General features: G+C 45.0%; 1 protein-coding gene and 1 pseudogene across 1 annotated transcript; both read left to right on the forward strand.

Annotated features, from left to right (window-relative positions):
* Positions 1–25,568: 25,568 nt before the first annotated feature.
* On the forward strand, positions 25,569–26,493 carry LOC543254 (dehydrin HIRD11). The gene is made up of 2 exons (XM_044517135.1): positions 25,569–26,170; positions 26,299–26,493. Exon 1 carries the CDS (start codon positions 25,815–25,817, stop codon positions 26,133–26,135), a length of 321 nt encoding a protein of 106 aa, XP_044373070.1. The 5' UTR covers positions 25,569–25,814; the 3' UTR covers positions 26,136–26,170; positions 26,299–26,493.
* A 7,730-nt stretch (positions 26,494–34,223) lies between these two features.
* LOC123100096 (uncharacterized) lies at positions 34,224–41,026 on the forward strand (annotated as a pseudogene).
* Positions 41,027–51,863: the final 10,837 nt, after the last annotated feature.

The following is a 51,863-nucleotide window of genomic DNA, read 5'->3' on the forward strand; positions in this document are numbered from 1 at the left end:
ACACACAGGTCATACAGAAAATAAAGACAACTCCTATGGCTCCTGCCGGTTTTCATACTCATCGACATGCAAGTCGTGATTCCTATTACAAGAATATGATCAATCTCATACATCACATATATCATTCATCACATCTTCTGGCCATATCACATCACATAGCACATGCTGCAAAAACAAGTTAGACGTCCTCTAATTGTTGTTGCAAGTTTTTACGTGGCTTGTATAGGTTTCTAGCAAGAACGTTTCTTACCTACGTAAAACCACAATGTGATATGCCAATTTCTATTTACCCTTCATAAGGACCCTTTTCATCGAATCCGTTCCGACTAAAGTAGGAGAGACAGACACCCGCTAGCCACCTTATGCAACTAGTGCATGTCAGTCGGTGGAACCTGTCTCACGTAAGCGTACGTGTAAGGTCGGTCCGGGCCGCTTCATCCCACAATACCGCCGAAACAAGATAAGACTAGTAGCGGCAAGAAGAATTGGCAACATCTACGCCCACAACTGCTTTGTGTTCTACTCGTGCATAGTAACTACGCATAGGCCTGGCTCATGATGCCGCTGTTGGGGATCGTAGCTGAATTTTAAAATTTCCTACGCATCACCAAGATCCATCTATGGAGTATACAAGCAACGAGGGGAAAGGAGTGCATCTACATACCCTTGTAGATCGCGAGCGGAAGCGTTCAAGTGAACGGGGTTGATGGAGTCGTACTCGCCGTGATCCAAATCACCGATGACCGAGTGCCGAACGGACGGCACCTCCGCGTTCAACACACGTACGGAGCAGCGACGTCTCCTCCTTCTTGATCCAGCAAGGGGGAAGGAGAGGTTGATGGAGATCCAGCAGCACGACGGCGTGGTGGTGGATGTAGCGGGATCTCGGCAGGGCTTCGCCGAGCTTCTGCGAGAGGGAGAGGTGTTGCAGGGGAGGAGGGAGGCGCCAAAGGCTGTAGTCTTGCTGCCCTCCCTCCCCCCTTTATATAGGCCCCCTGGGAGGGGGGCGCCGGCCAAGAACCCATCTATGGGGGGGGGGGCGGCGGCCAAGGGAGGGAAACTTCCCCCCCCAAGTCAAGTGGGGCGCCCCCCCACCCTAGGGTTTCCAACCCTAGGCGCAGGGGGGAGGCCCATGGTGGGAGCCCCAACCCACTAAGGGCTGGTTCCCTTCCCACTTCAGCCCATGGGGCCCTCCGGTATAGGTGGCCCCACCCAGTGGACCCCCGGGACCCTTCCGGTGGTCCCGATACAATACCGATAACCCCCGAAACTTTCTCGGTGGCCGAAACTGGACTTCCTATATATAATTCTTCACCTCCGGACCATTCCGGAACTCCTCGTGACGTCCGGGATCTCATCCGGGACTCCGAACAACTTTCGGGTTTCCGCATACTCATATCTCTACAACCCTAGCGTCACCGAACCTTAAGTGTGTAGACCCTACGGGTTCGGGAGACATGCAGACATGACCGAGACGCCTCTCCGGTCAATAACCAACAGCGGGATCTGGATACCCATGTTGGCTCCCACATGTTCCACGATGATCTCATCGGATGAACCACGATGTCGAGGATTCAATCAATCCCGTATACAATTCCCTTTGTCAATCGGTGTGTTACTTGCCCGAGATTCGATCGTCGGTATCCCAATACCTTGTTCAATCTCGTTACCGGCAAGTCTCTTTACTCGTACCGTAATGCATGGTCCCGTGGCTAACTCCTTAGTCACATTGAGCTCATTATGATGATGCATTATCGAGTGGGCCCAGAGATACCTCTCTGTCATACGGAGTGACAAATCCCAGTCTCGATCCGTGCCAACCCAACAGACACTTTCGGAGATACCCGTAGTGTACCTTTATAGTCACCCAGTTACGTTGTGACGTTTGGCACACCCAAAGTACTCCTACGGTATCCGGGAGTTGCACGATCTCATGGTCTAAGGAGAAGATACTTGACATTGGAAAAGCTCTAGCAAACGAACTACACGATCTTTGAGCTATGCTTAGGATTGGGTCTTGTCCATCACATCATTCTCCTAATGATGTGATCCCGTTATCAATGACATCCAATGTCTATAGTCAGGAAACCATGACTATCTGTTGATCAACGAGCTAGTCAACTAGAGGCTTACTAGGGACACGTTGTAGTCTATGCATTCACACATGTATTACGATTTCCGGATAACACAATTATAGCATGAACAATAGACAATTATCATGAACAAAGAAATATAATAATAACCATTTATTATTGCCTCTAGGGCATATTTCCAACACCAATGTCCATGGTCAGGAAACCGTAACCATCTATTGATCAACGAGCTAGTCAACTAGAGGCTCACTAGGGACATGTTGTGGTCTATGTATTCACACATGTATTACGATTTCCGGATAACACAATTATAGCATGAATAATATACAATTATCTTGAACAAGGAAATATAATAATAACCATTTTATTATTGCCTCTAGGGCATATTTCCAACAGTCTCCCACTTGCACTAGAGTCAATAATCTAGTTACATTGTGATGAATCGAACACCCATAGAGTTCTGGTGTTGATCATGTTTTGCTCGTTGTAGAGGTTTAGTCAAGGATCTGCGACATTCGGATCCGTGTGCACTTTACACATATCTATGCCCCCATCTTGAATATATTCACGAATGGAGTTGAAGCGTCGCTTGATATGCCTGGTCTTCTTGTGAAACCTGGGCTCCTTGGCAAGGGCAATAGCTCCAGTGTTGTCACAGAAGAGAGTCATCGGGCCCGACGCATTTGGAATTACTCCTAGGTCGGTGATGAACTCCTTCATCCAGACTGCTTCACATGTAGATCCCGTCACGACGCTTTGCTTGCAACTGCACCAGCTGACTGCCTCACCATTCAAAATATACACGTATCCGGTTTGTGACTTGGAGTCATCCGGATCTGTGTTGAAGCTAGCATCGACGTATCCCTTTACGACGAGTTCTTCGTCACCTCCATAAACGAGAAACATATCCTTAGTCCTTTTCAGGTACTTTAGGATATTCTTGACCGCTGTCCAGTGTTCCATGCCGGGATAACTTTGGTACCTTCCTACCAAACTTACAACAAGGTTCACGTCAGGTCTGGTACACAGCATGGCATACATAATAGACCCTATGGCTGAGGCATGGGGGATGACACTCATCTTTTCTCTATCTTCTGCCAAGGTCGGGCATTGAGCCGTGCTCAATCTCACACCTTGCAATATAGGCAAGAACCCCTTCTTGGACTGATCCATATTGAACTTCTTCAATATCTTGTCAAGGTATGTGCTTTGTGAAAGACCAATGAGGCGTCTCGATCTATCTCTATAGATCTTGATGTCTAATATGTAAGCAGCTTCTCCAAGGTCCTTCATTGAAAAACACTTATTCAAGTAGGCCTTTACACTTTCCAAAAGTTCTATATCATTTCCCATCAATAGTATGTCATCCACGTATAATATGAGAAATGCTACAGAGCTCCCACTCACTTTCTTGTAAACACAGGCTTCTCCAGAAGTCTGCATAAACCCAAACGCTTTGATCATCTCATCAAAGCGAATGTTCCAACTCCGAGATGCTTGCACCAGCCCATAGATTGAGCGCTGGAGCTTGCATACCTTGTCAGCATTCTTAGGATCGACAAAACCTTCCGGCTGCATCATATACAATTCTTCCTTAAGGAAACCATTAAGGAATGCCGTTTTGACATCCATTTGCCATATCTCATAATCATAGAATGCGGCAATTGCTAACATGATTCAGACGGACTTCAGCTTCGCTACGGGTGAGAAGGTCTCATCGTAGTCAACCCCTTGAACTTGTCGATAACCCTTAGCGACAAGCCGAGCCTTATAGATGGTCACATTAACATCTGTGTCAGTCTTCTTCTTAAAGATCCATTTATTCTCTATGGCTTGCCAATCAACGGGCAAGTCTGTCAAAGTCCATACTTCGTTTTCATACATGGATCCTATCTTGGATTTCATGGCTTCAAGCCATTTGTTGGAATCCGGGCCCGCCACCGCCTCTTCATAGTTCGAAGGTTCACCGTTGTCTAACAACATGATTTCCAGGACAGGGTTGCCGTACCACTCTGGTGCGGAACGTGTCCTCGTGGACCTACGAAGTTCAGTAGCTTGATCCGAAGTTTCATGATCAGCACCATTAACTTCCTCTCTAGTCGGTGCAGGCACCACAAAAACATCTTCCTGAGCTGCGCTACTTTCCGATTCAAGTGGCAATACCTCATCAAGTTCTACTTTCCTCCCACTTACTTCTTTCAAGAGAAACTCTTTCTCTAGAAAGGATCCATTCTTAGCAACAAAGATCTTGCCTTCGGATCTGAGGTAGAAGGTATACCCAATAGTTTCCTTAGGGTATCCTATGAAGACGCATTTTTCCGACTTGGGTTCGAGCTTTTCAGGTTGAAGTTTCTTGACATAAGCATCGCATCCCCAAACTTTCAGAAACGACAGCTTAGGTTTCTTTCCAAAGCATAATTCATACGGTGTCGTCTTAACGGATTTCGATGGAGCCCTATTTAAAGTGAATGCGATAGTTCTAAAGCATAACCCCAAAATGATAGCGGTAGATCGGTAAGAGACATCATAGATCGCACCATATCCAATAGAGTGTGATGACGACCTTCGGACACACCATTTCGCTGAGGTGTTCCAGGCGGCGTGAGTTGTGAAACGATTCCACATTTCCTTAGGTGCGTGCCAAAATCGTGACTCAAGTATTCTCCCCCATGATCTGATCATAAGATCTTTATTTTCCTGTCACGTTGATTCTCTACCTCACTCTGAAATTCCTTGAACTTTTCAAAGGTCTCAGACTTGTGTTTCATTAAGTAGACATACCCATATCAACTTAAGTCATCAGTGAGGGTGAGAACATAACGATAGCCACCGCGAGCCTCAACGCTCATTAGACCGCACACATCAGTATGTATGATTTCCAATAAGTTGGTTGCTCGCTCCATTGTTCCGGAGAACGGAGTCTTGGTCATTTTGCCCATGAGGCATGGTTCGCATGTGTCAAATGATTCATAATCAAGAGACTCCAAAAGCCCATCTGCATGGAGTTTCTTCATGCGTTTGACACCAATGTAACCAAGGCGGCAGTGCCACAAGTATGTGGGACTATCATTATCAACCTTACATCTTTTGGCATTCACACTATGAATATGTGTAACATCACGTTCGAGATTAAACAAAAATAAACCATTGACCAGCGGAGCATGACCATAAAACTTATCTCTCATATAAATGGAACAACCATTATTCTCGGATTTAAATGAGTAGCCATCTCACATTAAATGAGATCCAGATACAATGTTCATGCTCAAAGCTGGTACTAAATAACAATTATTGAGGTTTAAAACTAATCCCGAAGGTAGATGTAGAGGTAGCGTGCCGACGGCGATCACTTCGACCTTGGAACCATTCCCGACGCGCATCGTCACCTCGTCCTTCGCCAGTCTCCGCTTATTTCGTAGCTCCTGTTTTGAGCTACAAATTTGAGCAACCGCACCGGTATCAAATACCTAGGAGATACTACGAGTGCTGGTAAGGTACACATCAATAACATGTATATCATATATACCTTTGGTATTGCCGGCCTTCTTATCCGCTAAGTACTTGGGGCAGTTCCGCTTCCAGTGACCATTTCCCTTGCAATAAAAGCACTCAGTCTCAGGCTTAGTGGTCTTATTCACCATCAACACTTGATGTTCCATTTTGATCTCCACCTCCGCTGATTTCAGCATTGAATATAATTCGGGAATGGACGTCTCCATCCCATGCATATTGTAGTTCATCACAAAGCTCTTGTAGCTAGGTGGGAGCAACTGGAGGATTCTGTCAATGACCGAGTCATCTAGGAGGTTATCTCCCAGCTGATACAAGCAGTTGTGCAACCCAGACATTTTGAGTATATGCTCGCTGACAGAACTGTTTTCCTCCATCTTACAACTGTAGAACTTGTCGGAGACTTCATATCTCTTGACCCGGGCATGAGCTTGGAAAACCATTTTCAGCTCTTGGAACATCTCATATGCTCCGTGTTGCTCAAAACGCTTTTGGAGCCCCGATTCTAAGCTGTAAAGCATGCCGCACTGAACCAGGGAGTAATCATCACTACGCGACTGCCAGGCGTTTCATAACGTCTTGAGTTACTGGGAAAATGGGTGCGTCACCTAGCGGTGCTTCAAGGACATATGCTTTCTTGGCAGCTATGAGGATGATCCTCGAGTTACGGACCCAATCCGTATAGTTGTTACCATCGTCTTTCAGCTTGGTTTTCTCTAGGAACGCGTTGAAGTTGAGGGCAACATTAGCGTGGGCCATTTGATCTACAAGACATATTGTAAAGATTTTTAGACTATGTTCATGATAATTAAGTTCATCTGATCAAATTATTTAATGAACTCCCACTCAGATAGACATCCCTCTAGTCATCTAAGTGATACATGATCCAAATCGACTAGGCCGTGTCCGATCATCACGTGAGACGGACTAGTCATCAATGATGAACATCTCCATGTTGATCGTATCTTCTATATGACTCATGTTCGACCTTTCGGTCTTCCGTGTTCCGAGGCCATGTCTGTACATGCCAGGCTCGTCAAGTCAACCTAAGTGTATTGCGTGTGTAAATCTGGCTTACACCCGTTGTATGCGAACGTTAGAACCTATCACACCCGATCATCACATGGTGCTTCGGAACAACGGACCTTAGCAACGGTGCACAGTTAGGGGGAACACAGTTCTTGAAATTTTAGTGAGAGGTCATCTTATTTAAGCTACCATCGTTCGAAGCAAATAAGATGTAAAAACATGATAAACATCACATGCAAATCATAAAGTGACATGATATGGCCAATATCATCTTGCGCTTTTGATATCCATCTTCGAGGCGCGGCATGATCACCATCGTCACCGGCATGACACCATGATCGCCATCATCATGATTTCCATCATCGTGTCTTCATGAAGTTGTCTCGCCAACTATTACTTCTACTGCTATGGCTAAGGTTAGCAATAAAGTAAAGTAATTACATCGTGTGTTCATTGACACGCATGTCATACAATAAATTAAGACAACTCCTATGGCTCCTGCCGGTTGTTATACTCATCGACATGCAAGTCGTGATTCATATTACAAGAACATGATCGATCTCATACATCACATATATCATTCATCACATCCTTTTGGCCATATCACATCACACGACATATGCTACAAGAACAAGTTAGACGTTCTCTTATTGTTGTTGCAAGTTTTTACGTGGCTGCTATAGGTTTCTAGCAAGAACGTTTCTTACCTACGCCAAAACCACAACGTGATATGCCAATTTATATTTACCCTTCATAATGACCCTTTTCATCGAATCCGATCCGACTAAAGTGGGAGAGACGGACACCCTCTAGCCACCTTATGCAACTAGTGCATGTCAGTCGGTGGAACCTGTCTCACGTAAGCGTACGTGTAAGGTCGGTCCGGGCCGCTTCATCCCACGATGCCGCCGAATCAAGATAAGACTAGTAACGGCAAGTAAATAGACAAAATCGACGCCCACAAAAACTTGTGTTCTACTCATGCGTAGAAACTACGCATAGACCTAGCTCATGATGCCACTGTTGGGGATCATTGCAAAAATCAAAAAGTTTCTACGCATCACCAAGATCAATCTATGGAGAGACTAGCAATGATAGAGAGGGGAGTGCATCTTCATACCCTTGAAGATCGCGATGCGGAAGCGTTGCAAGAACGCAGTTGGTGGAGTCGTACACGCAATGATTCAGATCGCGGTCGATTCCGATCTAAGCGCCGAACAACGGCGCCTCCGCGTTCAACACACGTGCAGCCCGGTGACGTCTCCCGCGCCTTGATCCAGCAAGGAGGAGGTAGAGGTTGGGGAAGACAACTCCAGCTGCAGCACGACGGCGTGGTGGTGGTGGAGCAGCGTGGTTTTCAGCAGGGCTTCGCCAAGCACTACGAAGGACGACGATGTGGAGAGGTAGGGCTGCGCCGCGATAGAGAGAGAGACTCATGTGTTTGGCAGCCCCAAAACCCCCACTATATATACGAGGAGGGGAGGTGGCTGCGCCCCCTCTAGTGTTCCCACCCTAGAGGGTGCGGCAGCCCTAGATGGTATTGGGGGGGGGGGGGGGCGGCCAAGAGGGGGAGAGAGGGGGCGCGCCCTAGGGTGGGCCTTTAGGCCCATCTGCGCCTAGGGTTTCCCCCTCTCTTCCTAGCTGCGCCTTGGGCCTTGGTGGGAGGCGCACCAGCCCACTCAAGGGCTGGTCCCTTCCCACTCTTGGCCCATGCAAACCTCCGGGGCTGGTGGCCCCTCCCGGTGGACCCTCGGAACCCTTCCAGTGGTCCCGGTACATTACCGGTGACGCCCGAAACACTTCCGGTGACCAAAACCTCACTTCCTATATATTATTCTTTACCTCCGAACCATTCCAGAACTCCTCGTGACGTCCGGGATCTCATCTAGGCCTCCAAACAACATTCGGTAACCACGTACGAACTTTCCCTATAACCCTAGCGTCATCGAACCTTAAGTGTGTAGACCCTACGGGTTTGGGAGGCATGTAGACATGACCGAGACATCTCTCCGGTCAATAACCAACAGCGGGATCTGGATACCCATGTTGGCTCCTACATGTTCCACGATGAACTTATCGGATGAACCACGATGTCGAGGATTCAATCAATCCCATATACAATTCCTTTTGTCTACCGGTATGATACTTGCCCGAGATTCGATCGTCGGTATCCCTATACCTTGTTCAATCTCGTTACAGGCAAGTCTCTTTACTCGTTCCGTAACACATCATCCCGTGATCAACTCCTTGGTCACATTGAGCTCATTATGATGATATCCTACCGAGTGGGCCCAAAGATACCTCTCCGTCACACGGAGTGAAAAATCCCAGTCTCGATTCATGCCAACCCAACAGACACTTTTGGAGATACCCGTAGTGTGCCTTTATAGCCACCCAGTTACGTTGTGACATTTGGCACACCCAAAGCATTCCTACGGTATCCGGGAGTTGCACAATCTCATGGTCTAAGGAAATGATACTTGACATTAGAAAAGCTTTAGCAGACGAACTACACGATCTTGTGCTATGCTTAGGATTGGGTCTTGTCCATCACATCATTCTCCTAATGATGTGATCCCGTTATCAACGACATCCAATGTCCATGGTCAGGAAACCGTAACCATCTATTGATCAACGAGCTAGTCAACTAGAGGCTCCCTAGGGACATGTTGTGGTCTATGTATTCACACATGTATTACGATTTCCGGATAACACAATTATAGCATGAACAATAGACAATTATCATGAACAAGGAAATATAATAATAACCATTTTATTATTGCCTTTAGGTCATATTTCCAACATGGCCAGCCATCGCTCCTGGATGCTGGCGATGCGCTGGTTGACGGGGGTCAGAGGACGACGCGGCGGTGGGCGAGGCAGAGCCATCGGAGAAGAGGAGAGGGAGGGGCAGTGAGGGAGAGAGGGAGAGGTGGGGACAGTGCGACTGGGGCGGTGACAGGAGAGTGGGGGCGAGTTATGAGACGTGCCCTCCATCTCCTGCGCTGCCCGAGGCTTGCAACTGCCTTGCACGCGTGGGCGCGCCGAGCCAGTCTCGCGAGAAACTGCCGATTCGGCAGTTTCCGCCGGGCCAGGCTGCGGCCTGCTTTAAGGTCCTTGCGGGCCACAAACCGCATGCAACCCAGGCAACCAAACATGCCGCGCACATCCCGCGCGGGCCTGGTTGGGCTGCATGCGGGCAACCAAACACGCCCCAAGTATCTATGAAGTCTGTGTAACACGCAGGGTGTTGAAAAACAAACTCAGATAATGAAAGATGACTAATGTTGGGACAATAAATGACATATCATTTTATTCTCTCCATTTTACAGAAGATATACATCACTGGCGGAGCTATTTGTATTGCCGCAGGGGCCATGGCCCCCCCCCCAGCCTATGGATTTTTTGTGAAGGAACCTTTTTGGGGTTGTACAAATTGAGAGAAATATAGTTTTTGGCCCCTCCAGAAAAGTATAATTCACCATTGGACCCCTCAACTATTCCCTGCTAGCTCCGCCACTGATATACATAATCATCAAAAGTGATTGAAAAGATGATCTGGCGAGAACTCTTTTTTATCACTCTCCCGATCTTTTGCATTCATTAGCTGATCATTTGTACATAACATGTCCAATGTTCTCAACAAGAGACAATGGTCACATGGTACTCCCATCAAATTACTAATACCATGGTATGTTACATTTACCACCATTTCTCCTCAAGAGAAGTGGCAAGAATCCCGAATGTTCCTCGACATGTTGCCTGTCTCAGTTTTCATGTCAATTGACTCATACATTCTTCCACCACTGTGCAACACTCTCGTCCGACTGAGCATCGTGCAAAGTACCATCTTATGTTGTTTGAAACACAAGGGTGTGGTTTGTTCCTGAGGCCTCTCATTTCAAGACATGTAAATGCATTGGATTGAGCATTGGACAACAAGATGACAACGGAAGAGAGACATCATATCCTTCAAAGCTAGCTAGTCGTGCAGTTGAAGCAGATGAAGGAGAGGCAGATGATATTATATATCCATGATAGTAGAGGCTTATTTCGTGAAGATATGTATGTAGTGTCAAATTGAATGTGGTGGGTGAAATTGTGATCCCACACCTATCAAGTTTGCACAATACGAAGAGTGTTGAAAAATGAACTCAAAGCCAGAAATATGGCTAATCTTGGGACAATAAATGGCATATCATTTGATTCATTCCATTTTATAGAAGATATAATTAATTATCAAAAGTGGCTGAAAAGATGATCCGGCGCGAACTCCTTTTTATTACTCTCTCGGTATTTTGCATTCATTAGCTGACCATTTCTGCAGAACATGTGCAGTGTTCACAACAAGAGCCAATGATCACATGGTACTCACATCAAATTACTAATACTGCGGCCCGTCACATTTAAAATTGGCGCCATTCCTCCTCAAGAAAAGTGGCACATATCCCGTATGTTCTTCAATACGCGACTCATCTCAACATTCATGCTAATTGACTCGGGCATCGATCCATTGTAGCGCAATGCTCCAGCCTAGTTGAGCTATTTGCAAAGCAACATCTTATGTTTTTTGACACATAAGGGCATGGTTAGTTCCCGAGGCCTCTCATTTCATGATAGTGTAAATGCATTTGATTGAGCATTGGACAACAAGACGACGACGGAAGAGAGATATGATGTCCTTCAAAGCTAGCTAGTGGTGTAGTTGAAGTGGATGAAGGAGAGGAAGATCATATAATATATCCATGAGAGTAGAGGCTTATTCTGCGAAGATATGGATGTAGTGTAGAATTAAATATGGTGGGTGAAATTGTGATCCCATATCTATGAAGTGTGCACAACACGCGAGGATGTAGAGAAATGAACTCAAATAAGGAAATATAGCTAATGTTGGGACAACAAATGACATATCGTTTGATTCCTTCCATTTTATTGATACGTACACAATCATCGGAATTGATTGAAAAGATGATTTGGAGAGAACCCCCTATCTTTTTATTACCCTCTCAGTATTTTGTAGTCGTTAGCAGAGCATGTCTGCCGAACATCTCCAATGTCTGTCCGCTCCCATTTCCCTTTCCACATTCTTTTCACCCCATCAAAGGGGTTGCATATGACGTTTTGCATGCATGAAAGTAATCCAAAATAGCCAAGGTTAGCAAAGATACATCTACTATTTCAAAAATTCAAAATGTTATGTAGCTAATAACATATGCCTGATTCACATTGTATTTTTATCATTCATTTTGTATAGATGAGGGTTTCAAAATTAGATCCCACTTGGTATATCTTTCAACAAAAGAATCAAGATCAAATTTTACCAACATTAATATTTGACTTATCAGACAATATATTCACATATTGACAAAGTATTGATCATCTTAAACACTATATATCACTTCAATATGTTACGAGCCAACAATTCGCGAGTTACCAGGTTATCGACAAGTAGTCATCAACTTTACAACCAGACCGTACTTGAACAATTAGATACCTATGTCGATGTTATGGTGAAAACTATAACATGGACAGTAATGTGTTTGTATCAGTGCCATTGTTGTAACCAGTAACTTGAACCTAAATAATTAGGCAACTAAGTGAATGCTATTATGGTATTCATAACTTGGGTTACTTATTAACTAACCCTAACTCCAAAAACAAGGCGTAGTTGGACCGTACAAATTCATGCTTTCGTAGTCAATCTCTTGTACAATGGTTACAAAATCACAATCTTGCGAAAGTGCTTTTGATTATGAATTTAACGTAAATAACATATTGAAGATTTGAGATGATGGCCTACATGGGGTTTGGGAGGGGGAGTGAACATGTCTACAAATTTTAGCATCCTCTTTTCAAATTTAATGGCAAGTGCGGATTATATAGTTGTCCTGGATGGAACTACATGGAATATGATGATATCAGGTAACTAACAAGGTAAAAAAGCAACTGATAAAAATATTAGATATAGAAATAACCATGGCATGTGATACGAATTTATATCTTGACATCCACTTCCTTGGGAGGGAGCTATCACCATTGAAGAGGCGTGGGAAAAGGTTTCCCAATACTGAGCTTCTTCTCCTTGAGCCTCACAAACAAATCAGAAGCTCAATCACTAGTGGTTAGCGTTGAGGTGACTACCAAAACTTCACAACAACTTCTCAAAGCTATTACACACCTTGGAAGCTTCTAGAATGGACCTCTACCTCCTAGGATTCCCAAAACTCCAAGAGTATCAAGTTTGGTAGCATAAGTAGGGGAATTGCGATTTGGCTTTGTCAAGTAGCAGATCTTGGGATCCTCTCTCTTTTCCAAAGATTGAGCAAATTCGTCTGGAGGGATAGAATCCAACCGCCATTCTCTTAGACTAGTGACCTTGGAGTTTTGGTATAAGCCTGGAGTTCCGGGATGTCCAAGCGAAATACCTTAGCCTATACTTCCAAGGTCGATCCTTCGATATTTAGTGGACATGTGCAAGTGTGCCATTGAGCCCGGAATTCCTGCCTTAAACTCTCGGGTGTCCAGAGAATATGCATGAGGAACTTTAAAGGGGACTTCGACGTGGAGGGTAGGTGTTTAGCTTTTTATGGAGGAAATACTATTTGTGTATGTCATGATCCATAAATTTGAACACCACCTCAACCCTCCATATAGTGTGGCTTTTCCTAGCTATAACGCAGTAGACAAAATAAAATTTTGACTTTTAAATATGGCAACACATTTCCCTGTATTGATTAACTAGATAACTATCTCATTTCAACAGGAGCCAACTATCACATGCTACTCCCATCACATTACTAATAAGGTGGTCCATCACATTTAAATTTGGCACCATTTTCCTCAAGAGAAGTGACATGTAACATGACTGTTCTTCTATATGTCCCTCTTCTTAATTTTCATGTTGATCTTCCGGTATTTAGTGGACATGCAAGTGTGCCATTGAGCCTGGAATTCTAGCCTTAAACTCTCTGGTGTCCACCGAATATGCATGAGGTACTTTAAAGGGGACTTCGACGTGGACTCTAGGTGTTTAGGTTTTTATGGAGGAAATACTATTTGTGTATGTCATGATCCATAAATTTGAACACCACCTCAACCCTCCATATAGTGTGGCTTTTCCTATAACGCAATAGACAAAATAAAATTTTGACTTTTAAATATGGCGACACATTTCCCTGTTTTGATTAACTGGATAACTATCTCATTTCAACAGGAGCCAACTATCACATGCTACTCCCATCACATTACTAATAACATGGTCCATCACATTTAAATATGGCACCATTTTCCTCAAGAGAAGTGACATGTAACTTGACTGTTCTTCTATATGTCCCTCTTCTTAATATTCATGTTGATTGACTTGGACATGCCTCCATGGCAAAGCAACACTCTACTTCAATTGAGCATGATGCAAATCAACATATTATGTTGTTTGACACATAAGGGTATGGTTAGTTCCCGATGCTTCGCATTTCAAGACAATCTAATGCTTTGGACTGAGCATTGTACAACGAGATGATAGAGGAAGAGAGATATCATATCCTTTCATGCTAGCTAGTCATGTAGTTGAAGCAGATGAAGGAGAGGTTGATGATATTATATATCCATGAGATTATAGGCTTATCCCGTGAAGATATGTATGTAGTTTGGAATTGAATGCGATGGGTGAAATTGTAATCCCATATCTATGAAGTCTACACAACACTCAAAGTGTTGAAAAATGAACTCAAATCAGGAAATATAGCTAATGTTGGGACAATAAATGACATATCCTTTGATTCCTTCCATTTAATAGAAGATATACATAATCATAGGAAGTGACTGAAAAGATGATCTGGTGAGAAGTCTCTTTTTAAACTCTCTCGGTCTTTTACAGTCGTTAGCCGAGCATGTCTACCGAACATCTCCAATGTATGCCCACTCCCAATTCCTTCCCATAGTATTTTCACCCCACCGAAGGGGTTATATAGGACGTTTTGCATGCACGAAAGTGATCCAAAATAGCCAAGGTCAACAAAGATTCATCTATTATTTCAAAAAACTTAAACATTATGTAGCTAATAATATATGCCTGATTCACATTGTAATTTTACCTGTCATTTTGTATAGATGATGGTTTCCGAATTAGATCCCACTTTGGTAGTTTTAGCAAAAAAAAATTGAGATCAAATGTTACCACCATTAATATGCACATTATCAGACAATATATTCACATATTCACAAATTATTTATCATCTTCAGCACTATATCCCACTTCAATATATTAGGATCCAATAATTCACGAGTTACCAAGTTATCCACAAGTAGTCATCAAGTGTACAACTAGAACTACACTGTACTTGAACAACTAGGCACCTTTCTCGGCATCACGGTAAAAACTACAACATGGACAGTCGGGTGTATGTATCAGTGCTATGCATGACGGTAATTAGTAACATGAACATAAATAATTAGGTAATTAGATTAATGCTATTTTTATTAGTAACTTAGTTAACTAAGTAACTACTCCCTCTGATGTTGCTCAAATCATAATTAGTTTGATGTTGTTATTTCGTAGACACCACATAAGATGTTTTTTGTTGGTTTGGAGGAGATAGAAAATGTTTTTCTTCCTTTCTTATCTAGCAAGATTTTAAGAGGCATGTATAATTATTATTAGTAGGGGCATATATGTCCTTTCATATATTTTTCAACAAACCAATGGTTAAATCATGAATTTAGACGGTCAAACTACACCTTCTTTTTGGTGTCGGAGGGACTATATAGTTGTTGTGGTGGTAGTTGTACTTGGCCAGTCATGTGACTACAAGAGTACCATGGTGCTAACAATATTCCGGACATATGCTATGATGATAACTATTAACCTGACAGTTGGGTGACCGCGACATGGTTATGATAATAACTATTAGTAGAACAATTGGATAATTATGTGCCATGGTGATAATTGTTAACTAAACAAATGGGTAGCTACGTTGGTGTAATGGTAGCATGGAGTAACTAAACGTGATGAACCAAGTAACTATACAATGTGGTAACTGCAACATGTACTATCGTTCATCTACATCAGTACCATGGCGATAATTGTAACTTGAACAATAGGATAACTACCTCATTGCTAATTTTTTATTAAAGAGGGGGTTTACCTCTGATTTCATTCAATTGAAACCATCAATTCTTACAACTAGAAGTACCAAACCGACACACGTATCATATCCAGGAGGAATCTAAAGCACCAAACTAGCTATGCTATAAACAAGGCTACAAGAGCCTACAGAACATACCCAATAGGAACCTTGGAAAAGCAGAAGCAATGTTTTCAACGTCGCTTATAAGGATCCCATTATAGATAGAAACTATACATCCAATCTACAAGTTCTCAGACAGCTAACACATAATAATATACATGTACATGCTAGATTCAAAGCACCCAATAAGTTCAGGAAGTAGCTTTGTTCCGTTGATCTTCATAGTCAGTCTTCATTGTATTCGAACAACACCCAATCACCATCCTTGAGCTGCTCTGAACACTTCATTTGCTATTTGCTCAAGTAGTCCTGCCACCCACTTCAGTATTCTTATATCTTCCTATTTTTGTCTATAAGATAGTCCAATCATTAATCCATCTTGCAATAAAGTTGACAAAGATATAAGGGTCAGTAATTTTGGCATTATCAGATATAACACTATTACCCAGCTTCCATATAGTCGAAAATACCACCGAAAAGCCAATGAACATCAGCTGTTCATCAATAGTACAATTTTTTTAATCCAAACATTGAGTAGATCATTAGTATTATCAGAAATATCAAACAAGTTAAAAGCACACTTGATAATATTCAAAGCATTTTTGCCATAGAGCACTTGATAAAAAAAATGACCAATAGATTCATTAGAGCCACAGAAAGGACAAGCTCTGCTACCATTCCATCCCCTTCTAATCAAATTATCTTTAGTTAAGATGCTATTTCTAAGAACCAACTACATGTAGATTTCAACCCTGAGTGGTATCTTAGTTTTCCACATAAATTTATGAGGGATATTAATGCCCTGTCCAATTTATATGTCTATAATAAGATCTAATAGAGTAAACACCATTTTTAGTCAAAGTCCACATAAGGACATCTTCGTCATTAGTAAGAACAATGTCAGCACAAACATCCTTGACATGATTCCACAACTCTTGTGATACCCCAAGCAGGGTCCTCGTGAAGTGCATTTGATCAAGACCTCTTTCTAATACAACAACAAACAAATTCTTATCAAAACAAATATTATAGAGCCTGTGGAAATTTTGCTCGAGAGCTTTATCTCCTAGCCACCAGTCTTCCTAGAACCTACATGTTTGCCATTATCAGCTGTGAGAAAATTTTGGTTGTTGAACTTTAGCAAACTTTTCTGTAATTGGGAGTCCCCTTGTCTAGGTTTAATCCCGGTTAGGCAATCGCTCTTTTGGTATTTATTTATCAGAATCTCTTTCCAAAGACCATTGGAATTGTAAAATTCCCACTAGCATTTATAGAGCAAGGCTTGATTCATGACAGCCCCTAGATCTGTAGTTAGACCATTTAACAAAGTGGTACTTCTTATCCTCTTCTTGCAAGAGTAATACAACTCTACAAAAATCAGATTCTCTTACTAACCCCCATTAGTAGTCCATAGAAGGACATCATGAAAAATTTGGGATACCAGAAAGGGAGTAATGGATCAGATGACTCTATTACTAATGGGTAGTCGTCTCCCTGCCAGGTACTTCATTTCTTTTCCATTTCATTCTCAGAAGGTTTGTAATGTTTATTTCTAATTATCCTCTCATTTACAGGCACACCTAAATATTTCAGAGGAAGAGAACAAATCGGAAAAGTAAAGATCTCAGCAAATTGGATCCTTCGGCCTTAGCATCACCAAACAGGAAGACCTCACTTTTATTAATTTATGGATATTAATTTTTAGACCAATCATTTGTCCAATAAGGCATACAATATATTTTAGATTTTTTTCACTATCATAATCATCTTGTATTAGAAAATAGTGTCATCAGCATATTGTAGCAGATTCACACCATTTACAAAGTTTTTAGACAACACCCCTCTAATCAACCCCATCTCTCTAGCATTGTTCATTAATAAAGCTAAGGCATCAGTAGCCAAATCAAACAACATAGGGGATAATGATACTTCTCCGTCGTATCTACTTTTCCTAACGCTTTTCCTCTTGTTTTGGACTATAATTTGCATGATTTGAATGAAAGTAACCCGGACTGACACTGTTTTCAGCAGAACTACCATGGTGTTCTTTTTGCGCAGAAACAAAAGTTCTCGGAATGGAACGAAACTTTTTGGAGAATTATTTCAGAATAAAAGAAAAATACTGGAGCCAAGAACCACCGGATGGGGGCCCCCTGAGTGAGCACAAACCACTAGGGCGCGCCCCCCTCCTCGCATGCCCAGGTGGGTTGTGCCCACCTGGTGGCCCCGCTGACCCTGACTCCGACTCCTTAAATACCTATTTTGGAGAGAAAAATCAGGGAGGAAGAATTATCTCGTTTCACGATACGGAGCCGCCGTCACCTCCTGTTCTTCATCGGGAGGCCAGATCTGGAGTCCGTTTGGGGCTACGGAGAGGAGAATCTTCGGTCTTCGTCATCACCAACCCTCCTTCATCTCCAATTTCATGATGCTCTCCACCGGGAGTGAGTAATTCCTTCGTACGCTCGCTGGTCGGTGAGGAGTTGGATAACATTCATCATGTAATCGAGTTAGTTTTGTTAGGTCTTGATCCCCAGTATCCATGATGTTCTGAGATTGATGTTTTTATGACTTAGCTATGCTTAATGCTTGACACTTTGGGCCCGGGTACCATGAATTCAGATCTGAACCGTTTATGTTTTCACCATTATATCTATGTTCTAGATCCGATCTTGCAAGTCATATTCACCTACTATGTGTTATGATCCGTGTCGTGGACTTAACACGGCAGATGCCCTAGCAAAATGACTTAGGTGTGGAGCCATCGCAACTAGGTTAGCTTGAAGGGGTTAAACGGGACAAAGGACACAAAGAGTTTACCTAGGTTCGGCCCCTCTCAACGAGGTAAAAGCCTACTCCTGCTTTAGGTTGTATTGCTTGGGTTTCGATTACCAGGGAGCGAATACGCTTGACCTAGTTCTCGACTTATTGTTTCTTGAGTTAACCCGCCGCCGGGTCACCCCTTTATATACACAGGTTGTGCCTGGCGGCTTACAGAGTCCCGGCTGGCTCATACACAACGTGTCTGGCTCGGTGACCAACTAAGTTTGCCTTAACATACAAGTTTAAACATATGGTGGTTCATACCCATGGGCCTCAAGTCGCCCCCGGGTCTTGGGCCTTCAGTAAGCTTGCCCTATGGACCGCCATCTTCATCATCCTCTTGGGCCTTCTCATCTTAAGCCACCAGTGGCATTACCCGGCCCCTCCTGGGCGGGTCATTCCTAGTAGTTATATCCCCAACATTAGGCCCCAGGTTGATTTGAACTTGTTCACATCAATCTTTAGTGCTTAACTTAGCAAAATCTTCCATCAGCAACCTTTATAATCTTGCTATAACCCGCCATGACGTCAGCTCACAGAATTGTGTTAACCCGCCATGACGTCATCTCACATTAACTTTGCACGAGGCCTAGAACATCTCAGCATATCTCTGATTTTAATGGACATCCCAAAATTCAAGGCGTCAGTGCAGCCATATAATCATTTTTGGCCTCCTCGATTCCCGCGCATGCCTTTTATCCATCTCCCTATAAATAGGGACAGGGGTCCTTTTCATTTTCCCCCTTGCCTCCTCGTCTTCGTCTTCTTCCTCGCAATGCCCGCGTGCGCCCGAGCTCCGCCTCCGTCGTCCTTCGTCAACTACCTCAACTCCGGCCGCTGCATTAACCTGAACGGACCAGAGCACAGCGGCACCTCTCTGCTGTTCATCAGCATCTCCAAGTACTTGTCTTAACTTATATCAGATCTGCGTTTAGGGTTTCTGCGTTCATCGAAGTTCTTTGCTGTTCCTCCGCTTCCTCTCTTAGATTGCGTAGCCAGATCTGAACTTGGCGTCCAAGTTGTGCGGCAATCGTTTTAGAATTCAATTGCAATAGCAGAAGCTATCTCCTCCGTAATAGATCTCATCTGAGCACACGAGCTCTGCTGCTGCCGCCACCTTAGGTTTAGAATTTATTTTATTTTCTGAATTGTTGTAGATTCAAAATTATAGCACCAATCTGTGGAATCTGTTTGTCATCACTTAGCAAATCCTCACTCATAGATCTGAAAAATAGCAACTGTTCGGGCGGGTTAACTGATAAACCATAACCCGCCATGTACCATTAGTCCCCTTTTAAGCTGCCAATATATGTTCACAATCGATATGACCCGACACTGTCTCCAGGCTTAATCATGTCAATCTTTGCAACACTTACTTTTTAATCACCGGCCGGCTTACTAGCATAATTTTAAACCGGCAATGTTTTCCTTTGTAGTCAAAATGTCTAAAGCCAAGACCGTCACCTCCTGCAACTGGGTAGTTTCCCGGGTCACCGAGGAAACATTGAATGAATTCATTCAAACAAGCGTATTAGCCAAAAAAAGATGTCATCCATTGGAGGGACCCAGGCACAGAAACCCCTCCTGAGCCCAAGGAAGGTGAAGTAATTGTCTTTACAGATCATGTGCTCCGGGGTTTTACCCCTCCCGGCTCAAAATTCTTCCGCGATGTGCTGCACTTTTTCAAGCTCCATCCGCAAGATATTGGGCCCAATTCTATTTCAAACATCTGCAACTTTCAAGTGTTCTACGAGGTGTACCTTCAATAGGAGCCCACTGTAGAACTATTCTGCACAGATGGGCCCAGCCTAGAATTAGGTGGAATTTCGATTCAGAGGCGGAAAGAAACCACCTTCCCAGCCGCCAGATTTCCCAGTCGTCCTAAGGACTGGAACCAAACTTGGTTTTACTGCCAAGACACTTCTTCAGAAGGTGAAAATCCTCTGCCGGGTTATCATGAAAACCGGCTTAGCAACAGGCACCCTCTTACAGAACGGATTAGCACAGGAGAATGGGCCAAATACATGCCCATCTTTACAAAGATCAGAGAGCCTTAATGGCTAATGGTTTGACTGGAATCGACCTAGTTTGATGTTGGGTCGCCTGGAGAATTTTGCCCTTAAGCCGCCGCTCTAGCTTAATGTATGAATATACTGGTAATGTCAAAGACCCTCAGCACCACTGTCAGATAGAAATGACTGATGAAGATGTCAATTATATGACCAAGACTCTGCTGAATGAGAGCTTAGAAGATTGCAACAAGGCCGGTTTAAATCCTTTCTGCACCCTTAATCAACCTCCAGCTGTAAGTATCTGAAACAATCTAGGGTTCATTCAGTTATTCATTTGAAACTGCCTTCTTACAGTCACTTTATCTTTCGCAGGCCGACTCTCCTTTCTAGAATAGGAAGTTGCAAGATAAGTCGTCCAAGAAGACCCGGACGAAGAATAAGGCTCAGAAAAAGCCTGCCAAGAAGAAGACCAACCCTTCTGAATCATTTAACTTGGATGATGATGAGTCGGAAGTAGAACTTGACTCCCTTGGCTCATTTTTTGTACATCTTATTGACAATGATTACTATCAGGATGATGCGGAAGGCAGCCACACAGATGGTGAAGAGGTAACTATCCTTTCCTCCGACTCAGAACCTCTGCCAAGACAGAAAGTTCATCAAGCGAGCCGGAAAGTAAGGTTTTCTCACCCTTTAGCTTACTTGGATCCCAACTTTATTTTGAAGAAGCAGCAAAAAGAAGTTAACCACACAACCGGGAACAACGATGGTGGGATTCTTTCCTCTGGCTTACCCAACACGCCGGCTCCTCGCAAGCGCTGAGCAGAGGTTTCACAAATTTCCGACTTAGCTTTTCCAAAGGCGGGTCTTATTCGATAACCTCTTAACCCTTCTGATTCAAACTATCAGGGAACCTCTCATTCTTCCTCAGGCGACTCAACTGGGACTCAGGTCCCTCTTTTCAAGACTATTCCCGGGTAAGACCAGTTAGCTTTACTTGCTTCAACACTTAATCAATTGTCATATTAATCTCATCATGTGTTTTACTTCCAGTGCTATGGCCAAACCCAGCAAGAAGCTGAAGGTTAATAAACCGGCCGAAGATCCCAAGGTTGCTGACCCGGAAAAGAAGACAATGTCTGAGTCTTTGCATCAAGCTTCGGAAGCAGGCATGGATGATCGCCCACTAGAAGAACAACATGTCACCATGGAGACCCTGAATGTTGACCCGGAGAACGCAAAGCCGCCCAGCCCCGCTCAGCCGGCTCAAGAAACCGTAGACGTCATACTTACTGGGACGACTTACACAGCACCAGGTAACCCCACCGTCTTGTGCAAGCACAATGCCAAAGAGGAATTCTCCGCTGCTGACAAAGGAAAGTGGAAACTGGATCTGGAGGGCTATGCCCAATTCAACGCCCAGGAGCTTCACGCGGGTTATCTTAACCGCCTCCACACCAGCCGTGACTTTGAGGCCGGCTTGGTTAACCTCATGAAGGATCGCTTTGAGGTAAGCAAAAACTTGTCTCATATAAATATATAAACCCGTTAGCCGCCAAGTCTACTGGATATGATAAACTTGAATATGCTGTAGACTTTAAATACCCTTGTTGATCTGGATATCCATGTCATAGCATTTTAGAACTGCAGAATCCACATAAGTAGCCCCCAAGGGCCGGCTTAAGCCGCATAGCTAAAGCCGGGACTTCAAAATGTAGTTCTTAATTTTACATATGTAGCTCCCAAGGGCCGGCTTAAACTGAAAAGTTAAGTCGGAACTTCAAGTAGTAATGCTCAATTTTGCACCTGTAGCCCTCAAGGGTCGGCTTAATCAGCATGGCTAAGCCGGGACTTATCACCATAATTATAATCAAAATCCAAATATCTAGCTCCCATGATCCGGTTTAATCAGCATGGCTAAGCCGGATCATTAAAAATTTGTCTTCAAAAAGAGCAATGTGCATTAGCCCCCAAGTGCCAAGTAAAATACTTGTATTGTGCTTGGGACTTTAAATAGGATCATAATACTTCCTATCTTGCTCATGTTGCGGGCTGAATTAAACATGAAGGAATCCCAAGTCAATGATCTAAGGCAAAACATTGAAAACCAGCAATCCGAGACTTCAAAGGCCAAATCAGAGCTGAAGACTGCCTTACAAAATATTGAGAAGCTGAAAAAGAATTTTAGCGCTGAAAGAACCGGCTGGGAGACCGAGAAACAACTCTATTAAAAAGAGCAGAAGATGCCGAAGCTGCCCTTAAGCCGGTAACTGATGAGTTGTCCGCTTTAAAGTATCAAATCAACAACATGACAGCGGCCATCTTTGGTAAGCAACCTTGTTCTTCAATCTTTCGTCATCAATATTGATCAACCATTGAACCGGTTTATAAATATCTTTGGTAATGCAGGATCCAGAAGCTCCAAGCTGGGTGATGATATGCGCATACGGCTGAAGGCTGTATATACCCTTGTGGAGCAGCTGTACACTGGCGCTCAACGGGCTATTTCTGCCGCCTTGCACAAGAAGCCACCACCTTCCCTCATCAAGGAAGTGTTGGAGAAGCTGTCTGTGTTGCCACAAAGGGTTGAGGAATTAAAACGATTAGCCGCCAGAGCTGGCGCCATCACCGCCTTGAGCCGGGCAAAGGCGTGGCAAGCTGAACTTGGCCCGAAAGAGAAATTAAGCGAAACAAACAAAATTAAATAAAGTCTGATATATTGAAATCAAATGGACAAAATTTAAACAAGTTCAACCTAAGTTTAAACTAATCCTAACTAGACGGACGATGACCTCATAGGGGTGGCCTCCGAGGCCACCAGCACCTCCGTCGCCGTCCGCGCCGTCGTCGTCTGATGTGGAGCTTGTGGTGGACGACATGAGCTACATGGGTGAGGTCTCTCCTTTTCATATGGGGTCTGCACGTAGCCGTGTGTGATGTCTCACACAATGGAGTGTGTTTTGGGATTCCATTCCGGGTATTCATCGAGGGCAAGATCCTCCTGCATGACCTCTAGCACATAACTATGATGCTCCTCCTCAGTGATGAGGGCGGCCTCCTCCTCCACTTGCTCCTCATCCGACATCCGCTCCTCCTTCTCCTAGAGTGACACCTGGTCTGACCGCAGGTGAAACAGCATGATGACAGGGAGTGAAGCCGTGGACGACGAGGCCACCAGAGACCATGCGTGATGGCGCCAATTGGATCCAGAGCTGCCCCTGGTTGGTGCGGAACATCTTGCCCATCGCGGCGGCCAAATGAGGGGTGGTGTGTGGTGGTCGGTGGATGTGTGCGAGAGGAGAAGGATTGTGCGGGGCGCACCTTGCGGAGGAGAAGCCCGACCGTCTTTAAAGCCGGAGTGAAAGCGGTGAAGCAATGAATATGGGTCGGCGGGAGGCTGGTCAGACGGAGTGAATGCGGTGAAGCCGGAGCGGACGCGACTGAAGTGAGGGTTTTGTGTGGGTCCATGTTGTCGGAGTCCGTCAAGATTCCCCAATTCTCACCCAGTTTGATGCCGGTTTGTGAGATTCAGATGTCTAGATCGATCCGAACAATTTAGCTGACCGTCGTCGGGTGACCAAGAGAGTCTGGACATCTGTGGTCGATTTCATGACCCGCTTTGGAGGTGCACTAAGAGTATCTCTAGCAGACCCCGTAAAAAGCGACCGGCATATGGCGTGTATAGTTCGACGTCGAACTTTTTTGCGGGTCTAAATCGTGCGCGGCAGAGTAGACCCCGTATATGAAATTGTATAATTTGAAAAAAAAACTTTCGCGGGAGAAATTGCAACCACACTAGTTCATCACATACTACATGATCATACATACTACATTGCACCACTACTACTAGGGGGGTGGGGGATCTCGCGGCGGCGAGGCCGAGGTCGATGTACCAAAATGGACGAGCTCGCGGCCAAGGACGACGCGGTGGAGGAGCTCAGTCCTCCTCGTCGGAGCTGACGAGGTCGATGAACTTCTGCCTCCGCTCCTCGCGGATGCGCCGCCACTCGTCGTCCTTCTCCTTCGCGGCAAGGTTGGCCGCGACCACCTGCTTGAGGATGAGGTCTTCGAGCTTCTCATCGTGGCGCTGGCGCTCCGCCTTCTCGCGCAAGCTCCGTTCGGCAATGGCGGCCGCGACCGCGTCGACATCGGCCACATAATCTTCGTGCCCGACGACGCCTCGACGCTCGATCTCCTCCGGCTCCTGCTTGACGGCGACGAGCTCGATTCTCCCCGGCTCCTGCTTGACGGGGAGAAGCACCGCGCCGGAACGGCCCCTCGCGACGGAGGAAGAGCCCGCGGCCGAGGAGGGCGACCGGAGGACGGTCGTACTCCTCCGTCTCGCGACGGAGGAGCGATGCCAGCGGCTCGAGGCCTTGGTTGGTCCACCTCTTGGCCGCACGCTTCCTCTCACCGTTCGCGCGGACACACCGCTTGAGCTCGGGGTCGCCGAACCCGCCGGATCTGCGGCCGGAGCTCCACATACAGCCCCACATGGCGTCTGGAGGCGGAAGCGGGCTCACCGGCAGCGAGAAATGCGAGGGAGGGAGTGGGAAATTGCGGAGAAATGCGGCGGCGGGGGGATAGGGTTCCGACCCATATCTGCCTCGCAAACCCGTAGATATACTGCTTGGGGGGGGGGGGGGGGGGTTTGCGGGCTGCGGTAATTTTTTTTTACGGGCCGGACGAGTATACGGGCACTGTCCTGGTCAGAAAATTAGGCCGAGCACATATACTCGCCGGACTTTTGCGGGTTCGCGAGATGGGTTTGCGAGTTGCTCTCATAGTATAGGCGAGCACAACGGTTGGTACGCCACTCGGGTGCACAAAGCTTGCTTCCCCCCAGTAATCGCTGTCGATCGCCAACGCTTTCCTTGTTTGATTATTAGGCAGCGTGATCTGATCTCTTCCTCCTCCTTATCCGGTGGTCCTCCCGTTTCTTCAGACACCCTCCACCTCAGGCCACGGGGCCGCGTCCCCTCGCCGGCCTATAAATACCGGCGAAGGGGAGCCAAACAAGATCACCACCACAACACCATCATCGCATCCCATTAGCATTCTACCATTTTCCTCGGAGAGAAGTAGCCAGAAACAGCAGCGCCATGGCCGGCATCATGCACAAGATCGAGGAGAAGCTCCACATGGGTGGCGGCAGCGACGAGCACAAGAAGGACGAGGAGCACAAGAAGGCGGAGGAGCACAAGAAGAAGGACGGGGAGCACAAGAAGGACGGCGAGCACAAGGAGGGCATGATGGAGAAGATCAAGGACAAGATCAGCGGCGACGGCCACGGCGACGGCAAGAAGGACGGCGACCACAAGGAGAAGAAGGACAAGAAGAAGAAGAAGGACAAGAAGCACGGCGAGGGCCACAAGGACGACGACGGCCACGGCAGCAGCAGCAGCGACAGCGACAGCGACTGAGCCAGCTCCGGCCGCGCTCCGGCAGCAGCGTGCAGGTACGAATGGTGGTCGCCGCCTCCATGTGTTCCGTTGTGTTTGCGCTCTCATGTTCTTGTTGGATCTGATCTAATTAATTAAGAAGGTAATCAGTTGCTAATATTTTTATTTGGATCTGTTCTTGCAGTGTAGGCGAGATCGATGAACGCTTGGGAGAAGTGTGGCATACATATATGTTGCAGGGTTTGGAGCGTGTGGTAGCATATGTATGTAATGCGTGACATGTCTCATGGATCTTGTGATGTATAATAATTAGCCGGCTGCACTGCACTGCACGGTGCTTGTAATAATAACGTTAATGAATCATGTTGGTATTGATGCATCTCCGTTGGTAATTTGGTATACCCATGTTTTCTAAGCTTTTTGTGCATGTGGCGTCTCTGTTCCATCTCTGGAAGCAGTTTTGTTTTTGTTTTTGACAAACTGGATGCGGTTAGAAACATGTTGAATGATTATTGGTGTTCTGTTTTCCTCGTCCTTTTCAGTTTCAGAAGTTGTGTGGTGCTCGGTTTTTCTTTCAGAGTTTTGCTTGTTTGCAGCTTTCCTCTGTTTTTCATTCTCGGATTTGTGCCCGGTATTAATTCCAGGAATGCAAAAATCGAAGTTGGAGTAGTATATTTACTTATATAATACTATATCGCATCGCATTTGGGATCATCACCCATGTTATCATCAAAAAGATGATTCAGCACCCATGCTAGATAAGCTATACTAATTAAATTTAGCCCCGTGTCATTGCGGGCTAATAAGGTGCTAGCTGAAGGTGCCAGGTATCGCTGCTGCTCTCCGAAACTAAATATTCATGATACTGGATCTCTCTCGCGCAGCACGTCATCCTCTCCTAACTGAACTTCTTCCATCATATAGTCTTGAACTGTTTTACGCATAAGAAAATGGTTAATTCCCGAGGCCTCTCAATTCTAGATAGTGCAATGCATTGAGCATCAGATGAGAAGACGATAGAAAATGAGAGAGTATCCCATTTGATTCGGAGCTAGCTAGTCCATTTGAGGTAGATCGAGGAGAGGGAGAGGATATTATATACACACACACACACGGGAAGATGACCGGTGTAGAATTGAACGTGGTGGGTGGAATTCTGATCTCACACCTACTATCTCTATTCCAAAATATAAGACGTTTAGCCTACCAAAACGTCTTATATTTTGGAATGGAGGTAGTATCATAGCTGCATAACCCATGTGAGTTTTCAAAAGGCAACAACTCAAGAGAAATGAAAGATAGCAACGGTTGGGACCAGAGATGTCACGTGATTTGATGACCTCGGTTTTCTAAAAGATGTACGTAGTCACGGGAAGAGATAGGAAATATGAGATGAGGGCTATTTTTAAAGAACCTCTAGACTTAGTACCACACTAGATGGAATAGGATACACAACTAAATCTGAATCCTCTATTGATGGAGGGTTAGGCTCTGTTTTTGCTGAAAAAGGATCTTGGGATAATTCAGCGCTTACTATGCTTGCCACATGGTGATCGGGGCTAATTACCGTCTAATCAAAAGCATGTAGGTGAAACAAAGTATTTAACTATAGTGTATAATTTCAAAAGTTAGCGTCGACATTTCCTGTAGTGGGAATATACATGATCGATAGTCATAGAAGATCGAGTGGCTTCACCGTAGGAGATCATCTCCACTCCACTTCCCCATCTCACTCGCATGCCGCCTCGTTCCCATCCATGTCCTCGCCGCCACGTTAATGCCTTTGCAACTCATGCATTACACAACCTCTAGTTCTTTCTTTAGGATCATGTATTTCTAGTGTATTGGTTCATCTCGAATAACACTTCATCATTGTAGAGAGGGCCACCAACATCTGAAGTGCCATCGTTTACTGTCACTTATACAACCGAAAAAGGACGCGACATTATTGTTCATGGTTAGGCAGGGGCAGAATTAGGATTTTTGCATGAGGGGGGGGGGGGGGGGGGGGGGGGGGGGAGGAGCAACAAAAGTGGCGCCACGCTTGTTGTAGGCTGCTATCGGCAGAGTAGGTCGCTCTCGCCAACTAGATGCCTCGGCTTCTCGCCGATGACGCAAATGTAAATTGGCACTTGGGGATGGGTTGTATATTGCAGCACATTGTAGTTCTCAGGTGCAGCACAACTCAAAGAAAACTGCTACATTTCGGCACACATAAGTATGGAGTTAGTTCCCGAGGCTTCTCATTTCTAATTACTGTAAAGTAATTGAGCTTCAGATGAGGGGATCGTAGTGGAAGAGAGATCAGCTCATTCAAAGCTAGCTTGTCATGTACTTGAAGTAGATCCAGGAGAAGGGGATGATACTATATATACATGAGGGGAGCCTGTTTTTACAAAGAGAAATATGTGGTGCAGAATTTAATGTTGGGGGTGAATTTATGATCTCACTCCTAAGAAAGTTGCCCAAGACATGAGAGCACTGAGAAGGCTACATGTCGATTCAATGACAAATACCTACCGAATGGCACGAGAAATTACATATTGTTTGATACCTTCCATTTTTTGAAAGATGCACATAGCCATAGGTAGAGATGGAAAAGATGATCCAGCTAGCAAGATTTTAGGACCCTCAGTCTTACCACACTCGCTCGGATGCCGCTAGTACTCCTACCAGAAACAACAACGCCATGGCCAGCATCATCCATAAGATCGAGGAGAAGCTCCACACGGAGTAAATTGCAAAAAACCATCACAATTGAGGACCCTAATTCAGAAAACCTCTTTCGTTTTTTCCCTTCAAATGGGGTCCGCTGTAAGTGGTGATGTGCCACCGAAATCTTGCGGTGTTTGTCCTGTACGGTAGCCTGCACATGGGATCCACACGTCGGCCTGTGCACTTCTTCCTTCCCCTCGAGCGCCGGCAGGAGAAAAAAACGACTGAGCGAGCTCTGACCGCGCTCCAGCAGTGTGCACGTACGAGTGGTGGTCACCGTCACCATGCGCGTGTCAACTTTTTCTTTTCTCCTTCTCCTCTGTGCATGGGTTCTTCGCTTGTTCGATCTAAACTCTTCTTTTTAATTTGTTTTTGCACTGCAGGTGAGATGAAGGCTTGTGTGAATTTGGAGCATGTGGCAGCATATGTATGCAATGCGTGACATGTCTCATGGATCTTGTGATGGAATAACCGGCTGCACTGCACTGCAAGGTGCTTGTAATAATAACGTTAAGGAATCATGTTCGTATTGATGTATCTCCATTGGTAATTTGGTACCACCATATTGTCCAAGCTTTTTGTGTATGTGGTGTCTCTGTTCATCTTTGGATCTCTCCGCCCGAGCGTGATTAACAGCTGGGGATTGTTTAGGAATGGTTATTGGTGTTCTGTTTCTCCTCCTTTCAGTTTCAGAACCTGTGTGGTGCTCTGTTTTCTTTTTCCCAGAGTTTTTGTTTGCAACTTTCCTCTGTTTTCCGCTTTCAGATTTGGGCCCGGTATTAATTTTAGGAATGCAAAAATCAAAGTTATTCCGTACAAGAGCCAACCACCACACGGTCTTCCTCTCTATTTACTGAACACATATTGCATCACATTTGGGATCATCACCCATGTTATCATCAAAAAGACGATTCAGCACCCATGCTAGATTAGCTATACTAATTAAATTGAGCCCCATGTCATTGCGGGCTAATATGGTGCTAATTGATGCTGCCAAGAGGTGCCAGGTATCTTGACAGTTCTCCGAAACTAAATATTCATGATAGTTGATCCGTCTTCGGCGGCATGCCATCCTCTTCTAACTGAACATCTTCCAGCGTATAGTCTTAAGCTGTCTTACGCATAAGAAAAGGGTTAATTCCTGAGGCCTCTCGTTTCTAGATAGTGTAATTAATGCATTGAGCATTAGATGAGAAGATGATAGAAAATGGGAGAGTAACCCATTCGATTCAAACCTAGCTAGTCCAGTAGTGACAGGTCGAGGAGGGGGAGAGGATATTATATAGACATGAGAGGAGAGGCTGCTTTTGTGAAGATATCTAGTGTAGAATGGAACGTGGTGGGTGGAATTCTGGTTTCATATCTGTCATAGCTGCACAACCCATGTGAGTTTTCAAAAGGCAACGACTCAAGAGAAATGAAAGATAGCCACGGTTGGGACCAGAGATGTCACGTGATTTGACGACCTCGGTTTTTCTAAAACATGTACGTAGTCATGGGAAGAGAGGAAATATGAGATGATGGCTCTTTTTGAAGAACCTCTCAGACTTAGTACCACACTAGATGGAATATGATATACAACTAAATCTGAATCGTCGATTGATGGAGGGTTAGGCTCTCTCTTGCTGAAAAACAATTTTGGGGTTATTTAGTGCTTACTATGCGTGCCACGTGGTAATCGGGGCTAATTTTCATCTAATCAAAATCATGTATGTGAAACAGAGTTTTTAACTATAGCGTATAATTTCAAAAGTTAGCATCGACATTTCCCATAGTGGCAAAATACACGATCGATAGTCATAGAAGATCGAATGGCTTCGTTTCAGGTGATCACCTCCACTCCACTTCCCCATCTCACTTGCATGCTGCTTGATTCCCATCCGCGTAACTCGTGCATTACACAACCGTTAGTGCTCTCTTTAGGATGGTGTATTTCTAGTATGTTTATTCATCTCGAATAACATTCACCACTGTAGAGAGGGCCATCAACATCTGAAGTGTTGTTGTTTATTGTCATTGATCCAACCAAAAAAGGACGCGACATTATTGTTCATGGTTATGCAGGGAAATAATTTGGATTTGGGCATTGGGGAGGGGTGGAAAAAATACATTTCACTTGTCACACCATGTTCAGAATTGGCACCCATGTTTTTTACATATCTTCACATCCTATAACCGAACCAAAATCTCCATCGCCTCCTTCTTCAAGTCAATGATTCATATTTGTCAAATTGAGTGGACACAACAAATCTTACAACATATAAGCAGTTTGTCTCAAGCGTCAAATGTATATGGATATCCAAACCAATAAGAAGACTCATGACACACGCTTGAATTTCATCCTCCTGAACCGACCCATGGCTAGGCAAGAACTCCCAAGTCAGAAGTGATAATGATATATCTAGAACCCCGAGCCACCAAAGCAATGGAACCGGAATAAAGGCAACCAACATCCACTTTAATTTTAGCCCATCTCAATTAAGAGGGGGGGGGGAGCAAACTTGATCACACTTCGTTCAGGGCAATACATAACATGTCTATCCAAGGGGCCTCATTTTTTGGAGGGTGGGGGAGGGTATGAGGCTAATAATAGAGAGAGAATGAGCAAAAAAACACCACACATAAGATAGAACAATCACAATATATAAAGCTTAAGCATAGCATGCAGTGATACTATTGCGGCAACAATATACCTGGTGGGCGGCCGCGGCGCGGCGGCTGCGGCGGGTCAGATCGGGCGGTGGTGGGCCGGCACGCCTCCGGCTAGATCCGCGCGGATTTGGTCCCTGGCAGTAGCGGACGTCGCGGGGTGGCGGCGCAGGTCCTCGTGGGCTCTGCATCGAGGTGGATTGCAGCGGTGGCTGCAACCACGTGGTCGGCCGGTCTGCGCGCGGCGGCGGCGGGACTTAGATCCGGCGTCTGCTCGTCGGCGGCTTTCTCGGACGGCGACCCGTGTACGAGAGATGGAGGTCTTCGATCAGATCTGGGTGAAAACCTGCTGTTGGCTATTGCCAAGGCCGGCGATGGCGACGCTGTCTGCATCGTTCCCTTCCTGAAGGCATCGTCGTGGAGATGTTCAAGGCCACTCTCTGCTACCTCCGGGGGAAACCCTAGATCAGTAGATCGGATGACGGCGGCTCTCTGGTGTCGTTTTCCCCCCTGGGGGCGTCATTCTTGGAGGTGCACACGGGCTCGAGGGACTAGAGGACGGCGACTTTGGTGGAGCGGTGCTTCATCTTTCACATTGATGGTGGCGGATCTCGGCGGCATGGTGCTGTGGAGACTCGGCGTCTGATGCGCGGAGATGGACTCGTGCAGGAGGAGGAAGCTGTCTGGCGTCATGGGGACGTCGATGGCAGAGTGGCCAGACAAGGTTGAAGCCTCAATATGATATGAAGACGGACCTGTGGAAGATGGCGGCGACGACACACGAGTGCGTCTGACCGGATTGTGCCCCAGACCCGGTATGTGGCTCGGCTGGGGCTTCCGAATGAGTTTCGGCTTCCGGCTTTTGATGTTAGGCTTAGGTGAGTGGTTTGGGTAGTGGCCCAGCTAGCACCCCCTCATCATTTTGGATAGGAGTAGCGACATATGTTGCCAAGATGGTGGTTTCAGACACATTGTTGTAACACTTTGTACGGTCCTCGAGTATAATCAATAAAGTGGCCGCATGCATCTCCCAGATGCAGAGGCCGGGGGTCATCCTCCTTTTCTAAAAAAACAAAAAAAAAATATCTTTGGCAATACAAAATGAGTTTCATTGCACCTGGCTCAATTTTTCCTCAAGTTGTTGTGCTAGTCGTATGATCTAATCTTGATTTGGCGAATATGCGACGATGTGAAAATGCTATACAAATCTTGGTTCCCTAACCCTCATGAGAATCTCAAGATAGATATATTAGAAAACTTCAGACGACTTAGATTTAGAAAAAATATGGAAACATATATTTTGATTAGATCATATTTGCCTCAATGACCATCAAGCTCATCAACTAATTTGATAATCCATTCGTTTATATGTGCGAATGTAGTAATTAGTTAGGCTAATAAACTCAATCCATTTAAAATAATTAATTGTTGGTGGCCACATTTTTTTTATACCAGTGTACCTTGAGATTTGAGTGATGATGAGTAACTACGGTGCCGTTGATAGAACATCACGCCAGCATCGACATGGTGCTAGGATCCACATAATGATGGAAGCAGAGTGAACCTGGCTAGCTCAATGAATTGACTCAATGAATTGACGGTACATGTTCTCCTGGCGATAAGCATAGTGGCGGCGATCGCAGGATTAATTGATCAGAGACGATGAAGAGACGCTAGCCCTAAGCAAAACAAATGGTCTAAAGGAGAAAAAAATTCCAGTTAGCACTAATACCGGAGGACTACTTATTCACCACAAGGGTATAGATTGCAGAGTTGAAAAGGAGACTCTGAAGTGCTAGCTCGCTGAGAATAGCAAGAAAGGTAGTAATGAGATATTGAGATGGCACCTAGCGGCGGGAATTTTTTTCTGCTTATCGTCCCTAATTTCGACATACATAAGGACAGAGTTAGTTCCCAAGGCTTCTCATTTCTAATTAGTGCAATACAATTGAGAATAGTGGGGGTGAGATTATGATCTGATACCTATGAAAGTTGCGGGGAGTACTAGGAAGGCCACATGTTGATTCAGTGATACCTACCAATGGGACGTGAAATGACATATTACTTGATGCCTTCCATTTCTTTTGAAAGATGTACATAGCCATAGATAGAGATGGAAAAGATGACCTATCAAGTCTTTAGGACCCTCAGCCTTACCACACTCGCTCGTATGTCGCTAGTACTCCTACAAGAATCGTGCATTTCTAGTGTGTTGGATTGTTCCATACAACACTTCTACAGTACTAAATAAAGGTCTAAGAGCATTTCTAACCGATTCCCTAAAAGGCCATAAGGGAGTAAAATTTTCAGTTTACTCCCTTATGGCGGATCTAGCCGATCCCCTAAAACAGTTAATGGAGTAAATTTTTTACTCCAACTCCATATTTCCCCAAAAGATTCTCTAAATTTAGTCCAATTTTGCTCGGCCGAGTAAAACTGAGTCTCTCCCTCCCGCGCCGCACCGCCTCCCGCCCCCGCCGCCGCCAGTTATGACCTCCGAGCCGGCCGGAATGGATAGCCAACACCCCCGCTCACCCCTCCGGCCGCCAGCGCCGCGAATCGCCGCCAGAATCCACCCACGCGCCGCCGCCGGTGGCGAAAAAAAGCTTGGGGATGATAAAGAACCACAACGTCCAAGCACCGGATCCAACCGCGCCAATGGTGTCCGGCGGGGCCATCGTGGCTCCGGCAACGGCAGGCCGCCTTCCTGCCGCACCTACCGGAGGCAAACGGTCTCGAAAGCCGATGGCAGCGGCGCTCACCGCGGCAGCCACCAAGAAGAAGACGAAGAAGACCGCAGTGTCGGCTCGTGCAAGGCCTATGCCTCGTGCAGCAACTCCGGCTGTCCCTACGAAGACTACTCCGGCGCGAGCGGCGGCCGCGGCCGACAACAAAAAACGCGGCCGCCCAGTGCTCGATGAAATGCCAACAAGGTAAAAAAATCTCGTGTCCCATTGGAATTCGATAGTGATTGTTCGTGATTGGTAGTGAGGGTTTATAGTGCTTGCTTTGACATTGTAGAGCGGAGATGACCACAGCTGAATTCCTCGCGTCGTTGGAGTCCTTGGGCACCGTTGGCGTTGATGATCTCAACTATGGTGACTTGTTTTTCGATCATGCGTCCACCCAAGACACGGAGGAGGCCGAGGAGGAGGTGGTGGAGGTGACCGAATCAAGCATCAAGGCCGCAAGGACCCGCACCCAAAACTACAACCAAAAGGAGGACCTTGCACTTTGTGATGCTTGGTGTGCCATCTCCATGGATGCAACGATCGGGACGGATCAAACCAAGACCATGTTTTGGGAGAGGATCACCGACTTCTAAAACTCCTCCGTCGACGTGCGATCAAGCCGTGCACAAGGTTTGCTTGGGCATAGTTGGAGCACCATCCATAATCAATGCAACCGATGGTTCGGTTGCATCGACCAAGTGAACCATGCTCCACCGAGTGGTGTGCAAGTGGTGGAGTATGGCCCCTACATCCAAGAGCTATTCAAGCATCGAAAGACCATGTTCGACCACAAGCCCTTCACTCTGCATCATTGCTATAAAGAGCTACGCAAGAATGAGAAGTGGATCCAAAGAATTGCGGAGACCACTCTGAAGAGGTCAAGGTTGAGCATATCCATTAAGCACGATGATGAGGTTGATGAAGATGCCAAGAATAGACCGGAAGGAAACAAGATTGCAAAAGAAAGAAAGAAGCGGAATGCATTCGGTGGCACTTACAAGGATGAACTTGTGGCAATGATTGAGACGAAGAAGGTGTTGGCGGCCGAACACAAAGAAGACAAGGTGGCAAGGCGGAATGAGCTCAAAGCCTTCGAGGATGAGAAGTGGAAGACCAAGATGGCGGCCGAAGAGAGAAAGTTAAAGCCTGAGGAGCATAGGCTTGCACTCGATGAGGAGAGGATTAGTGATGTGAAGAAGGCCGAAGAGCATGCTATCATGTTCATGAATCCAGCACAATGGATGAAACTGAAAGAAAGTACTGGGGGCTCACTCGTGGAGAAATCTTGACCTCTCTTTGGAATGTTGGTGGTGGCTGAGGGGGTGGTGGTGATGGTGGCCGAGGGGGTGGTGATGGTGGTGGTGGTGATGGTGGCCGAGAGGGTGGTGGTGAGGGTGATGGTGGCCAACGGGGTGGCAAAGTTGATTTCTTGCGGATGACCTCGTTTGAGTGGTGGTGGTCGAGAGGGTGGTGGTGCATGCCAAAGATTGGCTCGATCCACAACATATGCATGCTGTGTTTGTGGTGATTTTGAATCAAACATTGTGTTTGAAGTGACGTCTTTTGGGTGAACTTTGCATGTTTAAATTTGACAAACGCGGTGATGAAACTTTATGTTATGACGATTATTGCTATCAATGCTTTACTTCGAATGATTTTAAGATATGTATTGTGTAGTGTTTGAAGTTGGTGTGGCTAGGACACAAAATCGAGACAATTTTATGTTTACTCCACTAACTTTTAGGGGATCGGCTAGGTGCGGCCACCATTAGTGGAGTAAAATTTTACTCCACTAACTTTACTCCACCGTTTACTCCCTTAAGTTTTAGGGGATCGGTTAGAAATGCCCTAAGACATCATAGCATCATACCATCATACCATCATTAGCTGAAGTGGTATCACTCATTGTCAAATGATTCAATAGAAAGAGATGAGGCCAAGAATGACATGTAAAAAACCACCATAGTTCGTAGCTTGGCAATATCCATTGCTATTCCATTGCCGACAAAACAGGTACAGATAATAGTAACACGCACGTTTAAATAAGGTGCACAACGCAGTTAAATAAGGTGCACAACGCCGACATTGGTGCCTGTGATGAGCAGGTCATCGACGTACACAACCACGAGCAGAAAATTGGTGTCGTCACCGGGCCAAGATCACAGAGCGAGGAGTCGAGCTTGGCCAACCACGCATGCAGCACCTGTCGTAGACCATACAGGGCCTTCTTGAGCTTCAAGACAGTGTGGGTTGCTAGTATCAACGAAGCCGGGCGGCTGCGTTGAGAAACACGAACTTGACGTCCAAATGGCGCACCTGCCAGCCGGCGTGCGCAGCGAGAGCGATCAGGATGCACACCGTCTCCATGCGTGCCACCGAAGCGAAGACCTCGTCAAACTCCAGCCCCTAGGGCATACCCCTTGATGACGAGCCTCGCCTTGTGCTTTACGTTGTTGCCGTTGGGTCCTTCAGCTTGAAGAACCACTCCAGCCCGATCGTGTGGTGATTGGCACGGAGTGTGGCGAGCTCCCACGTAATATTGTCGGTGAACACCAGCATTTCCTCCTGCATCGGGCTCATCCACTCAGGTGTGGCCAGGGCCTCTTTGACGATTGCTAGTTCTTTGGCAGACACGAGTCACATCGTCTCGAGCTCGTCATCGTAGTCCTTTGGTTATGGCACCCCATTGGTGTTTGCCCACCAATAAGCACCGGTTTGGGTGTGTCATACATGTTGCCGAGGCGCCGGTAGCGCCACACCCTTTCACCGTTGTTCGCGGCGTCAAGGGCGCTGTCAGGCCAATTCTCGCGTACGATTCTACTCGGACGTCCGTTTTGTTCGGATTTCGTCCATTTGGGGATGAGAATAGGGTCATGTTCGTCTGGATTTGGGTTTGCCTCGGCCGGGCGCCCAACGTGCGGCCGCATCTTATCCTCGTGTATGCAAACGTGAGAACCAAGGATGTTGGCCGTAGGCGGGTTCACACTAGTTCACGCTGGCCGGCAACACAGCCGGCGGCCTACAGTCTCATGCCGGCAACAAAGCCAGCGGCCGCCACAGGAGCTAGCCTTCAAAAAGGACATGTTTCACGCCGGCAACAAAGCTAGCGGCCGACACAGGAGCCAGCGCTCAAAATGAATAGGTTTTTGACGCCAGCAACAAAGCCAGCGGCCGGCACACTAGCCAGCCTTCAAAATGAACGGACGTCGGTCACGGCCCGAGGCCTCACCTAGTTCAGGCCGTCGCGGGCGAACATCTCCTTCTGCCGATTCGCGAACCAAGTCTTCCTCTCCAGCGACATGTTGGTCTTGTCCACGCTCATGAAGGCGAGTGCCACCTCTTTAGCTTTTGTGTCCACCATGGTGGCCTCGATCTCAAGCTTCTTGAGTTGAGCGGCCTCCTCAATGTCAAGCTTCCTCCTCTTCGTTGCCTCCTCCATGTCAAGCTTCCTCCTCTCTGCGGCATCCTCCATGGCAAACTTCTTCGTTTGGAGCTCTAGATATATCTTCATTTGCTCCTTATTTCCTTCGCTCCTCCTCTCATCCTTCACTTCCTTTTGGCTCATCATGTTCTCCAAAGTGCCTTGCAAGGCAATTAATGGAAGATGCATCACGCCTCTCATCGGTCTTCGAGCTTGTATTGCCACTCGGCCTCTTGAGCAAGTCTCCCTCATCAGCCACAGCCTTCTTCCCTCCTTTCTTCTTACGAGCGGCATATTGGTCTTTGAACTTGGCACAATCTTTGATGAGCGCCCAACAATGCATGAGAGTGAACGGTTTGTTCTTGTGTCGGACCTTGAATGCTTCGAATTGAAATGCCTACACAATCATTGATGACGATGCTAATGTAATAGCGAAGGACACAACATGTCTGAAAATGAAAAGCATGCCAACATGAATGGACACAAAATGAAAAGGCAAGAGGTTCATACCAAGTCATCAATGCCAAGGCCACTCAAGGGACGGGCTTTGACGCTCTCAAGTGCGGCAATACTTGTTGCACTCTTGTTGAATGAACCCCCATCTTATTTGGATTGAGTTGATGCTGCGAGTGCTCTCAAATTGATAGGGGGCAAACTTCCTTCACTCATGGGAGGTTTTGTGAACCCTCCCCCAAAAGATGGCACCTTTTTGCTCGGCACCTCTTATCGGATCTTCCCCTATCTCAATCCAAATCTCGCAAATCAATTTGTCCTCTTTTTAGGTGTATGACCCCGTGCGAATACTTTGCTTCCTCTTTTGTGCCTCGGTCGGGGTGAGCTCATCGATAAACACCAATGGCTCTTGCAAAATGCCGAACTCTTCCTCCTCATCTTCACAATTCAAGTCATCATCTTCATGCCATGAGTTGCCATGGTCGTCTTCCTCTCCATCATGGCCGGCGAAATCAGTGTCCTCATAGTGGCCGCGGCCGTCTTGGCTCTGGGTCTCGTCGGGATCGAAAGGCTGGCCTTGGCCGAGGGGCTGGAAGGCCTCCCCACGGCCCTCGAAGATGACGCTCTCCATGAACGCTGAACAATCAGGATCGTCGGCTGTGGGCGTCGACTGTGCCATTCCATCGAACAGCTTACGGGCGCCGGCGAAGCTTGCCGTCGGAAACGGCCGGGACTGCTTCCTATGCGTCCCGTCGGGCGTGTGGCCAGTGCTACTGTATCCCGGCGGACCGGTTCTGGTGGACGAGCTCGGCGACCTATACTGAGGAGGATGACCGACCGACGATCCCGTGCTCACCGCGGCCATGCCAGCGACCGAGAGGATGGTCGGCGGTGGTCATGCCAACCCGAGCATGAGAACGGCATGCGCCTTGGCCGCGATGGATTCCTTCTCGTCGACGTCGGCAAGATGCCGCGCTTGACGCCGGGCGTCGGCCTCGACAGCGTAGGCCACAGCCGCCTTCATCTCCCTCGCCTTTGCCCGCCGGCCCCTTCTCTTCGCCGCTTCTAAGTCGAGGAAGGCGATCTCCTCTGGCGTGCACTCGGATCGAGGCTTCCTGAGGCCCTTGGGACCTTTCTTCTTCGCCGCGGGGCGCTCGGCCGTGGCCGCATCGTCGGGGTTTGTCGGGTCGCCGTCCATGAAGGAGGGAGAGAAGGGGCGCACGGGAAGGTTTGGACGAAATGGAGGAAAAGTGGGATGGATGTGTCCCCGACAGGCGGACTTGGGGTCGTGCGTTGGAGTTGCCCTCATGAGACGGAAGTGAGCACCACTCCGGCGCGGGCTTCACCGTGGTGCCGGCCGACGTTGTCGGCTCGTGTGTTGCTGCTATCGTGGATGGAGTGCGTTCGGTGCCGGGAGTCCCATCGTCAGTTATGGTGGCGCATCTCTCATTGGTGCATACCACGAAGAAATTGGACCAGGGTGGCGCATCTCCTTGAACCGGCGTTCCGTCCAGCGACCATACCCACGCACTGCGCTCTTCAAACACACATAGGGTGCGGCTAGATGTAAGTCGGCTGAAAAGATTATTTGAGCCAGTCGATTCCTATCAGCCGTCAGATACTACACAAAACAAACGGTGAAGATTGCACCTTCAACATTCCGCCGCTTTCTTCTTCAACATCGAAGCGCCCCGCCGCCGCCGACCTAGCCGCCTGCTTCCGCCGCCCGCAACCGCCTCGCCACACCGCCCTCCCCTGAACCGCCCCCACCACCGATCTTGCCGCCACCCACGACCATCCCCTCTAAGCCTGACGACCACCCAAAAAACTCCGGCGAAGCAGCACCCCACACGCCACCCTAAGATAGATAGTGGGGGCGGTTCTCCAGTGAACCTGCACCCACCACCCTAAGATAGATAGTGGGGTGTTCTTCCCGGTGCCGGCGGTCTCTTTCTTCATCTCCGGCGCTTCCTTCTTCATTCTCAAAATTGACTGACCCAAATCAAAAAACCAGTCGACTGGCATTTAGCTATTGTGATAACGTTAATCATGTTGGTATTGATTTATTTCCGTTGGTAATTTGGTATCACCATATCTTTCCTAGTTTTTGTGTATGTGGTGTCTCTCTTCATCTTTGGATCCCTCGGCCAGAGCGTGATTAACGGCTGGGATTGTTTAAGAATGGTTATTGTTATTTTGTTTCCCTCTTTCAGCTTCAGAAGCTGTGCGGAGCTTGATTTTATTTCACATTTTTATTTGTTGCAACCTTCCTCTGTTTTTCGTTCTCTGATTTGTGCCCTGTATTAACTTTAGGAAAGCAAAAACCAAAGTTGTTCCTCACAAGAGCCAATCACCACATTGGTCTTCCTATCTATTTACTGAAGACATATCACAACACACTTAGGAATTCTTACCCACGTTATCATCAAAAAGACGATTGGACACCCATACACTAGATAAGTTGTACATACTAAATTTAGCTGCTTGTTGTTGAGATGCACGAGGTACCATGTACGCCAATGCAGGATATTTCATGTATCTCGAGAGTTCTCCGAAACCTTCTACCTCTAAATATTCATGATAGTTGACTTGGAGATCTCTGTACCGCAGCACATCATCCTCTTATAGCTGAGCATCTTCCAGCATGTAGTCTTAAACTGTTTTATGCATAAGAAAAGGGTTAATTCCCGAGGCCTCTCATTTCTAGATATTCTAATGCATTGAGCACTACATGAGAATATGACAGAAAATGAGAGAGTATCCCATGCGATTCAAAGCTAGCTAGTCCAGTAGTTGATGCAGATCGAGGAGAGGGAGAGGACATTACACACACACACACACACACACACACAAGAGGACAGGGGGGTTTTGTGAAGATCTCTAGGGGTAGAGTTAAACGTGGTGGGTGGAATTCTGACCTCATATCTATCATAACTGCATAACCCATGTGAGTTTTCAAAAGGCTACGGATCAAGATAAATGAAAGATAGAAGCAGTTGGGACCGGAGATGTCATGTAATTTGACGACCTCGGTTTTCTGAAATATGGAAGTAGTCACAGGAAGAGATAAGAAAGATGAGATGAATACTCTTTTTAGAAAATCTCTCAGACTTAGTACCACACTAGATGAAATAGGATGTACAATTAAATCTGAATCATCGATTGATGGAGGGTTAGTCCCTCTTTTGCCTAAAATAATTTTAGGGTTGTTTAGTGCTTAATATCGGGGCTGATTTTCATATAATCAAAATCATGTAGGTGAAACAGAGTTTTTAACTATGGTGTATAATTTCAAAAGTTAGTGTAGACATTTCCGTAGTGGCAATATACAAGATCGATAGTCATAGAAGATCGAATGACTTCACCGCAGGACATCATCTCCACTCAACTTCCCCATCTCACTCGCATGCCGCTCCGTTCCCATCTGCGTCCTTGCTGCCACATTGACGCCTTTGCAACTCATGCATTACAGAACCGCTAGTGCTTTCTTTAGGATCATGTATTTCTAGTGTGTTGATTCATCTCGAACAACATTTCATCACTTTAGAGAGGGCCATCAACATCTGAAGTGCCATCGTTTACTGTCACTTATACAACTGAAAAAGGATGTGATATTATTGTTCATGGTTAGGCAGGGGCAGAATTAGGGTATGGGCATGAGGGATGCGGAAAAAATGATCACACATAAGACATAACATGTCACACCACATTTAGAAATGTTAGGAGAAATGGTGTTTTGAGCTCCAACACACAGGACGGCTCTGAACCGCTCAAACCCCATTGCTCCTAATATTTTTACAAAAGGGAACAGTGGCATGGGCAACCATATTGGTTTCCCGACTAATCTTACAAATCGTCACATCCCGTAATCGAACCAAAATTTCCTTCGCCTCCTTCTTCAAGTCAATGATTGCATATTTCTCAAACTGAGCGGTCACGAGGTATCTCAGAACATGTAAGCAGTTTGTCTCAAGCGTCAAATGCATACGATTATCCAAACCAATAAGAAGACCCATGACACACGCTTGAAGTTCATCCTCCTGAACTTACCCATGGCTAGGCAAGAACTCCCAAGCCGAGGTGATAATCATATATCTAGAACCCCGAGCCACAACACGAATGGAACTGGAATAAAAGCAACCAACATCCACTTTAATTTTAGCCCATCTCATTGGAGGAGGAGGGGGGGGGGGGGGGGGGGATACCTGATCACACTTCGTAGCGGGCAATACATAACATGTATATCCAAGAGGCATAATGTTTTGGAGGGTTAGAAGGGTAATGAGGCCAATAATAGATGAAAAATGAGAAGAAGAAAAAACACAACACATAAGATAGAACAATCACAATATATTAGGTTTTAGCATAGCATGATGTGATACCATTGTGGCAACAATATATCCATGGGAATACAAAATGAGTTTCACTGCACCTGGCTCAGTTTTGTTTCATGTACAAATTGTTGTGCTAGTCGTGTGATCTAATCTCGATCCGGCGAAAATGCTGGACAAATCTTGGTTCCCTAATCCCCCATGAGAATCTCAACATAGATATATTAGAAGACTCTACTTAAACGTAAGAAAGCTTAAATGACTTAGAATTAGAAAAAATAATGGAAAAAATATTTTGATTAGATCATATTTACCTCCATGACCGTCAAGCTCATCAACCAATTTGACAATTCACTCTTTCCTACCCTCCTAGTTCTACAAGGGGTGAACCATTTCGTATCTAAGACCAGTGAGCGAGCATCATCTGCATAGTATATTTTGGTATGACTAATTAGCCAAATATACAAGGTTTTTTTGGGTCCATGCCGCTACCGAACTTAAACTTCGTGAATTCGGTCCTTGCCACTATCGCTTGCAAGGAAACTATAGTTGCATGCCCCTGCGCCGTCTCCACCAGTTGTCATCTCAGTTGCGTCGTTTCCTTCCATATGGGACCTACCACTCGCCACATCAACTGCAACGACGAGGAGACCCGGTTGACCTGTCCGGCCGATGTGGTGCCCACCAATATTGACGAGGAGACTCGGTTGACCGTTCCTGACTATGTGGGGGGCCAGCATTCACGGGACAAACCATCCATAATTTTCATTTTACCCGATTTACACGCCTCGCCCGCTCATGCATTATATTCCGATGACGTGTCGCTCTACCTACCTCTGCCGCCTATGATTATTGGCTGCCCGGCGTGCGCCAGAGACACCTTCATCGCACCCACTCCTCGCGCCTCTCTCGCCGCACGCCCTTCCCGCCACTTGCACTCGCCCTCGCAACACCTACCTGCCATGCCCGGCCACCGCAACACGCAAAACGAGCGCCGAGCCGCGCCAGTGCCATTTCCCCTTGTGTTTGGTTTCTCGCCAGAGTGCATCCCCTCGGCTCATCAGGATCTTGGCGGGAACACAATGGAGAGCAAGATGACCTCATGGAGAACATTGTCGTGCTGGAGCGCGAACGCAATGGAGAGCATGACGACCTCATGGAGCCTCCACACCAAAGGATGCTTGGAACAGTTCATCGGTAAATCTTGTCTCGAATCCGGCTCAGGAGATTTTGGTTCTTACATGTTTGTGGTTTGGGAAGGAGATATGTTTGTGATTTAGGAAGAAGATTTTGTGAGAGAAGAACATTGAGAAAAAGATATACGTATTTTACATGGGAAAGGAGATATTTATGCGGGGAGGATGTATCACGACAACACACAGACTTCCCTTTAATAGTACTCCCTCTGTAAAACATATATAAGACGTTTTAGTGAAGATGTGCAGATTTTTTTTATATTTTCAAACTGTAGGGACCTAAAATATCCCCGTTTACAATGTTGCTCTATATTATTTCTTGCGACCTTACCTTATTTCCTGAGATTTTCCCAACAGTACTAAAAAACCAGACGGTTTTTCCCTACCAAACCAACAGAAAAAAAGGGAAAACTCGCACGTGCCGTTTTTGACAAGTTTTGTATTTTTTGGAGTTTTCTTGAGAAAAGGCTGATAAATGACCGAACGTGTCACAACGTGCAAACGGACTCCAAATTCGTTTGAACCAGGCATGGATGCCTACCATGGGCACGCACCCTTGGTGGAAAAAGTTGGGACCATTCCTCACATGTCCAACAAAAAACCATGTTAGACAGAGGGTGTTCGGGAGGCGAGAAAGGTCCGTTTGTGAACACCTCATTTTTTACATCCGTCAAATGGCTCGAATTTTTTTCCCATCACCTTGTATCATCAATTCATGCTACCATGCAAAGTTGTTTTCGTTTCGACAAGTTTTGTATTTTTCTGGAGTTTTCTTGGTGAAAAATGGCCGATAAATGGCCAGATGTGTCGCAACGTGCAAACGGTGTCCAAATTCATTCGAACCAGGCATGGACGCCTACCATGGGCATGCACCCTTGGTGGCCAAATTTATGGTCATTTCTCACATGTACAACAAAAATCCATGTTAGACAGAGGGTGTTCGGGATAGGCCAGAAGGGTCCGTTTGTGAATACCTGGTATTTTACATCCATCAAATGGCCTTAATTTATTTCCATTACCTTGTATCACCAATTCATGCCATCATGCCAGTTTGTCTCTGTTTTCGACAACTAGTATTTTTTTGAAAATTTCTCGGTGAAAAAAAGTCGAGAAATGGCTGAACGTGTTGCAACGTGCAAACGGTGCCCGAATTCATTCAAACTAGACATGGGTGCCTACCATGGACACGCATCCTTGGTGGCAAAAGTTGGGATCATTCCTCACATGTACAAAAAAACATGTTAGACACAGGGTGTTTGGGTCTATTTGTGAACACTTCGTTTTTCGACGTCTTCAAATACATTTTTTTTCCATCACCTTGTATTGCCATTTCAAGCCACCATGCCAACTGGTACTCCCGTAGGACAAGTTTTTGATATTTTTGAATTATTTCAGTGAATAACAGCCTATATGTACATGCCAACATGCTGACAGTGTCCTAAGTCGTTCGTATCAGGCATGGATACCTATTATGTACATGCCAGGCTACTGTAAAAAGGTAGGGTCATTTATCCATTGTGCAAAAAAAACACAAGTTAAGAGTAGGGTGCCGGAGTAGCCCAGACGGCTGCATCTGTAAGCACGTAGTTTTCTTAAATTCAATGCTTCTGTTATTTCAAATACGAAATTTCCATAATTACGAATCAACATGAACATATTTTGATGTTCTAACCATTTATTTTAAATTTATCAGAAATTTTGAAATTTTTAACAATTTTATGAAAATTGCTAATAAATTCCCAACAGTTGCTGCAAATTGTGAACGAAAAAATAACTAAACTCAAGAAAGGAAAAAATGAAATAACGAAAAAGGAAAGGAAAAATAGAATATAGATAAAAATGCGGCAGCCATGGTGACTGTTGGGCCGGCCCAAGCATGCCACGTCGTCCTGTACAAGAGGAAGAAAACCGGAGTTTCCACAAGAGAGGTGAGCTATCCCGTTTGGTTACTGCTTTGCGTGTTAAATTAAGTTGCTGGTTTGAAGTTCTAACCGCGCTGTGTTCATAATTTTTTGTAACTTAACAGTAAGGAAAGGTTAGCCCTACGTGTTCATAATTTTTTGTAACTAAACAGTAAGGTACGTATTTCGTAACGCGTGGACAAATAGCTGAAGCTCATTTAAAAAATGAAATAGGACTATTAGACTAAGTTACACATCATATCGGATTCGTTGACCTTTGTTGCGCACAGCCGGATCTAGACATTTCACACTCTGACACATCACATTTGAACACAAGTTAGTTGTATATATGCAGGCCGCTTCCCGAGAGAAAAAGCGACGTGATACTTGAATAATATCCACCAAACATACTAAACAAAGCACCTTATCATGCATGTCACGCCTAGGCAACAAGATCATGCGTTCGTTGTTACTTGTCTAACTCTAGTGCAACAGTCGATAGCCGTTGACGAATGCATTACATTTGGAAGCACAAACAAGAGTCTCTATGTGAGAAAGGCCATGCTGATGAGGTGGCACATCAGACCGTGAAGTTTAGTTTTGATAACAGGTCAGAAGGCATTGTGTGTAATAGTTTTCTGCCCTGCGTGGCGAATGCTATTAGGAATTGTCATGTCATTTTAATTAATTAATAGTACATGCATGGGAGGTATTTTAATTAAAAAACATGCTGATGAGTTTCCCTCCAACTTACCTACAGATGTGCAACAGACACTCCAAATTAGTGTGGTATTCATGCTCTGATGAAATTTGGGCGACCATTAATGGCTAGGGCGTAGACCAAACCGGTGAAAATCGTTTCAACCCCTTTGGAAGAAAGACGAGCGTCGCATTGCAGGGAGTGTGAGTGATTGACTCGAAGTGCGCCTGGTACGCAGCCAATGGAGGACACAAATAAGGTAGCTGGACGCACACTACATACGAGCTTAGCAAAGCAAGAAGAGCTCGATCTATAGCACACGCACAGCTATAGCTTGATGAACTGACATTACAATGATTGGGATCGAAGATTACACAATAGCGACGTGTACATCCATGCGCTGATTGAGTAATCAGCCTTTCCTCCACCCAGCTGTGATGCTTCACTTGACTTGCTCGGCATGGCCTGGTACGGCTAGCTTGTACCAAGCTGCCATTAGCAGCCAGTTAAGCATCGACCAGGTGGTTAACAGCTGAATGAAAGCCATATATCATATCATACAGGAGTATATGCGTCTCACTGGTCCTTGAGTACGGATATACGGACATGACAGTGTCGCCTATCGCGACAGCGAAAGGTGAGCAGAAGAAGAAGGAACTCTAGTGCTGGCTCCATATGTCTGAATGTCAGGGCAGCTTGGTTGGTGATCTCAATCAACATCACTGACTGATTCAGTCAGTGTTGATGGTGTGCAGCTGCTTAATTAGGAAGCATGACGCATAGTTTAGTTTTGCATAACCTGTTAGTTACTGAATGCTCTGGGCATCATTTGCCGTGTGTAACTAACCGGTCATTCGTTGAAGATGGTACCCTGATTCTTATTGACTCGCAAACTTGGTCTTTCTCTTGATAGTCCTTTAGTTCTTCTTTTTTTTAGAAAAGGAGGATGACCCCCGGCCTCTGCATCTGAAGGATGCATGCGGCCACTTTATTGATTATTCTCGAGAACCTTACAAAATTACAACAATATGCCTGAATCCACCATCTTGGCAACATATGCCACTACTCCTATCCAAATGATGAAAGGGTGCTAGCTGGGCCAAATACCCAGACCACTCACCTAAGCCTATCATCAAAAGCCGGAAGCCCCAGCCGAGCCACATACCGGGTCTGGGGCACAGACCGGTCTGACGCACTCACATGTGTCGTCGCCGTCATCTTCCACAGGTCCGTCTTCAGAGCAGATATTGAGGCTTCTACCTTGTCAGGCCACTCTGCCATCGACGCCACCATGACGCCAGCCAGCTACCTCCTCCTGCGCGAGTCCATCTCCGCGCATCGGGCGCCAAGTCTCCACTGCACCACGCCTCCTTTAGTTCTTCTCACTTGTTAATTTGGCATGTCGCTAAAATTAAGAGTTCTGTTGGCTGTCATTCTTAAAGGTTTATATGGAGATCGATTTAGCATATGTATGTACAACAGCAAGGAGCGAAGCAGTTACGCGATGACGATGTGCTTAAGTAAGGTTAAGCAAAGCAGCAAGCATTGCCTGTACTGCAACTTGCACTTGATCATGAATGTTGGTAACACTAGTTTGTTTGTTAAAAAAAAGGGGGGGGGGGGGAGGGGGTTCTTATCTGCTATGGAGAAATCTTTAACCTGCAAGAGAATCACGTGATAAAGTTTATTATCACCACACACAATCAACTTGTCATGGATGGCTACTAGTTCTATATATCATTCTTCCTAACGTAGAAACTGAGCTCTTGGTATCTTACTTGAGATGCCCATTCCCATTGCAAACGCCCAAATGCTCAATCTATTTTTAGGGCGAAATCCGGAACCGGATGGATGGTTTATTGACCAAGCCAAATTTATCTGTTTACCCAGTCCTCTGCAATTGGTTAAGCCATCAGATAACTTTCTCCACAAAGAAAGAGAAGAAAGATACTACTGACCTGAAAATGATGTGTGGACCAATTCATCAGTACAGTAACTCCGGCCCCTGATTAGGCTCGGCAGGAAGAGCAAGCAAATACCATTACTACTACTTAACAAAAAGAATGCCAGACAATGTGCTGTCCCAGTAAGATAAGTGATGTGTCTAAACGATGACAAGCACAGAACATTGTACTTACCTTGCAAAAATTAACATCAGAGCAAGGATGGACAGATAAACATGACTTCCTCCTCCCCATTGTAAATTCCAAGCTCTTGGCTGGCACTTGAAGAAGGGGCAAAAAAAATTCTACCTGCCTTGTAAATGCAGCAATGAGGGTGGATACCACCAAAGCAATTTACAGCACCACATCATAATTTCCACAAAGGGACGAGTGTTATTTTTAACTAAATGCAGGTGAGGCTTGCAATGTGTCGACTAATTAACCGTAATTAGTCCGGAGTGATACGTAGACGACAAGCGGTTTAGATTCGCTTTGTCCGTTTGGTTGGAGGGTGGTTAGTTAGTATGACAAATGCAAGAATTCTGATAAGGACATTCTACTGTCCTATACGGAAGGTTTCATGGGGAGCTAGCACATATTTTGTCATTATTATGCCATTTTCTTACAAGAGGCAGGACCATCCAAGAAATGCGTTAAGAGTTTTTTACGAAGAGGGGAAACCCATGAAGCATTGCCACCGAGTACGTACGGAACTTTAAAGGAATTTAACTTCTCGTGAGGATTTCTAAGAAAACACTATGCACATCTAGAAGTAGACTGATCTTGTCTCCTACCATGACATAAATTAAAGACGGTCTGAAATTCAGAATACCAATTCGGTTGGTGACCATCAAAATAGACAGAGAGTTTTCTCCAAAAAAAAAAAGACAGACAGACAACAAGGTTAGCAGAGATTGAAGATGCATTACAGTGACATGATTAACCGGCTTTACTTGGATTATTATGACGTATACAATACTACCAAGGAAGGGTTGATGTTTTCATTTTAGTTTTTCTGATAATGGGTTAACTGCTCAGGGACAGTGAATTACCATGTTTATGTTCTCTAACATGAAGAGCACATGCCAACACAAAAAATAAAATTCGTGCAGTAATTTGTTCTCTTAATTTTTTAGAGGAATATACATAGATCCTTTTGGAGCATCTGGAGTTTCAGACTCTGAAGGAACTAGATGGCAGTAGTAGTAATCTACTATTCTCTTCAAGCATGTTGTAAGTTAGGACTGAGGTAGTAATAGTTACCACTTTAGCTATATGTAAGTTGCTGATTTTAAAATTTGGGTAAGTCGATTTTCTGACCGTTTTTTTTTGGGTCAACATTTGTGCTGTTTTTGTTTTCTCTATGTTGTAATGGCTCCTTAGGCTGATTTTTCCTATGGCAGGTGGAAGTCTAACAGCAAAAACAGTTAAATTTTTTGACTTGCCCATGTATGGGGTAAGACAATTTTTTCTTAGGCTGAATTTTTTATTAGCCCCGGTTTGGGGTAATTCGATTTTCCTATTGGGCTTGAAGCCCGTCACACATTATTTGCTTTTTTATTGCATGTGTTATTTATTTATTCTATTTTACTTTTATATTTTAGTCATTTTTTCTACATGGATATTTTTGCCATGTTGGATGAGTGAAAATGTATACACGCGTGTATTATATAGTACGTGCGTAAATTCAATTAGAGTATGAAAATTGCACTATTATATGCTTATTCTTTGCACATTGAAAAGTATAACTTGAGTGCGCAAGTATTTTTTAAGTTTTTTTCTTTCTTCTTAAATGGCAATATCAATGCCACTAATTATTTTTTCTTAGAAAACTCCATTCTTTTAATTTTTTCCTTTTTTATTTCATTTTCTTTCTTCTTAAGGGTAATATCAATGCCAATAATTCATCAGTTTTAGGAAACTTATTTTTGCAAAATTAGAATATTATATGCTTATTCTTGCATATTATAAAAAAGACATAATTTCTATATAACTTATGTGCAATTTCTATGTAAATTATGTGCAAATTTTGCATATCAATGCCACTCATTCATTTTTCGTAAGAAAACTTTGTTATTTTGATTTGTATCTTTTTAGTTTTCATTTCCTTTCTTCTTTAAAGTTAATACCAATGTCACTAATTCATTCCTTCTTACAAAGCTTCTTTTTGCAAAAATTCACTAGTATTGCTTATTCTTGCATATGGTTAAAGACGCAATTTTGGTGTAAATTTTGTGCAAAAAAATCATTACTCTATTTATTTATTTATTTATTTATTTATGTTCTTTCCTAAGGGTAATACCAATTCCACTAATTCATTCTTGCTTAGAAAATTTTATTATTTTGAAGTTGTTTAGTTTTCATTTTATTTTTTATTTTTTAAGGGTAAAATGCCAATGTCACTAATTCATTCTTTCTTAGGAGACTTATTTTTTGTTTGAAAAAACAACTACTATTATATGCTTACCCTTGCATATTATGAAAAGGCGCAATTTCTATGTAAATTTTGTGCTATTTTTTTATTATTTGTTTCATTACTATTTTTAAAGGGCAATATCATTGCTACTAATTCAATTTTTTATATGAAAACTTCATTATTTTGATTTTTTTAGTTTTAATTTTATTTTCTTCATTTAGAAAACTACACATATTACATGCATACATACGCCTTTGATCATCATCTCTTTTTTTCTTCATGTGAAGAATAATTGAACTCTAACTTTGTATAGACCTTGTACCATAATTAAGTTCCATTAGATCAATCGATCGAAACTTACGCATAGAAGATGTATCTATGAACTCTAATGCTTGTGTGTAGTTTTCGGGATCTGCTCAAGAAAATATAATACTATAGATAGCTAGCTTGTGTTGTGAAGTGAGGAAAATGTACGCCTGAAAAATGCACCACTTCGTCGCAGGCTAGTACGTTGGCGCATCCTCTCGTAAAAAAAAACGACCAACCAAAAAAATTTAAATTCGTTATTTCTTAGAAAAAAATTCATTTTATTTTTCTTTACTTTCTATTTTTGCTTATTTATATCTGTTTTGTCTTGTGTGTTACCAGGTATCGGGTCAGTTCCTATTATGTTTCATATCAAGCCCAAGCATCTGATCAACTTCTAATTTGTGGTTGCAAAGGGCCGAGCGTCCCATAAAAAATGATTTACTGGTGCAAGTCGATTTGATTCTGAGAAAAATCAACTTGGCCAAATTAACAAGTTGTGCCCGGCTCTAGCAAGGGAGGGGCAACGGCGGCGGCGCGCCTTCGGCTCGCTTTAGTGCTTGTAGTCGTCGTTAGGCGGTCTACGAATTTAGATATTTTTTTTATTTTTGGGGCTCATTGTACTGTCATGATTGAAGATGAATATATTGAAAGTTTCTCAGAAAAAAAAGCCTTGGCCAAATTATTTTTACGCGACTTGTCCCTAGTCGGTCCCAATGGTTTACTTGCCTTTTTTTTTGTTGAAAACAACTAAATAGTTGGCACAAAATGGACGACCCAAATATTCCAAATGTGGCGAACCAACCTGTGATTGGATGGTTAGAGGGACTGTGGTATCCCCAGGCCATTAGGGTTCAAGTCCTGGTGCTCGCATTTATTCTTGAATGTGTTTCAGGATTTCCGGCGATGCGCATTCAGTGGGAGGAGACGTTCCCGTTGACAACGAGATGCCTACGGTGACTTCGTAAATTTCAAGATGATATGTC

This window comes from Triticum aestivum, chromosome 4D (genome assembly GCF_018294505.1).
Source record: "Triticum aestivum cultivar Chinese Spring chromosome 4D, IWGSC CS RefSeq v2.1, whole genome shotgun sequence".
NCBI classification, from domain to species: Eukaryota; Viridiplantae; Streptophyta; class Magnoliopsida; order Poales; family Poaceae; genus Triticum; species Triticum aestivum.

What these genes read in the sequence shown, in the direction of transcription:
- LOC543254 (XM_044517135.1), top strand. Translation starts at nt 25,815, where the DNA reads ATGGCCGGCATCATGCACAAGATCGAGGAGAAGCTCCACATGGGTGGC.